At 43.5% G+C, this 72089-nt stretch overlaps 2 protein-coding genes and 1 pseudogene across 3 annotated transcripts in view; 1 reads left to right on the top strand and 2 right to left on the bottom strand.

Moving 5' to 3' along the window:
* LOC139551950 (proliferating cell nuclear antigen-like) overlaps window positions 1-1422 on the bottom strand; it is a 5295-nt gene extending 3873 nt beyond the window's left edge. Inside the window, exon 1 of the mRNA XM_071363272.1 lies at window positions 1054-1422. Coding sequence (XP_071219373.1) covers window positions 1054-1233 — 180 coding nt within the window. The 5' untranslated portion in view covers window positions 1234-1422. The remainder of the gene's footprint in view (window positions 1-1053) is intronic.
* Window positions 1423-14297: 12875 nt separating this feature from the next.
* LOC139551862 (histamine H2 receptor-like) lies at window positions 14298-16431 on the top strand (annotated as a pseudogene).
* Window positions 16432-19179: 2748 nt separating this feature from the next.
* On the bottom strand, window positions 19180-48370 carry LOC139552442 (protein mono-ADP-ribosyltransferase PARP14-like). Of its 2 annotated transcripts, XM_071364193.1 has the most exons (17): window positions 48081-48367; window positions 47809-47924; window positions 43254-43281; window positions 42740-42976; window positions 42350-42577; window positions 39541-42146; window positions 39060-39296; window positions 31871-32092; window positions 31572-31716; window positions 31293-31448; window positions 30952-31014; window positions 30531-30716; window positions 25652-25855; window positions 24901-25521; window positions 24050-24201; window positions 23546-23720; window positions 19180-23372 (listed from the first exon to the last, which is right to left on the bottom strand). In XM_071364193.1, the coding sequence occupies exons 1-17, from the start codon at window positions 48277-48279 to the stop codon at window positions 23089-23091; spliced, it is 5859 nt and encodes a 1952-aa protein (XP_071220294.1). In that variant the 5' UTR covers window positions 48280-48367; the 3' UTR covers window positions 19180-23088. The 2 variants fall into 2 exon arrangements, 1 of the variants encoding a protein (XP_071220294.1); XR_011670432.1 differs by lacking the exons at window positions 19180-23372; window positions 23546-23720 and adding an exon at window positions 24431-24524 and having other exon boundaries at window positions 24069-24201; window positions 48081-48370.
* Window positions 48371-72089: the final 23719 nt, after the last annotated feature.

Here is a 72089-nt window from a genome sequence, read left to right on the forward strand (position 1 = left end):
TGGACATTGTATCATATAATAACACTCCCAGCTTGCCAAAAAAACAATATTTTTTTACATTTATGGTCTGTTTACATATATTGTAGAGGATAGAATTGGTATAAAACCTGTAAACTGTATTTATTTTTATAAACTGGGTGGTTTGAGTTCTGAATGCTGATTGGCTGAAAGCCGTGGAATATACCACGGGTTTGACAAAATATTTTTTTACTGTTCTAATTACGTTGGTTACCAGTTTATAAAAGCAATAAGGCACCTCTGGGATTTGTGGTATCTGGCCAATATACCATGACGTGTTGCGTCGTGCCTAAAAACAGCCCTTAGCCGTGGTATATTGGCTATATACCACACCTCCTCATGCCTTATTGCTAACTATATGGTACTATTTCAGGTTGACAAATTCTATTACACAATTTCTGATATATCATGTCTTACTTTTATTTTCCTGCATAAGTAAAATCAGGAAATGCATCACCTTGACCTATGACTCTTCTGCCATTCATTCCAATTAGACTGGTTAGGATTTCTCCCTGACCACAATGGCTGTCCTTTTCTGGGCATTCTGGAGCTTTGAGGGTTTATGACATTGCACCTCTAGTCATTTAATAAAATCTCTATTACTAGATGTTTCTTTTCTGCTTCTTATTCAGTGGTAGGCTACTGTATGTGTAACAAAGGAGATAGACCCATTACGTATTAGATAGAATGTTGCAGCTCCGCCCACCTGTGAGGAAAACAACCTGTGCTTACCTAGGTTACCCCTTGGCTCACAGCAAAAACGTAACCTTTTTCAAGCACAATGTGTATGCTGTCTTTTTGTTTTAATCAATTACCAAATCACATTTAAGAAAAGTATATTTCAACATTGCCTGCTCCCTAGTGTTCTCAATACTTACAAAGTGCTTCCCTCATGCCCCTTTTCATGATGATGCTACAGTAGCAGACACTTGAGTGAGTGAGTGCTAGCTACCGACTGGAACGTTAACCAAACCAAGACCATCAACACAAATAAGAGTTACAAACGGACTGTACTAAACAAGTTAAATGTTTTACCTGTGATAAGATATTTTCCACACACATAGTTACGTGCAGCCTACTTGGACACCGCATCTCCACATTTTCCACATCGAATAGCCTGAAGCCACAGGTGTAACGATAGTCGTCATATTCCTCCTCCGACGAGGAGAGGCGAGAAGGATCGGAGGACCAATTTGCAGCGTAGTAATTTGACATACTATTTATTAGACAAGACAAAAACGAACTACACTTGATAATTAACAAAACAAATAAACGATGTAGACTGACCTAAAACATACAAACTTACATACAACGAAGAACGCACGAACAGGAACAGACTACATATAAGAACGACAAAACGAAACGAACGATACAGTCCCGTATGGTGCAACAAACACAGACACAGGAAACAACCACCCACAACAATCAATGTGAAAACACCTACCTTAATATGGCTCTCAATCAGAGGAAATGAAAACCACCTGCCTCTAATTGAGAACCATATCAGGTCACCCTTTACCAACATAGAAACACATAACATAGACTGCCCACCCAAACTCACGCCCTGACCGACTAACACATACAAAATAACAGAAAACCGGTCAGGAACGTGACAACAGGGCTCTTCTTGCAGGCTCTATTTCCTTACCTGGTAGCATTGCGAACCTTAGGTCGGAATTTTTGTCCTGGCTACATGTACATTGAACAACACAGCAGCTTTTTGGGATGTTTTGTTATTTCCGTATAACAAAAAAATCGATGACAAAGTTGTCTCTTTTACAATGGGGGTCAATTAAGAATGCTGATTTTCCCCAATTTGTGGGCGTGGTTGAGGGAAATTCCTTATTATTACATGAAAATCAACTGGGATTATGACATTATGACATTAGTTATCCTTTGTGACATCACAGAAGGCTGAGACACTTCAGTTAACACAGTGGCACCATTTCACTGATGCATTCACCCTCCACCAAGAAGGTACATTTTAGGGAATTCGCAATATGGACCCATATTTGGTAGATAATCAATTCTCTCCATGCTTGATCACCATTCTACACTGTGCCTACTTTCATTATCTCAGGCCAAAATAAAAACATATTTGCAGGGACACATCCCACCACCACCCCCCCAGGAATGGTGTTGCCCAGCTTGCAGCACTATGTGGAAAGGGTGATGTTTGAGGGCCTGTGTGCAGACTGTGCATTGGTGAATATTCTTACTCACAGTGTGATGGCAGCCACCTTAGGGGGGATCACTGTACCATCTGACCCGGCATGAGATTAGGAGGCTGCTTACCAGGGAGCGAGAGGCCATCCAGACACCAGGGTGAGCCTGGGTGGTCTCCTCTGGTGAGAGACAACTTGGTCACCCCAGGGCAGAGGTCCATGGACCTGCGTACCAAGCAAACGGGGTGTAGCCGTGCACCAGACACTACATGTCCTCCTGGTTCTCCTCGGCAACAGAGGGATCAGGAGCAGAGTCCTCAACCACAAGGCCTTTCAGATGGCTGCATGCCTTCGCAATACAGGACAATGACTTGGCTGGATTACTGTTTACCTGAACTCTTGCTTTTCTCCTGGGATTACATTCCTGTTTGGGATCTATGACAGAGAAAACTGAGTTGAAACTCTGAAACTGGCTACACTGTCTCCCGGGGTTACTGAAATATTTGTGGTTCCATAACTGCAGTGACCTAGAATGCAGGACAAGTACACACTAGTTTGTATAGTCCTGTCCCACATTCTCATCACATGCCAGCCACAGAGAGACCAGGATAAAAAGGCAATTTAACAATAACTGACAAAAAGACAGTTTCAGGGTTAACAAGTAAATCGAATGTTATTGGTCACATACACGTGTTTAGCAGATTCTATTTCAGGTGTAGCAAAATGCTTGTGTTTCTAGCTCCAACAGTGCAGTAATATCTAACAATTTCACAACAATACACACAAATCTAAGTAAAGGAATGGAATTAAGAATATATAAATATTTGGATGAGCAATGTCAGAGCGGCAAAGACTAAGATACAGTAGAATAGAATACAGTATATACTGTATATGTATATGAGATGAGTAATGCAAAATATGTAAACTTTATTGAAGTGACTAGTATTCCATTATTACAGTGGCCAGTAATTTCAAGTCTAAGTCTATGTATACAGCCTCTAATGTGCTAGTGATGGCTATTTAACAGTCTGATGGCCTTGAGATAGAAGCTGTTTTTCAGTCTTTCGGTCCCAGCTTTGATGCACCTGTACTGACCTCGCCTTCTGGATGATAGCGGGGTGAACAGGCAGTGGCTCGGGTGGTTTCTGTAAAAGTTTGTGAGGGTTTTAGAGGCCAAGCAACATTTCTTCAGCCTCCTGAGTTTGAAGAGGCGCTGTTGCGCCTTCATCACCATACTGTCTGTGTGGGTAAACCATTTCAGTTTGTCAGTGATGTGTACGCCAAGGAACATGAAGCTTTCCACCTTCTCCACTGCGGTCCCATCGATGTGGATAGGGGAGTGCTCCCTCTGCTGTTTTCTGAAGTCCACAATCAGCTCCTTTGTTTTGTTGATGTTGAGTGAGAGGTTATTTACCTTGCACCACACTCCCAGGGCCCTCACCTCCTCCCTGTAGGCTGTCTGATTCTTGTTGGTAATCAGGCCTACTACTGTGTTGTCTCCAAACTTGATGGTTGAGTTGGAGGTGTGCGTGGCCACGCAGTCATGGGTGAACAGGGAGTACAGGAGGGGTTGATGGGATAGGGCAGTGTGCAGTGCGATGGCGATTGCATCGTCTGTGGATCTATTGGGGCAGTAAGCAAATTGAAGTGGGTGTAGGGTGGCAGGTAAGGTGGAGGTGATATGATCCTTGATTAGTCTCTCAAAGCACTTCATGATGACAGAAGTCAGTGCTACAGGCGATAGTCATTTAGTTCAGTTACCTTTTCTTTCATGGGTACAGGAACAATGGTGGACATATTGAAGCATGTGGGGACAGCAGACTGCGATAGGGAGAGATTGAATATGTCCGTAAACACTCCAGCCAACTGGTCTGCGCATGCTCTGAGGATGCGGCTGGGGATTTTGTCTGGGCCGGCAGCCTTACGAGAGTTAACACGCTTATATGTCTTACTCACGTTTGGTCAGACCAGCATTGAATAGTCCTTAGCACGGGTACTTCCTGTTTGAGTTTCTGCCTATAGGAAGGCAGGAGCAAAATGGAGTTGTGATCACATTTGCCGAAGGGAGGGCAGGGGAGGGCCTTGTAGTCATCTCGGAACGTGGAGTGGCAGTGGTCTAGTGTTTTAGCAGCGCGAGTACTACAGTTAATGTGTTGATAGAACTTCGGTAGTGTTTTCCTCACATTTGCTTTGTTAAAATTGCTCAGCTAAAATGAATGCGGCCTCAGGATATGTGGTTTCCAGGTTGCATAAAGTCCAGTGAAGTTCTTTTCACGGCCGTGACTATAACCGAAAATAATTCTCTTGGGAGGTTATATGGTCCGCGTTTGATTGTGAGGTATTCTAGGTCGGGTGAACGAAAGGACTTGAGTTCCTGTATGTTATCACAATCACACCACGAGTAGTTAATCATGAAACATACAACCCCACCCTTCTTCTTCCCGGAGAGATATTTATTCCTGTCTGCACGATGAACTGAGAACCCAACTGGCTGTACAGACTCAGACAGTATATCCCGAGAGAGCCATGTTCCCGTGAAACAGAGTACGTTACAATCCCTGATGTCTTTCTGGAAGGAAATACTCACCCTGAGCTCGTCAAATTTATTATCCAGAGACTGAACATTAGCGAGTAATATACTCGGAAGTGGTGGGACGTGTCCACTCCGAATACCTCTTCTCCGCCGGCGGTGTTTTGGATCAGCCTCTGGAATCAGTTCAATTGCCCTGGGGGGTACGAACAAAGGATCCATTTCGGGAAAGTCGTATTCCTGGTCATAATGCTGGTAATGCTGGTGAGTTACCTGCGCTACGATATCCAAAGTTCTTCCCGGCTGAATGTAATAACGCAAAAAGAATTCTGGGCTAATAAAACACAAAATACTGCAAAGTTGCATAGTGGCTGGAAGCACGGCTGCCCTATCTATAGGTGCCATTTTCATCAATGTAGTAGGTTAATTATGCTTCTTCCTTGGAATACTAAACACCAATAGCAGAGTAAATGCATAACCTGTCAAGCATCTTGGAGAAATGTTTGCATTACGTGTTGAAAATAGCATAAGGTCAATATACTGTATCTTCAGAACAGAATATATTAGAGAAATAACCAATTTAAGAAGATATATGACTTGTGCATACTGTGCCTGAAATTAACATCAGGTAGTAGAAATAAAAAAGACCATAATGCTCAAAGTTGATAATGGCAGACCCTGGCCAGGACTCTCAGAGAGTTGGGATATGCAGTAAACACTTTTCCAATTCACACATGAGTATTAATACACACTTGTACATGTGTGAAATAGGACAAATATAAGCACCCACCAAATTATTATGATGATGATGATGATGATTATTATTATTTGTATTATTATCTGACATCAACCCATAGTGTTTAAGAAGGTGTTTGTCTACAGTGAAGAGCACTAAATAAAAAGTAACTAGCAGAGTCTGCCACTGTACTGGTCATTTAACATAATTGCTTTGATTTACACTAATAACTTCACACAGTTCTATTGGAAACTTTAGTTATGGAAAACCTGTTTGCTACAGGGCACTCACATGACCATGGGTGTAGGTGGCTGTAGCTGACTGTAGCTACAGATGTTAGAGTATACACTTCAAAATACTCTTTAAAACACAGTTGGCTCCCGCATTTAGGAGATTGTAGAGAACAACAGCCATCAACGTTTACTTCTACATGTTTTATACAATTTCTGCCAGTTGATTATATCTTTCATCAGTTTTGTTATGCTTCTTTGACTATAATCATTTAATACCATTGTTTACTGTTATGTAAAACTCTTACAAAAATGTTGGTATTTTTCCAGACAGCTAAAGAGAAAACAGAGATTAGATTAGAGAGTTCAGTAGTCACATGTACAGGGTTGCAGATGTAATTACAGGGTACAGTGAAATTCTTCAGCTCCAAGCTTCAACAATGCAGAACAGAGTGAAATAAAGCAATACAAATATAATATAATATAATATATAATACAATTAAATAATATTAAAAATATAAATAATAATATATACATATTAACAACTGTGCAATGATAAATGTAGGGCTCTTCTGTTCTGACTCACAGTATGGTCACAGTTGCGGACATGAAAAAACATTGATGGACTATGGACTGAGCAGTAAATTATGCGTGAGAGGAATTTAAGCAAAAAAGTTTATTTGATCAAATGCAGCACAAAAATACTTGAAGTGACTTGGCATCAACAACTAAAATGTCTATGATTTGTCACACCACTTTACGTGTCACTTAATTTATGTCCGACAAACTGCTCATTATCCTCCCTGAATTGTCTGCTTTGGAGTTGCATCTGGCTTGTTTCCCATAACACCAAGAGCAGGTTGCTGTATTTAATGTAAACCCTGGTGTCAAGAACAGAAGGCTGATGCCGACTTACAATAATGCTGCTGCTTTGTTCTAGCCATGCAGGAGTCTCTCAACAGTTCCATAGACTCTGAGATGGGAGTTGAACACGGCCCTGCAGTGTGAGAGAGAGACTGAGGAAGAGGTGAGAATCTCCTGTATCTACTGGACACCTGGTAACATGTCAATCTAATTAACCAGTGGCGTGCCGTGGGCCTGGGGCCTGGGCCTTCAGTGAGGTACTACACAGTCCCACCCGAACTAATCCACCTCTTATTACCATCATTATGATGCCATGGCTCTAGACACTATACATTTAGACAGAAACGCAGTATAACCAGGCGTTGCGTCACCTTGAAATTGACAAATTGACATTTTTGGGTAAACAGTGTTTACCCAAAAACATGACACAATCAATGAGTCTTTTCAATATTTCCCTTCACCTTTTCATTGTGCAGCTCCGTTGCCCTGCGCGCTTGTTCGTTGAGCTGTAGATCCACTCCGGTGTCCCCAAAAGTTTTCAAAAGCACCATTGCTTGTAAGTGCCCAGCCGTACTTTGGTGTCTCGTTGCTGCCTTGGTTAGACAACTCAAGTTTGCAAAGCCAGTGTGGCTCCAAACACCAAATCGATCACTTGCAAATAATAGGCATTCCCAGCAGTACAGTTTGCAGTGCTTCTCGGAGCCTGTGAGCCATTGATAGCGCTCGTAGTTGGAACCCCTTTCCCGCCTGTGACAGGCTTTGTAGCGTCGGCGTCGGGCGACCTCTCCTTACAATGTCTAACTTTTCTTGAAAAGTTCGTCTTGAGAATGGCGTTATAATTATATCCTCGACCAAATCGATATCTTCTCCTCCTTCCGCCATTGTGGGTTGAAAAAACAGCTTAGTAGTACGCGAATTAATTTGTTTATCAAATTCAGTTTCCTAGATCTGCATAGACCTGCCCATAGGACCTGCCTCTCAATATTGGTAATCCAATCAAAAGACGTGCACGCACTACGCCTGCTAGCTGGCTCCTGTGTAACACTGGAGCCAGCCAGCAGGCGTACAATAGCCAACTCTAAAGCTGATTGGTTGACACTAAATTTTCATTTCCATTCACTATAAACTATAAGCGCCCGCACTGTTGATTCTGAAGGCCTGAGGGCAGATTTTAGACCCCTGGCAACACATGATGGCTGAATATGATTGGATAAAAGATCTAACATAAAGACCAGCCCTCCAAATCTCAACCTGGGGCTGGAAGCAGTGCAACCAAGAGGAAAGCTATGAAATGAAGAGTATAACTCTTACTCTGGGGAATAATTTAATACATATTTGTGGGAAAATATATAACATTTTTTTATTTATTCTGATGATGTTTAGGCCAGCAGAGAAGGCCTTGCTGGCCCTGACGGCCCACCACTGTAATTAACATACACTACCGTTCGAAAGTTCGGGGTCACTTAGAAATGTCCTTGTTTTTGAAAGAAAAGCACATTAAAATAACATCAAATTGATCAGAAATACAGTGTAGACATTGTTAATGTTGTAAATGACTATTGTAGCTGGAAACAGCTGCTTTTTAATGGAATATCTACATAGGCGTACAGAGGCCCATTATCAGCAACCATCACTCCTGTGTTCCAATGGCACGTTGTGTTAGCTAATCCAAGTTTATAATTTAAAAAGGCTAAGTGATCATTAGAAAACCCTTTTGCAACAAAGACCTTTCTTCTGAAACTCGTCAGTCTATTCTTGTTCTGAGAAATTAAGGCTATTCCATGCGAGAAATTGCCAAGAAACTGAAGATCACGTACACCACTGTGTACTACTCCCTTCACAGAACAGCGCAAACTGTCTCTAGCCAGAATAGAAAGAGGAGTGGGAGAGTAGCTGAAACTTGACAGCAGCTAATGGGGATCTGTAATAAAATACAACCACAAATCATTAATGCAGGAACAATAGGTAGTGGAGAGCCTCGTTCTGGTCCAAATAGTATAAATAGGCCCCTCACCGAATCCAGGCATTAAAATGGAATAAAAAATATATTCAAAAATGTATTGACCTTAGTAGGGAATCAGCTAAATGTATTGAAAATGTATTATTAAGTTTATCAAGACATGAACAAAATGCATCAGTGATTCGTATTTCCTGCAACTTTCTGAAGAGGCAACGACAATGCCAATGTGTGTGTGCAGTGCACGTCTACCACTTTGTGTAGCTGTTAGCTATGATGATAATGAAAACAGTCAGACTCTGAACATAATTTTTCTGTTTTAATAAAATATATCATTTGAAGAACAAACATTGTTGTGGCAATTCATATCTTGCAGTAGAACTGTAAATAAGACTTCAATATGTATTTTAACTTAAATAAGACTTAAAAGAGAAGAAAGGTTAAATGTTAAAAAGGTTTTGTCACGGATGACTAGGAGTGGAAGGTAGGAGTCAGGTGCAGAGAGCAGAGGGTTCAAGAAAAATAGATACTTTTATTCCGGCACAAACGGTCATGCCCAAACACAGGGCGGAAAACGGTTCGGAGCACAAAACCACAGCCAACACTAAACGTGAACACAAAATAATCCCGCACAAACTAGAGCGGGCCTAACAAGCTTAAATAGGCTAGAAAATCAAGAAAACACAAATAGGAACAGGTGCAACTAATAAGACAAAACTAACAGAAAAGGAAAAAGGGATCGGTGGCGGCTAGTAGGCCGGTGACGCCGCCCGCAGAGCACCGCCCGAACAGGCAGGGGAGCCAACTTCGGCGGGAGTCGTGACAGGTTTAATGTTCTTTTACTTAGGAAATAGTCCTGATCATATAGGCCTAGACCTAAACAATATCCAAATCAACTAACAATACACTGAATTCATACATTTTCAGTCATTTAAATTGTAAAGTCATGTCTTTTTACACAATACCATAACAAATGTGTCCAATCTGGGAAGTAAACTCGATAAAGTATTTAATAATTGCGCTGTTTATTTCAGATGTAATCAAGGCATTAGAATGTACCAGAGGCCACCAAAATATGATTTTTAATGGGAATCAATTATTTGGACCCCACAAGGATAGTTAAACAATCCTTTTGCCCAGGCCCGCTTCACCAACACTATGCATGATATGACTAGAGTGTGATCGACTGCAGACATTCTGTTCCAGTTTCCCTAAAATACAGTCAGCCCTTATCTTCAGACTATTGTAAATTCCTGATCTTGTGAGCACAGTAAATAATGTTTGCCCTGTACTGGGCTGGCTGGCTGGCTTCCTGCTGTGGACTTTGTCTGTTCCTGCCTCGTGCCTCTCTGTTATCTGATTGGAGCTCTGATAGCACAGTGTTATCACATCAACTTTCAGCTCACAGTCAGTCAACCCTATGCCATTGTCATCCATCCTTAATGAGTGTATTGGATCAACCAGCACTGTGCATGCAATGTTTCATCTGTCTGTAATGGGAACACTAGCTACATTACCTGGGTTAGGGAGGTGGAGAGGGAGGTCAGATAGTGGGAACAACAGAACTCACTGTCACTGGTTGTGAAAAAAAGAGACTGTATCCATTTAGCCAATTAGATCATAATCCCACAAGAACATGAACATTTTCAGCAGTCTGGACATTTTCAATACCTTCAAGTCAAGTCTAAGCTAATGTTAGAGCCCTCAATCTCACAGAAATTATCAAGGAACCTACCAGGTACAACCCCAAATCCGTAAACACGGGCACACTCATAGATATCATCCTGACCAACCTGCCCTCTAAATACACCTCTGCTGTTTTCAATCAGGATCTCAGTGATCACTGCCTCATTGCCTGCATCCGTTATGGGTCCGCGGCCAAACGACCACCCCTCATCACTGTCAAATGCTCCCACGAACAGGCCTTTCTAATCGACCTGGCCTGGGTATCCTGGAAGGATATTGACCTCATCCCGTTAGTAGAGGATGCCTGGTTGTTCTTTAAAAGTAATTTCCTCACCATCTTAAATAAGCATGCCCCTTTCAAAAAATGTTGAACTAAGAACAGATATAGCCCTTGGTTCACTCCAGACTTGACTGCCCTCGACCAGCACAAAAACATCCTGTGGCGTACTGCACTAGCATCGATTAGTCCCCGCGATATGCAACTTTTCAGGGAAGTCAGGAACCAATACACACAGTCAGTTAGGAAAGCAAAGGCTAGCTTTTTCAAACAGAAATGTTCATCCTGCAGCTCTAACTCCAAAAGGTTCTGGGGCACTGTAAAGTCCATGGAGAATAAGAGCACCTCATCCCAGCTGCCCACTGCACTGAGGCTAGGAAACACTATCACCACTGATAAATCCATGATAATCGAGAATTTCAATAAGCATTTCTCTACGGCTGGCCATGCTTTCCTCCTGGCTACCCCAACCCTGGCCAACAGCTCCGCACCCCCCACAGCTGCTTGCCGAAGCCTCCTCAGCTTCTCCTCCACCCAAATCCAGATAGCAGATGTTCTGAAAGAGCTGCAAAACCTGGAACCGAACAAATCAGCTGGACTAGACAACCTGGACCCTCTCTTTCTAAAATTGTCCGCCACCATTTTTGCAACCCCTATTACTAGTCTGTTCAACCTCTCCTTCGTAACATCCGAGATTCCTAAAGATTGGAAAGCTGCCACGGTCGTTCCCCTCTTCAAAGGGGGTGACACCTATATCCATCCTGCCCTGCCTTTCCAAAGTCTTCGAAAGCCAAGTTAACAAACAGATCACTGACCATTTCGAATCCCACCGCACCTTCTCCCCGCTGTGCAATCCTGTTTTCCGAGCTGGTCACGAGTGCACCTCAGCCATGCTCTAGGTACTAAACGATATCATAACCGCCATCTATAAAAGACAGTACTGTGCGGCCGTCTTCATCGACCTGGCTTAGGCTTTCGACTCTGTCAATCACCGCATTCTTATTGGCAGACTCGACAGCCTTGGTTTCTCAAATGACTGCCTCGCCTGGTTCACCAACTACTTCTCAGATATAGTTCAGTGTGTCAAATCGGAGGGCCTGTTGTCCGGACCTCTGGCAGTCTCTATGGGGGTGCCACAGGGTTCAATTCTCGGGCCGACTCTCTTCTCTGTATACATCAATGATGTCGCTCTTGCTGCGGGTGATTCCTTGATCAACCTCTACGCAGACGACACCATTCTGTATACATCTGGCCCTTCTTTGGACACTGTGTTAACAAACCTCCAAAACGAGCTTCAATGCCATACAACACTCCTTCCGTGGACTCCAACTGCTCTTAAACGCTAGTACAACTAAATGCATGCTCTTCAACTGATCGCTGCCCGCATCTGCACGCCCGACTAGCATCACTACTCTGGACGGTTCTGACTTAGAATATGTGGACAACTACAAATACCTAGGTGTCTGGCTAGACAGTAAACTCTCTTTCCAGACTCACATTAAGCATCTCCAATCCAAAATTAAATCTAGAATTGGCTTCCTATTTCGCAACAAAGCCTCCTTCACTCACGCTGCCAAACATATCCTAGTAAAACTGACTATCCTACCAATCCTACCGATCCTCGATATCATTTACAAAATAACCTCCAACACTCTACTCAGCAAATCGGATGTAGTCTATCACAGTGCCATCCATTTTGTCACCAAAGCCCCATATACCACCCACGACTGCAACCTGTATACTCTCGTTGGCTGGACCTTGCTACATATTCGTCGCCAGACCCACTGGCTCCAGGTCATCTATAAGTCTTTGCTAGGTAAAGCTCTGCCTTATCTCAGCTCACTGGTCACCATAACAACACCCACCCATAACACTCACTCCAGCAGGTATATCTTACTGGTTATCCCCAAAGCCAACACCTACTTGGCTGCCTTTCCTTCCAGTTCTCTGCTGCCAAAGACTGGAACGAATTGCAAACATCGCTGAAGTTGGAGACTTATATCTCCCTCACTAACTTTAAGCATCAGCTATCTGAGCAGCTCACTGATCGCTGCAGCTGTACACAGCCCATCTGTAAATTGTGCATCCACTACCTCATCCCCATATTGATATTTATTTCTGCTCTTTTGCACCCCAGTATCTGTACTTGGTCTCTATGATATTATTGCGTAATGAGATCATTCTCTTACGGGTCAATGCAATGGCTGCTATGTCATCCAACACAGCCTCTACCTCGTACTACTTAACATCAGCCTACTAAAGCACTGTAGAAAAGGCCCATGGAGTTGGTGGAATAATCCTTTAATTCATGGCCACTTACTCAGCTGGGCCAGGGGCGCTTTAATTAGGTCAGGTGGCAATGACCGACAGATCTCATCCACATAAAAGGAGGAAAACGCCATCGCCTGATCTCGCTGCTTTCTCTTCCTTAACTCCGTCTGCTCCAGAAGTTCTGTGCGTCCATGAATCCACGTCAGTCCACCGACTCTGTTACCTTTCATCTGAACTAACTGTTTTGATCGGGAGAGTGGGCCATCAGTTATTGTTTATAGTTATTATCGCGGAGCGCGGCTTGGAGCGCACGCTTCAAACATATTGTGTAATGTGAATTGTAAATGATCGCGGCCATACGGATCCTCATAGGCCAATTATGCAATCGATATGGTTAATATGTAATTAAATTAATTACATGTACACATGAAGACAATTGAAAGGGTGAAATGAGAAACGTCATTGTTTGCTAACTGATCGACTTTGATATCAAACTAAAGGAGATTATAGATTGAATGACCATTCACTGTTTGTATTTATTTCATGATTTATGATAAATAGTTAAGAGCCTAAATGACTCACGGGTGATTACTATTGACTTCTTAATGAACTGGATTGTTGAATTCCCTAATTATGTTAATAATGAATGATTGTTATGATTTGATCTTTGTGATTATGAATTTGATTGGATACATGTTATTTTGTTTCCTTTGTTATGCAGCACAGACTACTCAGTAAATATACCACTTTATGGTTAAAGGAATTCCTGCCTCAGTCTCATCCATTCTTCTGTCACCTGACACGTGACCACCTGTTCACCTTCACTGTCAGTCATCCTACCTGTCCAGCTACCCACACAGATTCCACTAATCTTTCAAGCACAATTTATTTGTGTTAAAATATAATCTCCACAGAGCCCGATTATAGCATAGCCTAATGACCATTGTTTCATTTTTTGTTCATCAGGGCTGCTTCAGAGGTCATCTGCTGCGGAACGGTGAAAACAGAGATGGCTAAAAAACATCCTCCACTGCATCGGCAATACAGCATCCCCCCGCAGTGCAACACCATCAGAAGCACTCATTAATCTGATAGATACTGACAGCTGAATTGACAGGACCCTGTCATTATACCAAGTCCTCAACAAGCTTGTGTTGTGTCTTTGGCATCATTAAAGTGAAGACTGTTATTTTATCAAATCAATTCTCTGTAATTATTATTACATGATTAAACTAATCATGTAAATGTAATTAACTAGGAAGTTGGGGCACCAAGGACAATCTTCAGATTACAAAGTTATAATTTTCCTAATATTTTAATATCTGATCAATTAGTCTTCTAATTAATAAATTATTCTTTACCTCACGTTAGTCTCATTCCAAACGTCGTAACATCGTGAATTGTTGGTTATCTGCACGAACCCAGCCTTTACTATGAACCATCCATACATCAATTGTCTTAATCATTTATTTACTAACTAAATAATCACATAAATGCATAAATAAACAGTAGATATGGTTACAAGGAAATGATAGGGGAGGTTCCCTAGTGGGCTAAGCCGATATGACGGCAATCAATATATATTAACGCCCAGTGTGTCGTCGTGATCTCTGTTGGAATCGTCAGTCCTTCTGTTGGAAAGTTAAACCGAGCGTCTCTCTGCTTCCCTGAAGTCTTTCGTGGTTAGAATGGATAATTCAAAGCTTTGCTTAAACTGAGGTTTTTGGGGTCTCTACTCAAACCTCTGCCCACTCAGCTGACCGAGGTATGCATGGTCTGAAGAGGATTTCTTCAGGTGGAGGTTTTATTCATAACAGTAGAAAAGGGCTGTCCCATGAGCCAGATAATGTCTGTGCTCATGGGGGTGGGCCAATGACTTAGTTAATCTTTAAAGGGAATACATTTCTCACACATTAACGGTTTAACATAGCATTACATCATTTCACAAATAGTTTCATCTTTACTCATTCATTTTATACAATAATTAGACGCACTCAAGAGGCACCTGTATAAACAGAGTTATGGTAATGTGGCTGTATTGTCTTTCATGAGGTCACAAACATGAAACAAAACGGACCGGGTCGTAGCTGGCTTCTCCACCGACCGTTTACACATTCTCCAAAACATGGATATTGTTCTATTCTCAAGTTCTGTGATGTAGTAGAAGTTAATTTGTTCTACTGTGAAACTCTCTCTCTCTATACTGCATGACCAGGAGGAGAGAGTCTCCTCCAGGAATTTACGACCTGAGATAACAGAACCTGGGTGTAGGAGAGAGAGAGAGGGGGGGATGCCACGATCTATACCCAGAAAGGGCCATGTCATGACACTTGATAAGAAGAGCGTTGAGGCTTGGATTCTATCAGTAGCCCTGTCCGTAGTCCTGCCTCCAGGAACAGAGAAGCTGCCAGTAGCAGTGGACTGATGTGGAGGCAGGCTGGTCCTTGTGACCTAGCGGAGGGGGTGGGACTCCATATTCTACACGGCTCTCCGTTGGCTGTTTCTAGTGTCCTTCATCGTGCATACCATCAACGGGAACATGCTGATGTGTTTGGCCGTGGGGCTCAGCCGCCGCCTGTGCCGCATTTCTAACGGCTTTTTTCTGCTAGCCGTGATGGATCTGTTACTGGGTCTGCTGGTGCTGATCCTCTCTGCCACCCGGGAGCTGCTGAGTGGACACTGGCCCCTGGGGGGCATCCTTTGTAACATCTACATCTCTCTGGATGTGATGCTCTGTACAGCCTCCATCCTGACCCTGCTGGCGATCAGTGTGGACCGTTACCAGGCCATCTCACCTCCGCTATGCGGCCTCCGCAGAGTCACCCCTCCCCGGGTAGCTCAGGCCATCACTGTCATCTGGGTCTCTTCCCCACTTCCTTCCTCCCCATCCACCTGGGCTGGAACACGGGTGACTTCAGGGTGCAGAACCTGGACTGGGTCGAGGTGGAGGGACGCACCTGCCGCTTTGAATGGCACAACAACTACGTGCTTCTGGATGCCTTTGGTAACTTCTACCTCCCACTACTGGTCATGTACGATATGTACCACTGAATCTTTTGGATAGCACGTGAACAGGTTAGTGTTTTATTTCTTATCCATATTTGTTGTGCAGTAGTACCATTACCAGTGGTAGAAGTGATACTAGTAATTATGTCTGGAGCATCAATAGTAGTACTGGAAGAATTAGTAGTAGCTCTTAGAGTTACATCCATTTATTAATGTAATCTGCTCAGTCGTCCATCTGCTGACCTGTTTCTCTAACCTGTCTTCATCCATCCATTCGGGTACTGCGTATCCGAGCTGCCACTGCTTCAATCGCACGCAGAGCATCAGCGGCGGCCACAGCGCGGGAGCACAAGGCCACAGTGACACTAGCAGCAGTTCCGGGGCCCTTAGTTATCTGTTGGTTATACCTCACTATTGTACCTTTACCTGCATGGGCATCAGGGCAGAGACTAATCCCCCTACTACTGCCCTCTCTGTGGTGCTGTGGCTGGGCTACTTTAACTCCGCTGTCAACCCCATCCTGTACCCGGCCCTGAACTTGGACTTCCGCAGGGCCTATGAGGAGCTGCTGTGCTGCATGGGGGCTAGCGTGGAGACGCACGTCCACAACTATCTTTGTGTCCCTGCAGAAACGAGTGCCACACCCACTGGTGGTGAATCAGTGACTACCCTGGCTGGATTTACTTGGTGAATCAGTGACTGCCCTGGCTGGATTTACTTGGTGAATCAGTGACTACCCTGGCTGGATTTACTTGGTGAATCAGTGACTGCCCTGGCTGGATTTACTTGGTGAATCAGTGACTGCCCTGGCTGGATTTACTTGGTGAATCAGTGACTACCCTGGCTGGATTTACTTGGTGAATCAGTGACTGCCCTAGCTGGATTTACTTGGTGAATCAGTGACTACCCTGGCTGGATTAACTTGGTGAATCAGTGACTACCCTGGCTGGATTTACTTGGTGAATCAGTGACTACCCTGGCTGGATTAATTTGGTGAGTCAGTGACTACCCTGGCTGGATTTACTTGGTGAATCAGTGACTACCCTGGCTGGATTTACTTGGTGAATCAGTGACTACCCTGGCTGGATTAACTTGGTGAATCAGTGACTACCCTGGCTGGATTTACTTGGTGAATCAGTGACTATCCTGGCTGGATTAACTTGGTGAATCAGTGACTGCCCTGGCTGGATTTACTTGGTGAATCAGTGACTACCCTGACTGGATTTACTTGGTGAATCAGTGACTACCCTGGCTGGACTTACTTGGTGAATCAGTGACTACCCTGGCTGGATTTACTTGGTGAATCAGTGACTACCCTGGCTGGATTTACTTGGTGAATCAGTGACTATCCTGGCTGGATTAACTTGGTGAATCAGTGACTGCCCTGGCTGGATTAACTTGGTGAATCAGTGACTACCCTGGCTGGATTTACTTGGTGAATCAGTGACTACCCTGGCTGGACTTACTTGGTGAATCAGTGACTACCCTGGCTGGATTTACTTGGTGAATCAGTGACTACCCTGGCTGGATTTACTTGGTGAATCAGTGACTACCCTGGCTGGATTTACTTGGTGAATCAGTGACTACCCTGGCTGGATTAACTTGGTGAATCAGTGACTACCCTGGCTGGATTTACTTGGTGAATCAGTGACTACCCTGGCTGGATTAACTTGGTGAATCAGTGACTACCCTGGCTGGATTAACTTGGTGAATCAGTGACTACCCTGGCTGGATTTACTTGGTGAATCAGTGACTACCCTGGCTGGATTAACTTGGTGAATCAGTGACTGCCCTGGCTGGATTTACTTTGTGAATCAGTGACTACCCTGGCTGGATTTACTTGGTGAATCAGTGACTGCCCTGGCTGGATTTACTTGGTGAATCAGTGACTACCCTGGCTGGATTTACTTGGTGAATCAGTGACTACCCTGGCTGGATTTACTTGGTGAATCAGTGACTACCCTGGCTGGATTTCTATGAGGAATCAGTGACTACCCTGGCTGGATTTACTTGGTGAATCAGTGACTACCCTGGCTGGATTAACTTGGTGAATCAGTGACTACTCTGGCTGGATTTACTTGGTGAATCAGTGACTATCCTGGCTGGATTTACTTGGTGAATCAGTGACTATCCTGGCTGGATTTACTTGGTGAATCAGTGACTATCCTGGCTGGATTTACTTGGTGAATCAGTGACTACCCTGGCTGGATTTACTTGGTGAATCTGTGACTACCCCAGCTGGATTTACTTGAATGTGTGTGTGTGTTCATCCCTAATAGGTGCAGCATGTCCACTCAGAGCTATGTTGGATGGATTCTAGGAGGTCGGCGGAGGGGAAAGAAGGACATCTGGAAGTGTCATCCAGGGATCCTGTAAATAATGTACCCCTGCGTCAACAGCCAGGCTGGAGAGTTCCACTGGGAATAGGTTCCCTCACATCAGTGGTTCCCAAACCCTTTTGTGTCGGGACATCTTCCTGTCACAGCCGACAGCTCTATCTGAGACCCGGCAGAAATAACTGACCCACTATTTGGAAAGTACTGGCTCACATCAACCCAACCACCCCCACATTCACGTGTTGCCGAGATACCTTCACCCGTGGGTCAGCATGTGACATTCGCACTATGACACTTTATGTTTGTCTGTTTATCAGAATGTGGAGTCATTTCCTGATGGCTTTTGTCCACTGGATTTGTAGACTGCTTTGTTTCTGTCATGTGACCTCATTGTAGATCAAATAGTGAATAATATAAATGAAATTGTTAAAGAAGTCCCCACACAAACTCTCTTTTACACAGATACTTGCACTCCGTATGTTGCAAGCAGTGGTGTAAAGTACTACTTAAGTCGTTTTTTGGGGTATCTGTACTTTACTTCACTATTTATATTTTTGACAACTTTTACTTCACTACATTCCTGAAGAAAACTATTGTACTTTACTCCATACATTTGCCTTGACAACCAAAAGTACTAGTTACATTTTGAATACTTAGCAGGACAGGAAAATAGTCAAATTCACGAACATCCCTGGTCATCCCTACTGCCTCTAAATAATGTCTGAGTGTGCCCCTGGCTTTTACGTAAATTTAAAAAACAATAAAATGGTGCCATCTGGTTTGCTTATATAAGGAATTTGAAATTATTTATACTTTTACTTTTGATACTTAAGTATATTTTAAAACAAATACTTTTAGACTTTTACTCAAGTAGAATTTTACTGGGTTGCTTTTACTTGTGTCATTTTCTATTATGGTATCTTTACTTTTACTCAAGTATGACACATTTTCCACCACTGTAGGCAAGGACTTATGTAAAGTCATCCACACAAGAACAGAGGTGACACAAAACAAATGGAAAGAATTTGTATCTGTTTGTGCATATCAATGTTAATGACATATGTTTCTACTATACAATTCAATCTAAATTTTTTATTTAAAAGTCACTTGCCAATGTATTTTTATTTAAGGTGTAGGCACTGTCAGGCATGACACAGTACAGTATATTAACACAGACAACTACCAGATAACATTATTTAAAATGTGGAGAAACAACCAAATCAAAAGGAACATGGACACAGAAAATAGTCGGAGAAGACAGTCAGAATGATTGGTAAATTTATTTAAGAGTGATATGATCGCCTGGATTCCAGACAGTATATTTTTGCTATAGCTAGCCAATTCCATGTTAGTTGTCATGCCTTATCTTGAAACAGAAAATGTCTGTCACCCAGGCCAGAAAGAAAGAAATAAGCCCATACAAACACATTGAATAACAGATTCACTACATGGAACAACAGAGTCCCCCAAAAATCTAAAGGAAGTTTGTTCTGAAGTGTCTATCCTATATCTGAGATATAAGGTCAGTAAACATTTTTTTAAATGTATTTAAACACGTATTGTTGGAACTTAACAGTCTCCATATATACTTCCATTAATTCTTTCAAATGGGGGAACCTTCAGATGAGTCTTGTGAGGCCACTGGGTGTCCTAGAGCAGACAACTGACATGTTCATGAGAGTCTCGTTCCACAGAGGGGTCATATTAGTGTGTGGGTCGTAGAGCAAAATGGAGAACACCATCGTGTTCATGAGTCTCATCAACATGTACGTGTTTGCGAGAATCTCACCTTTCCATAGAGGCGTCATAATAGTTTGTAGGCCAAACTGTTCGGAAGCTACAGACGATTGTTAGAAGACCGATGATTTTCGGGATGTCTCATGGTCTGACAAACACGACTCTAGCTCGTCACCTTTCACTGCAGATGCGGAAGTGCGACATCGGCATATGCAGTGAAAAAAACAGATACTGTATCTCTTGTTTAAACCGACGGATTTTTAATGGAGATTTTTTTATTATGCTAATTAGACACACCACAGGGGCACGGACATCGACTCGAGGCGTTAAGGGTTTACCTTAAGGAATAACTTTCCCTTACCGAAGGGAATTAACTGGATCGATTTGACAACAGCCAGTGAAAGTGCAGGGCGCCAAATTCAAACGACAGAAATCTCATAATTAAAACTCCTCAAACATACAAGTATTATACACCATTTTAAAGATACGTTTATTGTTAATCCCACCACAGTGTCCGATTTCAAAAAGGCTTTACGACGAAAGCATACCATGCGATTATGTTAGGTCAGTGCCTAGTCACATAAAAACACAGCCATTTTTCCAGCCAGGACGAGGAGTCACAAAAAGCAGAAATAGAGATCAAATGAATCACTAACCTTTGTTGCACAGAGCCCCTCAAACATTTCCTTAGGTAAGGGCAAAATTTAAGGGTTTTATGGTAGTTTGAAGGCATGCATGCGGAAAGAGTCTCTGGTATCCATGGAAACACCCTGACAGAATACCTTGTCAAAGAGATTGCATTTATTTTGGGAGATCACAAAATTTAACTTCTACATTCAAGACCGGAGAAACAAATTGATTCAGAAGATAACAAAACATGTTTCTTTTAGTATCTTTTTTCTCAACTTGTTTCTATTATGTCAAGCTAACTTACAGAGTTGGTAGCTAGCTATCCAGCTAGCGGTGTCGCCATGGAATGTGCAGCTTCTATTGTTAGCTGGTGGTGGAGGTTTTCTTTTGAAACCAGGGCAGAGGAAAGCAACATCCACCTCCACAAATGCTGTTTACATTGATATCCATACTGAATTAAGCACTTATTAAGGGACCTCATGGGCACCCTTAACTTTTCTACTTAATTTAAGGGAGAAATTCACCTTTGTCACGTTCCTGACCTTATTTCCTTTGTTTTGTCTTTGTTTAGTTGGTCAGGACGTGAGCTGGGTGGGCATTCTATGTTATGTGTTTCTATGTTGGGTTCATTGTTAGTAGCCTGATATGGTTCTCAATCAGGGGCAGGTGTTTTACGTTTCCTCTGATTGAGAACCATATTAAGGTAGACTGTTTCTCACTGTTTGTTTGTGGGTGATTGTTCCTGTGTCAGTGTTTGTGCCACATGGGACTGTTTTCGTTCGTTTCGTTCATTTTATTCGTGTGTTCCTTCCTGTTCGTGCTTTCATGTTATATGTTCACAAGTACAGGTCTGTTAACATCGTTTATTGTTTTGTAGTTTATCAAGTGTTTTTTCGTGTCCGTCTTCGTTTAATAAAACAAGTATGTATTCAAACCACGCTGCGTTTTGGTCCGATCCATGCTCCTCTTCAGACGAGGAGGAGGACGAGCGTTACAACCTTAAAATGTTTGTGCAACTGACTTAACTTCACCAGGGTAGGGGGCAGCATTGGGAATTTTGGATGAAAAGCATGCCCAAATTAAACTGCCTGCTACTCAGCCATAAAAGCTAGAATATGCATATAATTAGTAGATTTGGATAGAAAACACTCTTAAGTTTCTAAAACTGTTTGAATTATGTCTGTGAGTATAACAGAACTCATATGGCAGGCAAAAACCTGAGAAAAATCCAACCAGGAAGTGGGAAATAGTTTTTCAACTCTTTGCCTATTGAATACACAGTGTCTATGGAGTCATATTGCACTTCCCAAGGCTTCCACTAGATGTCAACCGTCTTTAGAACCTTGTTTGATGCTTCTACTGTGAAGTGGGGGCGAATGAGAGGGGAATGAGTCAGAGGTCTGCCAGAGAGCCACGAGCTGACCATGCGCGTTCACGTGAGTTAGCTTGCGTTCCATTGCATTTCTGAAGACAAAGGAATTCTCCGGTTGGAACATTATTGAAGATTTATGTTAAAAACATCCTAAAGATTGATTCTATACATCGTTTGACATGTTTCTACGGACTGTAACGGAACATTTTGACTTTGTCTGACCTAGTGATCGCGCGTCATGAATTTTGATTACTGGGCAAAACGCGCAAACAAAAAGGAGGTATTTGGACATAAATGATGGACATTATCGTACAGAAAAAAACATTTATTGTGGAACTGGGACTCCTGGGAGTGCATTCTGATGAAGATCATCAAAGGTAAGTGAATATTTATAATGCTATTTCTGACTTCTGTTGACTACACAACATGGCGGATATCTGTTTGGGTTGTGTTGGTCTCTGAGTGCTGTACTCAGATTATTGCATGGTGTGCTTTTTCCGTAAAGTTTTTTTGAAATCTGACACAGCGGTTGCATTAAGGAGAAGTGGATCTAAAATTCCATGCATTACAGTTGTATCTTTTAGCAATGTTTATTATGATAATTTCTGTAAATTGATGTGGCTCTCTGCAAAATCACCAGATGTTTTGGAACTACTGAACATAACGCGCCAATGTAAACTCAGATTTTTGGATATAAATATGAACTTTACCGAACAAAACATACATGTATTGTGTAACATGAAGTCCTATGAGTGTCATCTGATGAAGATCATCAAAGGTTAGTGATTTATTTTCTCTATTTCTGTGTTTTTCTGTGACTTGGCTCTGACCTAACATAATTGTTTGGTGTGCTTTCGTCGTAAAGCCTTTTTGAAATCGGACACTGTGGCTGGATTTACAACAAGTGTATCTTTAAAAGGGTGTAAAATACTTGTATGTTTGAGGAATTTTAATTATGGGATTTCTGTTGTTTTGAATTTGGCGCCCTGCAGTTTCACTGGCTGTTGAGCGGTGGGAAGCTACCGTCCCACATACCCTAGTGAGGTTAAACTTAAGGAAAATGTAAGGGAAAATATAAGGACAAAATTAATTTAAGATCTTTTATGCAACTGGGCCCAGGGCCTAAGCAATATAATTTATGTCTATAAAGAGTAGTTTTCTAAGGATGTCTAACCTCAGACATGGCTATAACAACTAACCCACATACCATTAACACCATTTACACAGACAGTTGTGAAGTAATGATATACTAATGAAGGTAGTTAAATATGATTTACTGGAATGTGATGAGGAACTCTGGATAAGCCTGCACATCATTGAAGATCACAAACATGGTTGGATTGGAGGTGTTGTCTGTGACGCTGTCGTACAAATCGGCATCCTTCCCTGAAGGTTTGGCAGGAGGAACAATCAAGCCTGCTTGTCCCCGAGTGTAGTCTCCAACAAGAACCCTGGCCAGGTACATGCGCTTGTTCCCTTGTGCATCAGCTTTAGAATATCTTCCTGCTGAATAACTGGAGTCCACAGCAAAGTATGACCCATTGCCAATAGCAGCACCTGGACGAAAAACATATTGTTCTTAAAGAGTTGTAAAAAATGAACAATGATACCGAATTGATCAGATTGATTTACGTCTCAACATCAAGCTCCTCCTCCCTTAGGAAAAGGTCTCAACATAACAGTAAAGAATATTGGTCATCAGACATGTTTCCATGAGACCATTCTCATACCATGTGTTCCAGCGTAGCTGCGATTGAAGCCATGGCTGTTGATCTGGGTGATGGAGTTGGAACTGGTGCCATGGAAGAGCAGTTTCTCGTTGTTCGTGTGCTTGTTCTTCTCCTCCAGGAGGTTCTTTTTTATCTGGTAGCTCTTCCACAGTGAATGGTTCTGGACTCGTTCAATCTTCGAATAGCAAACAAAACACATGTAGAAATCGACAGTGATTTATTTATTACTGAAGTGCAATCCCACCTAGCTAAATATGTATCGAACAGCAAAGGAATAGGAATTACACATTTCAACTGGTTCCAGGAATTACAGTTCCATTCTTTAAAAAAAAATCCCAAACGCTTTGCTGTCTTTAATGTAGCAGCAAACACAATTAAAATTATTGTCTTAAAAAAGATAGTTGAGGGATTCCTAACATCAAATTCGTCAAATGTAAGGCTTTTCATATAACGTCACCATAGAAAATCAGTCTATTGTGGAATGCAAATGAAATTCTGGTATACATTTTTACAAACGATGTTGTTGTTGAGCAAAGTTTTCTGAAATTTCTTCTCCACGTCTTTGTATTCCTTGGATCCTGGAGTTAGTGGGACCAGCATTAAGAGGGAGCCCTTCATGTCATCCCAGTGTGCAGGTAGAGACACTGATGTATCGTCTGGACAAAAGAGTTTGGCATTTAGTGATCAAATTATTACACAATAAGTATTGTCATTAAAAAGACTCAATCATTCACAACTTTAAATGCATATTGATGATATACTCAGTTCCATGACATGTGCTGCAGCAGTAGGCCTAACCGCAGAAAAACATCGCTAGAATGACACATTCCTCTCTTGCTAGATGCTCAATAAAGGTGAATTACACTCAAATCAATTTTTTTTTACCCAAAAAAGTGTCTTCTGATGTGAGGTAAGCATTGACCTGCACTCAGAACATCACTTTGTTGTTTCTCTATGAATCATTGAGAAAAATCCCAAACTAGTTAAAATAAAACAGAGAAAACAGAATTATGGAAAATACAAGAGAATTTAAATGGAGAATTTTATGGGTCCTGTCATTCCAAATACTGCTTATTGACCATTATTTTACAAGGCATATTGACAGAAAACATCTCTTGTACACCAAGAACCCGGGGACGAGTTGTAGGGTAGAGGATACGAGAAGAATGTGCCTATATTAAAGCTATATTTAAATTAGCTCTTGTTCTAGAAAAGGTTGGAGACCCCTGATACACTGTATGCATCCACAAAAGGACACAAAAATAACACATTCTTTTATATTTAATATCACCGTTCTCCATAATTTCATTTTAATGCAGTCTAGACAGATGAGTATTTATTATGGATGGACCCACCTTTCAGGTCTTTTCTCAGTAACTCAATTTCTCTACTGCCCTCAATCTTGACAGCTCTCTTGTGGGCTACATTTGCCTTATAATCCTCATTGTTGATCTTGATTGTCACTTTGCTGTTGTCTCTCACAGCCTCCTCCAGGATGTAGTTGGTGAACATGTCAAAAGACACCATTGTCCCACTATGGTCTTTGTACTGCCACTCCACCAGGCTGCTCACCAGGAAAGCTGCCTGTCTGCGGTTCTCTGCCCTCTCCTGGTCCAGGACCATGTTGCTGATGAGGCCGTCTGCTGTAAGCACATCGCGGCTCAGGCCCTCCAGGCGGATCAGGGAATCAGGGCCCTTCTTCTCCAGGCGTATCCTGACCATCAGCTCCCTCTGCATGGCCTGCAACTTCTCTACATCCCCCTGGCTCAGCTGGCTGATGTACGGGTTCTTGATGGTTTTCTCAGTTTGCTCCTTCACTATGAGGTTTTTAACCCAGTCCCGGGCACGGCTCACAGCCTGGGGGCTCTCTGCACACAGCTGGAACACGGTTGGGGCAAACTCCTCTCCCTCCATGACAAAGTTCTCACGGGCAGAGCGCTCATCACTGGGTCCCATAAAGTAGGTTGTCACTGTATCTATGAAGAAAGAGCACACACAATATAAACTCCTTGACAAAATGTCACTTATGATTATAACAACTATATTGTATTAGTACACATTGAGCTCATATTGTCTTCTACCTCGCACACTTCCATTCTCACTGACCTTTTAGCCTGGTAAAAATGCCCTTTTCCTCCACTCCTTCTCCCACTCTCCTCTTCATGCTCTTGTGGAACTCAGTCACCATGGCAGTCTGGAATATCAGGATCTTCACACTTCTCACAAACTGTCCCTTTTTCCTCTTCACAAAGTCCACCACTGCGTCAATCATGGCGTCCGCAACAGCAGAGGGACTCGCCCCACCCTGGCCTGACAGACAGACAGATGGAGGCAGACAGACAATGACATGGCTATGGAGGCAAACAGAAAGACATAGATGGAGACAGAAGTACAGATAGACAATGACATGATGGAAGCAAATCTGTCCCTGAGAGTGACTAATCACAAGACAAATATGGAAGAAAGGGAAGGAGACAAGGAAAATATGAAAGGGAAGGAGACCAGGAAAATATGAAAGGAACAAGTAAAAGTAAAAGAGGCATAGTATATTTGGGGAAAAAGACGTAGAAAGAACAAGAGTATTTGAAAATTAGGCTAAGAAAAGTAGCAGGTCGTCATTATGAGTAGCAGGTCGTCATTATGAGTAGCAGGTCGTCATTATGAGGAGCAGGTCGTCATTATGAGTAGCAGGTCGTCATTATGAGGAGCAGGTCGTCATTATGAGTAGCAGGTCGTCATTATGAGGAGCAGGTCGTCATTATGAGGAGCAGGTCGTCATTATGAGTAGCAGGTCGTCATTATGAGGAGCAGGTCGTCATTATGAGGAGCAGGTCGTCATTATGAGTAGCAGGTCGTCATTATGAGTAGCAGGTCGTCATTATGAGGAGCAGGTCGTCATTATGAGTAGCAGGTCGTCATTATGAGTAGCAGGTCGTCATTATGAGTAGCAGGTAGTCATTATGAGTAGCAGGTCGTCATTATGAGTAGCAGGTCGTCATTATGAGGAGCAGGTCGTCATTATGAGTAGCAGGTCGTCATTATGAGGAGCAGGTCGTCATTATGAGTAGCAGGTCGTCATTATGAGGAGCAGGTCGTCATTATGAGTAGGAGGTCGTCATTATGAGTAGCAGGTCGTCATTATGAGTAGCAGGTAGTCATTATGAGTAGCAGGTCGTCATTATGAGTAGCAGGTCGTCATTATGAGGAGCAGGTCGTCATTATGAGGAGCAGGTCGTCATTATGAGTAGCAGGTCGTCATTATGAGGAGCAGGTCGTCATTATGAGTAGCAGGTCGTCATTATGAGGAGCAGGTCGTCATTATGAGGAGCAGGTCGTCATTATGAGGAGCAGGTCGTCATTATGAGGAACAGGTCGTCATTATGAGTAGCAGGTCGTCATTATGAGTAGCAGGTCGTCATTATGAGGAGCAGGTCGTCATTATGAGGAGCAGGTCGTCATTATGAGGAGCAGGTCGTCATTATGAGTAGCAGGTCGTCATTATGAGTAGCAGGTCGTCATTATGAGGAGCAGGTCGTCATTATGAGTAGCAGGTCGTCATTATGAGGAGCAGGTCGTCCTTATGAGGAGCAGGTCGTCATTATGAGGAGCAGGTCGTCATTATGAGTAGCAGGTCGTCATTATGAGGAGCAGGTCGTCATTATGAGGAGCAGGTCGTCATTATGAGTAGCAGGTCGTCATTATGAGGAGCAGGTCGTCATTATGAGGAGCAGGTCGTCATTATGAGTAGCAGGTCGTCATTATGAGGAGCAGGTCGTCATTATGAGGAGCAGGTCGTCATTATGAGTAGCAGGTCGTCATTATGAGTAGCAGGTCGTCATTATGAGGAGCAGGTCGTCATTATGAGTAGCAGGTCGTCATTATGAGGAGCAGGTCGTCATTATGAGGAGCAGGTCGTCATTATGAGTAGCAGGTCGTCATTATGAGGAGCAGGTCGTCATTATGAGTAGCAGGTCGTCATTATGAGTAGCAGGTCGTCATTATGAGGAGCAGGTCGTCATTATGAGTAGCAGGTCGTCATTATGAGTAGCAGGTAGTCATTATGAGTAGCAGGTCGTCATTATGAGTAGCAGGTCGTCATTATGAGGAGCAGGTCGTCATTATGAGTAGCAGGTCGTCATTATGAGGAGCAGGTCATCATTATGAGTAGCAGGTCGTCATTATGAGGAGCAGGTCGTCATTATGAGTAGGAGGTCGTCATTATGAGTAGCAGGTCGTCATTATGAGTAGCAGGTAGTCATTATGAGTAGCAGGTCGTCATTATGAGTAGCAGGTCGTCATTATGAGGAGCAGGTCGTCATTATGAGGAGCAGGTCGTCATTATGAGTAGCAGGTCGTCATTATGAGGAGCAGGTCGTCATTATGAGTAGCAGGTCGTCATTATGAGGAGCAGGTCGTCATTATGAGGAGCAGGTCGTCATTATGAGGAGCAGGTCGTCATTATGAGGAACAGGTCGTCATTATGAGTAGCAGGTCGTCATTATGAGTAGCAGGTCGTCATTATGAGGAGCAGGTCGTCATTATGAGGAGCAGGTCGTCATTATGAGTAGCAGGTCGTCATTATGAGTAGCAGGTCGTCATTATGAGGAGCAGGTCGTCATTATGAGGAGCAGGTCGTCATTATGAGTAGCAGGTCGTCATTATGAGGAGCAGGTCGTCATTATGAGGAGCAGGTCGTCATTATGAGTAGCAGGTCGTCATTATGAGGAGCAGGTCGTCATTATGAGTAGGAGGTCGTCATTATGAGTAGCAGGTCGTCATTATGAGTAGCAGGTAGTCATTATGAGTAGCAGGTCGTCATTATGAGTAGCAGGTCGTCATTATGAGGAGCAGGTCGTCATTATGAGGAGCAGGTCGTCATTATGAGTAGCAGGTCGTCATTATGAGGAGCAGGTCGTCATTATGAGTAGCAGGTCGTCATTATGAGGAGCAGGTCGTCATTATGAGGAGCAGGTCGTCATTATGAGGAGCAGGTCGTCATTATGAGGAACAGGTCGTCATTATGAGTAGCAGGTCGTCATTATGAGTAGCAGGTCGTCATTATGAGGAGCAGGTCGTCATTATGAGGAGCAGGTCATCATTATGAGGAGCAGGTCGTCATTATGAGTAGCAGGTCGTCATTATGAGTAGCAGGTCGTCATTATGAGGAGCAGGTCGTCATTATGAGTAGCAGGTCGTCATTATGAGGAGCAGGTCGTCATTATGAGGAGCAGGTCGTCATTATGAGGAGCAGGTCGTCATTATGAGTAGCAGGTCGTCATTATGAGGAGCAGGTCGTCATTATGAGGAGCAGGTCGTCATTATGAGGAGCAGGTCGTCATTATGAGGAGCAGGTCGTCATTATGAGGAGCAGGTCGTCATTATGAGTAGCAGGTCGTCATTATGAGGAGCAGGTCGTCATTATGAGTAGCAGGTCGTCATTATGAGGAGCAGGTCGTCATTATGAGGAGCAGGTCGTCATTATGAGTAGCAGGTCGTCATTATGAGGAGCAGGTCGTCATTATGAGTAGCAGGTCGTCATTATGAGTAGCAGGTCGTCATTATGAGGAGCAGGTCGTCATTATGAGTAGCAGGTCGTCATTATGAGTAGCAGGTCGTCATTATGAGTAGCAGGTCGTCATTATGAGTAGCAGGTCGTCATTATGAGTAGCAGGTCGTCATTATGAGGAGCAGGTCGTCATTATGAGTAGCAGGTCGTCATTATGAGGAGCAGGTCGTCATTATGAGTAGCAGGTCGTCATTATGAGGAGCAGGTCGTCATTATGAGTAGGAGGTCGTCATTATGAGTAGCAGGTCGTCATTATGAGTAGCAGGTAGTCATTATGAGTAGCAGGTCGTCATTATGAGTAGCAGGTCGTCATTATGAGGAGCAGGTCGTCATTATGAGGAGCAGGTCGTCATTATGAGTAGCAGGTCGTCATTATGAGGAGCAGGTCGTCATTATGAGTAGCAGGTCGTCATTATGAGGAGCAGGTCGTCATTATGAGGAGCAGGTCGTCATTATGAGGAGCAGGTCGTCATTATGAGGAACAGGTCGTCATTATGAGTAGCAGGTCGTCATTATGAGTAGCAGGTCGTCATTATGAGGAGCAGGTCGTCATTATGAGGAGCAGGTCGTCATTATGAGGAGCAGGTCGTCATTATGAGTAGCAGGTCGTCATTATGAGTAGCAGGTCGTCATTATGAGGAGCAGGTCGTCATTATGAGTAGCAGGTCGTCATTATGAGGAGCAGGTCGTCATTATGAGGAGCAGGTCGTCATTATGAGTAGCAGGTCGTCATTATGAGGAGCAGGTCGTCATTATGAGGAGCAGGTCGTCATTATGAGTAGCAGGTCGTCATTATGAGGAGCAGGTCGTCATTATGAGGAGCAGGTCGTCATTATGAGTAGCAGGTCGTCATTATGAGGAGCAGGTCGTCATTATGAGGAGCAGGTCGTCATTATGAGGAGCAGGCCGTGCTTCTACACCTGCATTACTAGCTGTTTGGGGTTTTAGGCTGGGTATCTGTACAGCACTTCGAGATATTAGCTGATGTACGAAGGGCTATATAAAATAAAATTGATTGATTGAAAAATTGATTATGAGGAGCAGGTCGTCATTATGAGTAGCAGGTCGTCATTATGAGGAGCAGGTCGTCATTATGAGGAGCAGGTCGTCATTATGAGGAGCAGGTCGTCATTATGAGTAGCAGGTCGTCATTATGAGTAGCAGGTCGTCATTATGAGTAGCAGGTCGTCATTATGAGGAGCAGGTCGTCATTATGAGGAGCAGATCGTCATTATGAGGAGCAGGTCGTCATTATGAGTAGCAGGTAGTCCCTTTCAGAGCACATGGAAGCAAAGCATATGGCCACTTTACAACCTCACGGTAGAAACAAAGAACACAACAGAACAGGCAACAAGTACAATAAAGACATGCAACTACACAAGACAGTGTATTCCAATAAAGACCATTAAAGCAGAGTACCTGTTCCAAGCGCTGGGAAGGACACTGAGGTGAACTTTCGCTCCTCACACTTCTTGAGAACATTGTACACAGTCTCTTTAATGATCTCAGGGTCATTCTGTCCCACAATGTGCATGATGTGTTTGCATGGGAGAGATCCTGCTGATGTCACGATCATCCTGCATGGTTGGAAGCTTGGGGATTTGACTGTAGAAAAGCATAAAAGGAAAGGTTTAGATGTCAAGAATCTAAGTTACTAAATTGTACAATCAATGCACACCAGTGTTGTAGAACTCATGGTATAGAAACTGACTTTAGACTTTTACCAGACAGTATCAAACAGTACTGACATGTCATCTCATTCATATCCAACATGACAACCAGTCTCCTTGACCAGTAACATGACTACAGTATATGTTGACTCAAGGACATGGATACACACCAATCTCTGAGCACTCCAACTCCACCTTCAATCCAGCTCCTTCTAAAATGGATTTGGATACACCTGAAGAAAAAAAGACATTAGTACAATATGGCTCTTTATTTTAAGTCAACAATTTAACCATTAAATAAGTTGTGTGTCTGTGGGGGTGTATGGGTGTATGGGATTTAGCTTGCTTCCTGATTGTGTAGCTGTAAACACTGTTCATTTGGATTTCTAACATTTCAGATGTGTACATGTTAAACATCCTTATAAGGTGTTCCTTAGTATTTGTTTTAGTAGCCTCATAAACATGAAACATTAGTTACTACACCTATGCTATTGTCAGAGGTACAAGTCACCTGATTTGAGGTTAAAGTCCTTATTGGAGGAGTTGACAATGACGTCACTGGTCTCTTTGGTGATGTCTCCTGATGACACTTCAAAAGTAATGTGACCCATCTGCATGCTGTACACACCCAGAGAAGGGGATGACACCTGTCCAAAGAAGCCTGCGCCTAATGAAAATAACATGTTTAGACAAGGGGGTTCTGTGGAAACAGACACGCTCTAAAGAGGCAGCAGGGTCTCAATGGCTGAACATTTTTGGGGAGACTTTGAAGGCTGTGAATTAAGCTTACCAGAGGGCTGCTGTGATTGGCCAACATAGGATTTGGGATGTTGTGATTGGTCAACATAGGATTTGGGATGTTGTGATTGGCCGGCACCTTGTGAACTCTGCCAAGTATACCCGTGTGTCTGACCTTTGAATTCCCTGATAAAGCACTGTAAACAGGAGATATAAAAGTGTGGAGCATTTATCAAACATATCTAAGAGCACAACACACACTGACAAATGTGAGGTTATGCAACAATACTACCTCTGTGTGATGATAAACACTGAATCCCCCTTTAAACCATTTTCCATCTTCAAACTTACATCCACAGTTTGGGTGTCGCTGGGGTGGACCACGATGGCCACCTCTTTAAGGTGTGTGGAGTTTCTTCTCTGGCTGAAGTCTTTGACCTCCTGCAGAAGAAGCTTGGACACCAGGCCCTTAGGGAATCCCATGTTCCCAGTTCCAATGGCAGGGAAAGACAGGGATGCCAGCCTATGCTTCTCTGCCTCACTCAGGCAATCTCTGATCATCGTTATCAATATCTTAAATCACAAACACATGGACAATTTTAGAAACATTTTACTAAAACCTTTCGATGCACTCCCACTCTCAATAACCAGTGCTTAATTTGAGCTGGATCCTGCCGGAATCTCTCAGATTTGACCTGGTTTGTTCCGGCACCTATTTGCCCGGATCCAGTACGTCTCACTGCATAGTTTATTAATTGTTTCACTGTTCGCATTGTATACATTCTAATAAAAGCGATCAGCGTTAAATCAAGTTGCCTCCTCGTTATTTCTCCTGCCCAACAGAAAGACCATCATGTAAAAGCGTGGGGATCCTTCATCCTTTCCTGCCACACTGATTCCAGACCTGCTCTCTTATTTGTACATAAAGGTTATGGGGAGGGAGGGTGGGGTAAGTAACTGATCTCGACACAGGTCTTGGTAGTGGTGGTCAGCTAGTGAAGAGGTCCTTGCGTAATCACATTAATCACATTAGTCGTCTCACTACTGAATTTGAATTGTGGGAGAAAAGGCAATCGAGTTTGATGAAATTTTTCAAGTCCAAAAATCTAGAGAAAGATGGTGAATTGAACCCAGAACGAGCCAAAGAACTGTCAGTGCAATAGGAGTGAGTTGCAAACTGTTCCTGATGGCAATGCCTAAGCTAGCAACGCTGCTAATCCCAACAGTTAAACATCACCACCGGCACCTCCACTAGCTAGTAGTTCTACTAGAGACTCAGACTCAGAGGGAGAGGAAGACTGAGAGCTGGGGGAGGGGGGCAGTGCATTCACATACTAAGTGCTAGGATCAGGTGCAATTTGCAGTTCAAGAACAAGCAAACACATGGGGCAGCAGGTAGCCTAGTCGTGAGAGCCCAGGGCCAGTAATCGAAAGGTTGCTGGATTGATTCCCCAAGCTGACAAGGTAAAAATATGTCGTTCTGCCCTGAACAAGTTAACCCACAACCCACTCTTCCTCGGTAGGCAGTCATTGTAAATAAGAATGTGTTCTTAACTGACTTGCCTAGTTAAATAAAGGTTACATAACCCCTGGTTTGTCATCCAGAATTCAAAGTTGGGCTGTACAACATGAAAAAAGGTAGGGAGCTTGGATCTAGAAACGACTGGAGGGATTAAACTAGTCAGAGAGGGTGGAATGTACAGTAAGTTAACATCCTAATCCTCAGATGTAAAAAACAACATAGAGCCCTCAGAAACAAGGCTTTTGAACATGTCCGAACCAAGGTGTATTTGGTGGCAGCATGCCTTGTAGACGAGGCTAAAGGTTATAGTTAACACTCAAAATGAAAAAATAGACACGACAGCCAGTCTTCAGAACAGCGTTAGAAGGAGGCTAAACGTCACAGCCACAGGCCCGCTCATGGCTTTGAGCAAGAAATGGACTCTCAGGAGTTAAATGGACTTGACATGGGGAGAGTCATTGCTGGAGGTTTGGAAAACTAAGGTAGGACATTTTTTTCCTTTACAAACTTGTTCTGTACTGTGAAGGTTATCTGAATATGTGCTTCATATTATCACATAGGCAGGAGGCATATATATTCTCATATGTGTGTTCTGCTGTAGCCTACAGAGATTTATTTTACTCGAAGTTATTTTCTGATATTGTGATATTTGTTCTACTGCTACATTGATGTCTTGAAAATGATATTAAATTGGGTTCTTGTGAACCCCACAGATGAGTTTGTGTGCATATGACGGGTGTTCTGCAGTGTTGTCTAAAAATGTTGCTGTACATCAGGGGTGTCAAAGTCAAATGGACGGAGGGCCAAATAAAAAATTTAGCTACAAGCCGAGGGCCGGACTGTTCGAATGTTCATTGAAAAATTTTTAAATGACGCATATAGTCTAGTGAACCTAATTGAACCTACTGAAAACCTAACAAATATATTCCAATATGATCAGATAAATAAAGCAATATTTTCTTATGGCTCTGTCAGTAATCTTTAATTTTCAACAGACACAAAAGACAAATTTCCTTTATATAAAAATCCCCATAACATGAACATTAAATGAAAGAAACCGGTATTCAAGGCACCATCAGTAGCCTATATTTTCTATTTTAGCAAAAGTGGGCTAAATTTACTTCAAAGAAAAAAACAATAATAGCAATTTTCTATCATCCACTCAACTGAAATATTTTTAAAATATAATTGGATTGAAATACAATAAAATAAAGTGCAAAAATCTATTAATCAAAAACAACACTTTGTTTAAGGAGAAGTAACATGCAGTGAAAACAAATATTAAACTTTAACTTTTAAACTTGAACTGAGTAAAAACTCTAAATATGTGATTGCACAGTAATGTTCACTTGTTTGAGGTTGAGGGTGATACTTGGTGGTGTCCCATCTTTTCCACAAGTTCATCAATGTTCGGGGTAAGGCTCTGAGCTGAGGAAATCCTCAGAATTGAGTGGAGGTGTTCAGCAGTAAGTCGACTTCTGTGTGATGTTTTGTTCAGGTTCATCAAAGAAAACAGTTGTTCACACAGGTATGTGCTGCCAAACATAGACAACGTTTGAGCAGCCTGGATGCGCAGCTGGGGCATTGTGTCGGGGAGGAAACGGGCGAACTCCGCAGCACCCACTGCCGCATATTTTGCCCTCAGTGCATCATTGCATTGGAGGTCAATCAACTCCATTTGGAGGTTTGGTGGTGAGCTTTCCACGTCAACAGCAAATGGGTTACCGAGCAGTTCCAACCTGCTTTTTTGTGCTTCAAAGTCAGCAAATCGGCGTCGAAAGTCAGCGGCAAGCATACCTATTTTATCAGCCAACTGTGCGCTCGGGAACGCACTGGTAGAGAGCTTCTCTTTCATGGTCTGGCAGCTGGGAAAGTGGCTCAAATTTTCTTTCCGCATCTGCGTCTCCCACAGAGTCAGTTTGGTTTTAAATGCCTTCACTGTACTGTACATATCAGAGATGACATGATCCCGACCCTGCAGCTGCAAGTTCATTGCATTCAGATGACTCGTAATGTCACACAGAAAAGCCATTTCACACAGAAACATTTCGTCTCGGAGTTGTGTTGTGTCTTTCCCTTTGCTGTCCAAGAACAGACAAATCTCCTCACGAAGCTCGAAACATCTTTGAAGCACCTTTCCCTGGCTTAGCCATCGCACCTCTGTGTGATAAGGCAAATCACCATGCTCCGTTTCTAACTCCGTCAGAAATGCCTTGAACTGGCGGTGATTCAAACCTTTGGCTCTGATAAAGTTAACTGTGCGCGTGATGATGCTCATTACATGCTCCATTTTCAAGGCTTTACCGCACAACGCTTCCTGGTGTATGATACAATGATAAGCTGTCAGCTCACCTGTCGCGTTTTCCTCTTGCATCTTTTCCCGTATCTTCGCCACCAGTCCGCTCCTGTGTCCACACATCGCAGGTGCTCCGTCGGTTGTCAAACCCACGAGTTTTTCCCAAGGCAGCTCCATCTCATTTACACATCTTGACACCTCTTCATACAAATCATGCCCCGTAGTTGTGCCATGCATAGGACGTAAAGCCAAAAACTCCTCTGTCACGCTTAGGCTGGAGTCCACTCCGCGGATGAAAATTGACAACTGGGCAATGTCAGAAATGTCGGTGCTCTCATCCACAGCCAAGGAATATGCAATGAAATCTTTTCCCTTTTTCACAAGCTGCTCTTTTAGATTGATGGACAACTGGTCTACTCTCTCGGCAATGGTGTTTCTGCTCAGACTCACATTTAAAAAGAGTTGCCTTTTTTCTGGGCAAACTTCGTCACAAACTTTAATCATGCAGTTTTTGATGAAATCCCCCTCCGTAAATGGCCGGGCTGATTTAGCGATCTCTTCTGCCAAAATAAAACTGGCCTTGACAGCAGCCTGGCCTTGTGATTTGGCTTTTTTGAACAGAGCCTGTCGAGATTTGAGGCCTCGTTTTAATTCCTCTGCCTTTTGTAGCCTTTGTTCCATGTCCATATTCTTGTTTTTGTCCGCGTGTTTCGTTTCATAATGTCGTCTCAGATTATACTCTTTCAGTACCGCCACACTTTCTCCACACAGAAGACACACAGGTTTTCCAGCTACCTCCGTGAACATATACTCCGACTCCCACCTTGTTTGAAACCCCCGGTTCTCAGTGTCCACCTTCCGTTTTGCCATTTTTGATGGGTATCTGAAAGTTAATTTTACTGTGATGCTGACGACTGCTGTGCCAATAAATATTGAAATGAAGCAGCCTACTGCTCGGTGCGTCACCGTTGCATTGTGGGAAATGTAGTATTGGTGCGTGTAAAAGATCTGCGGGCTGCCGGCTTGCTGCGGTCTGCGGGCCGGTTCTAATAATAAATCAAGATCATCCCAGGGGCCGTAAAAAACCTTCTCGCGGGCCGGATGTGGCCCGCGGGCCTTGACTCTGACATATGTGCTGTACATCAATGTCTAGAAGATTAGGCTATAAGAAATCCGGACTTGCGTAAGCCCCGCAGCTATATTCGAGTATGTGGGCATACTGTAGTGATGTCTAAAATGATTTGAATTAATCAGCACCTTGGAGAGTGCTGTCCGTTTCACCAACATAGACAGTAGGCTACTGTACTTGGCTGTTTACTCTGTCTGCTGCGCTGCTACGTTGTGTTTGACACGTTTTTTCTCAATGTGCTCCGGCACCTCAGTGCCCCCCCCCCCCCAAATCAAATTGTATTTGTCACATGCTTACTTATAAGACCTTAGCCAACAATGCAGTTTAACTTCTTGACGCTAGGGGTCAGATTTATTTATTATGATTCTTTTTTAAATAACGTTCCCAAGGTAAACGGACTATTTCTCAGGTCCAGATCGTAGAATATGCATATAATTTACAGATTAGGATAGAAAACACTCGAAAGTTTCCAAAACTGTCAAAATATTGTCTGTGAGTATAACAAAACGTATTTTGCAGGCGAAAACCTGAGGAAATCTAACCCGGAAGGGATATTATTATTATTATTATTATTTAATTTTTTTAAATCTGTGTTTCATTTCCCGTCTTTCTTCCATTTAAAGGGGTATCAACCAGATTCCTTTCCCAATGGCTTCCTCAGGCTGTGACCAGGATTTATACATAGTTTCAGGCTTTTATTTAGAAAAATGAGCGAGATTTTTCAAAACTAGTCAAGTGTCCTTTGATTAGTTCTTGCGCGCGAGAGGGGTAGCTCTCCATTTTCTTTCTCTCTTTTATTGAATAGGTTACGGTCCGGTAGAAATATTATTGATTATGTATGTTACAAACAACCTGAGGATTGATTATAAAAAACATTTGACATGTTTCTACGAACATTACGGATACTTTTTGGAATTTACGTCGAACGGAACGAGGCTGTAGTTTTCTGAACATAACGCGCAACCCAAATGGCGTTTTTGTGTTATAAAAGTAATATTTATCGAACAAAAATAAAATGTATTGTGTAACTGGGAGTCTCGTGAGTGCAAACATCCGAAGATTATCAAAGGTAAGCGATTCATTTTATTGCTTTTCTGACTTTCGTGACCATGCTAATTTGGGGCTAGCTGTTCTAGCATTGATTGATACACTCACAAAAGCTTGGATTGCTTTCGCTGTAAAGCATATTTTCAAAATCTGACACGATAGGTGGATTAACAACAAGCTACGCTGTGTTTTGGTATATTTCACTTGTGATTGCATGATTATAAATATTTTTAGTAATATTTTGCGCCCTGCAATTCAGCGGTTGTTTAGGAAAATGATCCCGCTAAAGGGATCCGTACCGCAGAGAGGTTAAGAAATAGAGTTAAGAAAGTATCTACTAAATAAAAGGTAAAAAATATTAATAATCTAAAAGTAACACAAGTAAATTACATAGCAATAACGAGGCTATATACAGGGGGTACCGGTACTGAGTCAATGTGCAGGGAAACAGGTTAGTCGAGGTAATTTGTAAAGTGACTATGAGTCGATAATAAACAGCGCGAGTAGCAGCAGTGTGAAAACATTAATTGTTCAGCAGTCTTAGGGCTTGGGGGTAGAAGCTGTTAAGGAGCCTTCTGGTCCTAGACTTGGCACTCCGAAACCGCTTGCCGTGTGGTAGCAGAGAGAACAGTCTATGACTTGTAGTGACTGTAGTCTTTGACACTTTTTTGGGCCTTCCTCTGACACCGCCTAGTCTATAGGTCCTGGATGGCAGGAAGCTTGGCCCCAGTGATTTACTGGGCCCTATGCACTACCCTCTGTAGTGCCTTGCGGTCAGAGGCCGAGCAGTTGCCATACCAGGCGTTGATGCAACCGGTCAGGATGCTCTCGATGGTGCAGCTGTATAACTTTTTGGAATCTGACAAATCTTTTCAGTCTCCTGAGGGGAAAAATGTGTTGTCGTGCCCTCTTCACAACTGCCTTGGTGTGTTTGGACCATAATAGTTCGTTGGTGATGTGGACAACAAGGAACTTGAAATTCTCGACCCACTCCACTTTCAGCCCCGTCAATGTTAATGGGGGCCTGTTCGGCCCTCCTTTTCCTATAATCCATGATCAGCTCCTTTGTCTTGCTCACATTGAGGGAGAGGTTGTGTCCTGGCACCACACTGCCAGGTCTCCTGCCTCCTCCCAATAGGCTGCCTCATTGTTGTCAGGGACTAGGCCTACCACTGTTGTGTCGTCAGCAAACTTAATGATGGTGTTGGAGTCGGTCTTGGCCACCCAGTGGGTGAACATGGAGTACAGGAGGGGACTAAGCACACAACACTAAGGGGTCAGAGTATTGAGGATCAGCGTAATAGATGTGTTGTTGCCTACCCTTACCACCTGGGGGCGGCCCGTCAGGAAGTCCAGGATCCAGTTGCAGAGGGAGGTATTTAGTCCCAGGGTCCTTATCTTAATGATGAGCTTTGTGGGCACTATGGTGTTGAACGCTGAGCTGTAGTCAATGAACAGCATTCTCACTCACTATGTGTACTCACTCACTCGTGTTACGGGACCTCCCGATTTACAAATTAAACACTGTCAATAACTCATAGCTTACCTTCTCTGCTGAACCAGCTCCCTGGTCCCAATGGGGGCAGACAGTATGGATCACCCTCTGACATCGCAGGTTGTAACCGTCGGTGACCACAACGTCACCATAGGCCAATCTGATGGCGCGAGCCTCATCTGTGGCTGCTGATTGGAGCCCAGGACCGGCTGCCTTTAGGATAGCATTGGACACAGCACCTTTACTCAGGTCCAAATCCTCAGAGATGGTGTTGACGATGCCCTCAGACTAGAGGTGTCAAAACAAATGACCAATCATTCATGAAGCGAGAAGGGAACAGCTGCGTATTTCTTTTCAAACATAAATTATGACTTCTACAAGACAGCTGTCATTCCAGATAAAGAAGAGTAGAATGAAAGGTAAACAAATTATACATCTTATACTCTGGGTTATCTGATGTACTACTTATAATACATGTATTATACAACAATCGTTTACTTGGTGCTCTGATAACTACGGTATGTGTACTCACATATTCCTCCTGGATATTTCCCTTCCTCAGAATGATCTTCAGACCCTCTTGTGTGCGATTGGTCTGTAGGATTTCCCCACTTCCTGCCCCCTCAAACTTCCTCTCTTGGCCATACTCTCTCCTCTGCTCCTCTTGGTTTTCATGATAATTTCTTTGAGTTCCGCTTTCGCTAACTCCTCCTCCCCTATCTCCATGTCCTCCTCTACCTCTACCTCCTCCTCTACCTCCACATCCTCCTCTACCTTCTCCTCCCCCTCTACCTCTACCTTCTGCTCCCCCTCTACCTCTACCTTCTGCTCCCCCTCTACCTCTACCTTCTCCTCTACCTCTTCTGCCATGTTCCCACTGCCCATGTCCCCATGGTGGCTGTCTCTGATATCCAGTTCCTTGATGTCCGTAACTATGTTGTCCTCTTCCCCGTTGTCCACTTCCCCTATGTGCACCCTGCGGAGGCATGGTCATTTTTGGGTGCAGGTCATTGAATGTTTTCTGGACAGCGCTGGCCAGGGCTCTCACAGTGTTGTCACTGTTGTCCACCAGGTGAATCTCAGTCAGGGAGGTCTGACCCCTCAGGTTCTCACAGTAGTCACGCACTGCCACAGCAATGGTCTCAGTGCACAGGTTCAGAGGAAAGCCAAATATCCCAGAGCTGACGGCCGGGACGGCAACAGTTGAGCAGTTAACCTTCGCAGCCTCCCTCAGGCTCTCATTCACAGCTTGTTTCAGACGCTGTATGGCTGTTCGCTGGTCAAAGTCTGTGAACCGTGGACCAACCGCATGGACCACATACTTACAGGGCAGATTGCCTGCATCTGTCACAATGGCGTCTCCTGGTTGCAGTCGGCGGTTATTACGGACATGTTGATCACTGAGCTCCTGCAGCCGTGGACCAGCAGCCTTGAGTAGTGCTAAAGCCAGGCCTCCAATATGCTGCAGGTCTTCATTGGCTGCGTTGACTACTGCGTCCACTTTGAACTTGCAGATGTCAGCCTTACTGACGGAGACCAGGATTCCATTGGGTGTCCTCACCTCACAGCAGGATGACGGGCCAAACCCTTCCTCCTCATCTTCATCATCGCCCTCTTCTTCCTCCAGCATGTAGTCTTCCTGCAGCAGCACCACACAGCCGTACTCCTTCATCGCCATGGAAACAAACATTCTTCCCTTCTCTTGGAAGTACTTCCTTGCTCCAGGCTTCATGATGGTGAGCTCATCAGTGCAGATAGGTGCTACCATCTTCTGAAAGTTCTCTTTGACCTTCTTGACGTAGAGACGGGCTCCAGAAAGGACAATTTTGGGCCTTCTGGGGTCAAAGTGGACATTCACCTCATCACGCTTGGCAAAATGTTCCCAGTCCTGGGATTTGTTCTCCTGGATGAATTTAACCACGGCACAGGACTTGACACGGACAGCCTCTTCGACTCGTGAGTAGTTTTCAACAAAGTCCCGTAGACTGTTGCTGACCTCTCTGACCGGGTCCAGGAAGCCAGACACAATGATTCTGTCTCTGTTCTCTGGGTGAAGCTTTATCACCACCGTTCTTTTCTTTAGGGAGTTGTAGGCATCCACCAGCTGGTGGTTAAGATCCTTCCACTCAGGCTTTCTCAGCACCTCCTGATCCTCCACCATAAGGCTCTGCAGGGACAGGGCAGTCTTCAACCTCTGCTCTGCATCAGCCAAGGCTCTGTCTGAGCTGCCAGTCAGAAGTACCTCTCCACCCTCCACTCTGTACACAGCGTTGATGCCCCGGGACGTGAACAGGTCCTGTGACATCTCCATACTGTCCACTGACAGCAGGAAGTCCAGGAGGTAAGGGTCCAGCTTCAGCTGCTTCTTATTCATCTTGAGCTCCCTCTCCAGGATCCAGTTCTTCACCTTGTACACCTCTGCAACAAGACCTGAGAGAACCAACTTCTTGGTGTCGTCTCTGTAAGAAAAACCCATCTCTGGGGCTTCGTCTGCTGCGCGCTTCCGAAGTCCTTCCTGCTGCAGGATATAGAACATGGCAGGGGACACGTCCATCTCCTCCGAGACGCCGTCCCTCTGCCTCTCTATCCGACTCATGGCCCTCTGCATGAGGTCTTCCACCAGCCCCCTGAGTCGCTTCGTGTCTTCGGCCCGACCTGCAACTGTCAGAGACCCTTTGGAGGCATCCATAGCTAGGACAGCATCCTCTTTCACCACCGAGCGGACTTCTTTCTCCACTGCCTTCCATGCTGGGGCACTTGCAAAACACTCAAACACAGCATATTGGGCCATGATGTCACGGAAGACAATCGAGGCATTCTGTTTCCATTCGTCTACATATTCGCTTGTTAGTCCTTTCTGCCTTAGCAGGGTTGGCAAAGGACTGAGTTTAACCTCAGGAGTATCCATGTTTACTTGACAGAAGTGAGCCTTCATCTGGTCAGTGATGCGGGAAAACTGTCTCTTCATGGAGAGGAATTTCCATACAGCAGAATGCACACACTCTATGAAAGGGTCAGGCATCTTCCACATTGGCCTCTCCTTTCCATACAAGGCAGTGCCCAAGGACTCGTAGTATGGATACACGTTGACTGGGACTTTGCCAATTACATGATGTTTATTTAGAGTGGTTTCCACAACTGAAACGACATAGATAACGGACTGTCTTTCATAGCATGAAATGAGGGCCAAACAGAATATTTCTGTTTGAGGCCAAGAGACTGCTGCAGCAACAGAATAGCAAGGCTACATTCTTCTTATAATAGAGAGTAATAGATGACCAAATAAACAAATTGATTAACATTTATTTAATTAAACAGCTAATTCAAACAGCAGGTATTACCTTCTGGTGCATGGAAGGTGACAATGGCTGCCTGTTCCTCACGAAACACAGTGATGTTCTTTGCTGGGCCAGCCCACTTCTCAAAGTAGAGCTCCAGCATATCTTCAGGTATGTTGGAGGTCAGGTTCTCCACTCTCACACTCTGGCACCTCTCTAGCAACCGGCCAATCATACCCTGCTTCTGGAAACTCTTGTTGCTCTTGCTCTCAGTGAGGAAACGCTCCACATCTGAAGACAGACAGCAATCATATCATTAATATCATGCACAACAGTTCTTGAAATTATGATCCCTTCGTGTGAGGGAGAGATCTGTTTTATAATACTTCAAAAGTAAAATTCATTGTTTGTTTTTTTGTTGAAAAAAATCGATAATTTGAAATAGTGACCAACCATTGGGATTATTGAAGGTCACAACAGCTCTGTTTGTCTCAATGATGACCTCCAGTGAGAAGTTGTCTTCCTCCAGGCCAGAGAGGGTCTCCACCAGCAACAACAGCAAGTCTCTCGACATGCTCTCAGGAACTCTCTCCAGCACCACAGCAGAGCTCTGAGGAGACACCTCAGCTCCACCTCCCTCTCCAGGCAAACTCTCAGAGTTGGGATCTTCCTGTGCTTCACTTGACACATCTGGGATTAAACACACTAGATATTCATATCCAATAACCTCATTCATAATTTCACCTTTCTCTGACTTCATTGGCACATTTCTGCCTACGACAAATTTACAAGGAGATATGACCTGATAAGGCTGCATTTTGAAACACTGTCTAATGATACGCCAATAAGGATTATTATGGAATGTATTAGGCAAAACATTCAATATAATAATATTAGGTCAAGGGAATGCATCAACAAGTCTGATCTGTTCTGTCTAGTCACCACAGAAGCAAGGAAAAGATGTTACCTGACAATTCATTGCTTGTAGCACCAAGCTGGAAAACAAGCAAAACAAACCAAATGTATATGTCAAATAGTTAACCAATGGGCAACTTTACAAGTATGCTCTTTAATAGTAGCCATAAAAATTATGTATTATCCATCATAATGTATTATCCTGTCGGGCCAAGACAGCACAAATTTAGCCTACAGTTAATCTCTGTTAAACCAGAAGTAAAATCTTGCATACAGAGCATTCGTAAAGTATTCAGACCTCTTGACTTTTTCCACATTTTGTTACGTTACAGCCTTATTCTAAAATGGATTAAGTATTTTGACCCTCATCAATCTACACACAATACCCCATAATGACAAAGCAAAAACATATTTTTAGAAATTTTTGCAAATGTATTAAAATATAAAAAACTTAAATATCACATTTACATAAGTATTCAGACCCTTTACTCAGTACTTTGTCGAAGCACCTTTGGCAGCGATTACAGCCTTGAGTCTTCTTGGGTAAGACGCTACAAGCTTGGCACACCTACACCTTCTCTGCAGATCCTCTCAAACTCTGTCAGGTTAGATTGGGACTGTTGCTGCACAGCTATTTTCAGGTCTTTCGAGAGATGTTGGATCGAGTTCAAGTCTGGGCTCTGGCTGGGCCACTCAAGGACATTCAGAGACTTGTCCCGAAGCCATTCCTGCGTTGTCTTGGCTGTGTGCTTAGGGTTGTTGTCCTGTTGGAAGGTGAACCTTCGCCCCAGTCCGAGGTCCTGAGCGCTCTGGAGCAGGTTTTCATCAAGGATCTCTCTGTACTTTGCTCCATTCATCTTTCCCTCGATCCTGACTAGTCTCCCAGTCCCTGCCGCTGAAAAACATCCTCACAGCATGATGCTGCCACCACCGTGCTTCACCGTAGGGATGGTGCCAGGTTTCCTCCAGATGTGACATTTGGCAGTCAGGCCAAAAAGTTCAATTTTGGTTTCATCAGACCAGATAATATCATGGTCTGAGAGTCCTTTAGGTGCCTTTTGGCAAACTCCAAGCAGGCTGTCATGTGCCTTTTACTGAGGAGTGGCTTCCGTCTGGCCACTCTACCATAAAGGCTTGGTTGGTGGAGTGTTGCAGATAAGGTTGCCCTACTCCCCCGATTGCTGTTTGGCAGGCGACCAGCTCTAGGAAGAATCTTGGTGGTTCCAAATTTATTTCATTTAAGAATGATGGAGGCCACTGTGTTCTTGGGGACCTTCAATGCTGCAGAAATGTTTTGGTATCATTCCCGAGATCTGTGCCTCGACACAATCCTGTCTCGGAGCTCTACGGACAATTCCTTCAACCTCATGGCTTTGTTTTTGCTCTGCACTGTAAACTGTGGGACCTTATATAGACAGGTGTGTGCCTTTCCAAATCATGTCAAATCAATTGAATTTACCACAGGTGGACTCCAATCAAGGTATAGAAAACATCTCAAGGATGATCAATGGAAGCAGGATGCACCTTCGAGTCTCGTAGCAAAGGGTCTGAATATTTTTTATACATTTGCAAACATTTCTAAAAACCTTTTTTCGCTTTGTCATTATGAGGTAATGTGTGTAGATTGATGAGGGGAAAAATAAATTAATACATTTTAGAATAAGGCTGTAACGTAACAAAATGTGGAAAAAGGGAAGGGGTCTGAATACTTTCCGAATGCACTGGCCAGCTGCTTGCTTGGATTTTGGTTTTGGTCAAAAAAGACCATAATCACATTAAGCTGGTAAAAGAAAAATCTGGAAAATTAATTTGGATAAATTCTAAATAAATTATATTTAATTACCACAAAAATTCAATGGAAAACGATAGAATGACAAACCAAATAAATATGTATAGCAGCCTAGAGGTAACCAACTTGCTGAGTGCGCTGCCAAACTGCAGCAACAAGTGGCAAAAGTAGGGCGAGTATTGGGATTGTGCTGGGTGCCGAGCTCTTTCCTTTTCTAACACGCTCTGCGCTCACTCTGAGTGGGCCAAATCTGACTTAACAAGAACAGACACATACAGAAAACTCTATGAGGGGTTGCTAAAACAGCTGTCCTCAAAACATTTGTTTTTGACTTGAGACTCATGTACAACGCACTATGAACATCACACTATGAACTTGCCCCGTCCTAGTGTAGCCTGCAGTGCTAAATTTGTAAATCAGGAGGTGCCGGAACAATTGAGCAAGAGAGGGTGGTGACCTGGGGAGCTTTGAGGTACCGGAACGCATGAGAAAAAAACAATCCCCTTTATAATAAAGCATTACATTCATATCATCACATTTGGATAGTGGCATAGCACAGTAGAGTAGAGGTACTTACAGAAGTGGCACACATGGGGAACATTTTTAGTAGCCTAGGTTCTAGGAAAAAATTTGCATTTTCTAAATGCATTTCATGCAATTCTATGTCATTTTACACGACTGGAGACTGGCAGAATATTTTTTCATACCTAATACCGCACGAATGATCTAACGGCTACTTTGACACCAACACACTGAGAATCTTAGATAAATAAAAACGACCTTGTCTTGAATCCAGCAATAGCCTATTTTTTATTTAATTTAACCTTATTTAGCTAGGCAAGTCAGTTAAGAACAAATTCTTATTGACAATGACGGCCTTTAATTTAACCTTATTTAGCTAGGCAAGTCAGTTAAGAACAAATTCTAATTTAAAATGACGGCCTACACCGGCCAAACCAGGATGACGCTGTGCCAATTGTGCACCACCCTATGGGACTCCCAATCACGGCTGGTTGTGATACGCAGGTAGCCTAGTGGTTAGAGAGTTGCACTAGTAACTGAAAGGTTGCACGATCGAATCCCCGAGCTGACAAGGTAAAAATCTGTTGTTCTGCCCCTGAACAAGGCAGTTAACCCACTGTTCCTAGGCTGTCATTGAAAATAAGAATTTGTTCTTAACTGACTTGCCTAGTTAAATAAAGGGTCAATTAAAATACAGCCTGGATACAGCCTAGGATAGGTGTGTGGGGACCCATATTGTAGGCCACAATATGAGGAAGAAATGAGTCCTAAGAATGCTTTCCAGTTTCACTGACTCACCCAATGATATGAATTCTGTAAAGTGAGTGTGGAAAAGGTGAACAGACTGTTGTTTATCAACAAAGACAAGCCACCTGGGTCTGACGACTTGGATGATAGTCATTCCGCTACCCAAGAATAGCAAAGGACCCTTTACTGGCTCAAACAGCCGACCAAATCAGCCTGTTACCAACCCTTAGTAAACTTTTGGAAAGTTCAATTAACGAAGAGGCAACTCAAATAAACTTTAAAATCGCTTTTATTCACATTTTTACATTGCTAAAAGTGAAAAACTATTCTCATGCCACCAAAGGTACCGGATTCAGCCAAATAGGTTCCGGAATGGAAGGATCTGACTCAAATTAAGAACTGCAGTGGCAACCTGTCTTGAAAGATCACACAGGCCTAATGAATAATTTGTATTTTACATAACAGAATCAAATATAATAGCATATAGCACAGTAATAGGCCTAAATTACTGTTACACAAAAAACACCTCGGTCATATCTTATGAGGTTATAGGATGCTCGCTGAAGCTTCACATTTTTTTGTTCTAAAGCGGTCAAAACTCAACAGCTCGTGCCACTAAGTAGGATAGCCTATGCTTCGATTGAAACAAAATACAAGAAAGGTTAATAGTTTGTAACACCATCGGCAGATAGCCTAGCGGTTAAGATCGTTGGACCAGTAACTGAAAGGTTGCTGGTTCAAATCACAGAACCGACTAGGTGAAAATATCTGCCGATGTGCCCTGAGCAAGGCACTTAACCCAGAATGCTCCTTTAAGTCGCTGGACTACAATGTAAATGTTCTAATTCACTCACAAAACAGTAATTCATGAAAATCTAAGTGCATATTCCAATTAAACTGATTGAGATCAAATGGTTGAAATGCAGATGGAGTTTGGACATTTCACCAATAGATCATGAAGAATTAGACTTCACTATTGACAGTGATATTTTTACTGTCACATACAACAGATAGGTGCAGTGAAATGTATTATATTTTATTTCTTCTTTTAGGTATTATTTTAGAGGAGGATGCATTTTATCCAAATTCTATAATGATATTCAATGGGCTACATCTGTTGGTAGAAACGTTGATTGAGAAATGATGATATCATTTAAAAATATTTGGCTCCCGCACCTAAAAGAATAGCACTACAACACCACTGAGTACATGTAGGCCTAATTATGATGTTAGTTGACATTCATGTGGAAACTTTACTTTAACACTGCTTACAACTAAAGATAGCAGTCTGTTACAACAATCCTTATTTATCTTTAGACAAACTGTATGAGACAAATACATGACAAATCTGGGCACGGCAACGAATACGCGCATTTATCTCTGATTGGCTGCAGTAAAAGTGGCGCATGACAGAACAAGCTAGGTCGAATCCGGACAACTGTAGCTGGAATGGGAAGGCCTCAACACCGTTGATAGCAGACGTTCGTACATTTGATTTCACAGAAAGTCAACAATCCAACAGTTGCAGCTATTCATATAGACTACTCACCGACGGAGAGCAAGCCTCTTTCAGATTTTCCCCCGATGATGATGACAATCGCAACTTCACAGTTTCATTGTCTACAGTCATTTCATGGTTATCTCTCGATAGAACCCTTTCCCTGACTGTGGAGGCAAATGCGACATCATGCACACGTCACTTTACTGGAAGTCACTTGTACATATTTACGGTTAACATTATTTCACTATTATGATATCCTACAGTAGGCTAGAAAATGACAACTATACGATACAAATCTTAATTCGTGGTGATCTGCTTACCATCCTCAGATTTGAAATAAACAGTTGCTCTAGTGGAGCGTTGATCCTCGTAGTGCACCAAGCAGTCCCCTCCACTCGACTTCTTTTTACTTTGAAAATAAATCTGAAGCTTGTTCTGTATCCCTTTAGAGACCGAGTTTGTCCAACTGACGTCTACAGTGATGGGATAAGGATATTCATCCATCGTTTCTCCCCTCATGCGAAGACTGTTTGGGTATGAAACGCGTCGTCCTATTCTTTCACTGCATCCACTGTTTCACTTTCGTTTCAGGCTCGGTTGAGGAGGAAATCATGTGTACAGTGGACCTACTGATCATATAACAACGCCTTATATGAGTAGGCGGTAAGGTTATAAAACATTATTGGGGCATATAAACCTATTGGCCTATACTTTTCAAGTAGAGTGTTTAACTTTCGAACGTTTTGCTTAAAAAAAATGGCGAATGGAAACGATGTTGCATTATATTTTCAACTGCTTCACAATGTCATAATTAACAAAAATAACGAATGTTAGGTAATGCTCTCTGAGAGAGTGAACTTGATCATAGACAGAAATTAAGGTCCTAGATGTCCCAATGTACATGGCCATTGGGACATGTGTTTCAAAAATGGTGCTATAACTTTTGCACCTGTCTACAGAGCCTTTGGGGTACTGGATAGCTCAACGGGGAAAGATCTATCAACCTCTTAGTAATTAGGAAAGAACTAAAAGTGTTACTTTCGTCCCGGGGTTGTGCCGAAAAGCTCCTCCCTGAATTCTCCCCCCCATTCGCGTGAACGCGCACGCACTCAATTCTTCATTGCTGCGACTTGCTTGCTATTTGAGATTTCTGATCACGTTAGGCTGCGTTTCATTTTATATTTTATGACGGTTTGATCGCGGGGAGGCACTCGTAATGTATGCAGTTTTCGTTTTGGCTATTTGTTTCAAGTGTATTAGTCTATAAATAAATCTCTTTGTCAAAATTCCTCATCTCTCCCATGTCTTATTCGACTAGTAGCTGTTCTGAAATGTTTATTTTTTGCCTACATTTTACTCCCTCCTCTATGTTTAATATAACACACATACATTAATTATTCATTTCGGTTGCCTATCCTGATGTGAAGTTTGTTCTATAGAAAGGATTTGAGTCTGATGTGTGCCACAGAAAGTATTTGACTCTAGCCTCAAAATTAAGGAAATTAGAAGGGGGGAGGATTTCGGCAAGGCTATTTTCTTGCCTGCTGAAATTCTCTCCCCCCCCTTCTATTTTTGGACTGCAAGGCCTGGCACAATTCTGAATCATTTTGCTAGCTCATGTTGACCAGTAGTGTGTGCCACAGAAAGTATTTGACTCTAGCCACAAGATTAAGGACATTAGAAGGGGGGAGGATTTCGGCAAGGCTATTTTCTAGAGTCAAATACTTTCTATAGAACAAACTTCACATCAGGATTGGCAACTGAAATGAATGATTTATGTATGTGTTTTATATGAAACATAGAGGAGGGAGTAAAATGTAGGCAAGCAATAAACATTTCAGAACAACTACTAGCTGAATAAGACATGGGAGAGATGACGAATTTTGGCAAAAATATTTAATTATAGACTAATACACTTGAAACAAATAGCCAAACTGAAAACTGCAGACATTACTAGTGCCTCCCCACGATCAAACCGACATAAAAAATAAAACGCAGCCTAACATGATCAGAAATCTCAACTAACAAGCAAGTCGTAGCAATGAAGAATTGAGTGTGTGCGCGTTCAAGCATGTCTCAGCAATGAAGAATTGAGTGCGTGTGCGTTCAAGCATGTCTCAGCAATGAAGAATTGAGTGCGTGCGCCTTCACGCGAAGGGGGGATTCTGGCAGGGGGGAGCTTTTCGGCACAACACCGGTTCACTACACTAAAGATATGGCCGACATGTGCAAACTATAAATTCCATGCCTCAAACGCGATTTCGTGTACTTTCGTGTACTTTTTTTGTACACAAAATACATTTTTATTTATTTTATTTCACCTTTATTTAACCAGGTAGGCTACTTGAGAGCAAGTTCTCAATTACAACTGCGACCTGGCCAAGATAAAGCAAAGCAGTTCGACACATACAACAACACAGTCACACATGGAATAAACAAACATACAGTCAATAATACAGTAGAAAAAGTCTATATACAGTGTGTGTAACTGTGGTAAGATAAGGGAGGTAAGGCAATAAATACGCCATGGTGGCGAAATAATTACAATATACCAATTAAACACTGGAGTGATAGATGTGCAGAAGATGAATGTGCAAGTAGAGATACTGGGGTGCAAAGGAGCAAGATAAATAAATACAGTATTGGGATGAGGTAGTTGGATGAACTATTTACAGATGGGCTATGTACAGGTGCAGTGATCTGTGAGCTGCTCTGACAGCTGGTGCTTAAAGCTAGTGAGGGCAATATGAGTCTCCAGCTTCAGTGATTTTTGCAGTTTGTTCCAGTCATTGGCAGCAGAGAACTGTAAGGAAAGGCGGCCAAAGGAGGAATTGGCTTTGGGGGTGACCAGTGAGATATACCTGCTGGAACGCGTGCTACGGGTGGGTGCTGCTATGGTGACCAGTGAGCTGAGATAAGGCGGGGCTTTACCTAGAAAATACTTGTAGATGACCTGGAGCCAGTGGGTTTGGCGACGAGTATGAAGCGAGGGCCAGCCAACGAGAGTGTACAGGTTGCAGTGGTGGGTAGTATATGGGGCTTTGGTGACAAAACGGATGGCACTGTGATAGACTGCATCCAATTTGTTGAGTAGAGTGTTGGAGGCTATTTTGTATATGACATCGCCAAAGTCGAGGATCGGTAGGATGGTCAGTTTTACGAGGGTATGTTTGGCTCATGAGTGAAGGATGATTTGTTGCGAAATAGGAAGCCGATTCTAGTTTTAATTTTGGGTTGGAGATGTTCAATGTGAGTCTGGAAGGAGAGTTTACAGTGTAGCTGTCACGTTCCTGACCTGTTTTCTGTTGTTTTGTATGTGTTTAGTTGGTCAGGGCGTGAGTTGGGGTGGGCATTCTATGTGTTGTGTTTCTATGTTGGGTTTAATGTGTTGCCTGATATGGTTCTCAATTAGAGGCAGGTGTTTGACGTTTCCTCTGATTGAGAACCATATTTAAGGTAGGCTGTTCTCACTGTTTGTTTGTGGGTGGTTGTCTTCCGTGTCCGTATATGTTACCACACGGGACTGTTTCGTTTTGTCTAAGTCTGTTCCTGTTCGTGCGTTCTTCGTTTCATGTAAGTTCTCAAGTTCAGGTCTGTTTAGTTTGTTTTTGTTATTTTGTAATTATTCAAGTGTTATTTCGTGTTTCGTCGTTTTCATTTAATAAATCATTATGTCTAATTACCACGCTGCACATTGGTCCTCTGATCCTTCTCGCCTCTCCTCGTCTGAGGAGGAGGACGACGTAGACTGCCGTTACAGAACCACCCACCAAATAAGGATCAAGCAGCGTGAGAGGAACCAGCAGCAGCGGCCAAAAAAACAGGACGCGTGGACATGGGAGCAAATATTGAACGGAGAAGGACCCTGGGCTAAGGTTGGAGAGAATCGTCGCTCTCGGGAGGAGATGGAGGCAGCGAAAGCCCAGGATCGGTGGTATGAGGAGGCAGCACGGAAGCATGGCTGGAAGCCCGTGAAGAAACCCCAAAAATGTCTTGGGGGGGGGGGGCTAAAGGGTAGTGTGGCGAAGGCAGGTAGGAAACCTGCGCCCACTTCCCATGCTTACCGTGGAGAGCGGGAGTACGGGCAGACACCGTGTTATGCGGAAGAGCGCACGGTGTCTCCTGTACGTGTGCATAGCCCGGTGCGGGTTATTCCACCTCCCCGCACTGGGCGGGCTAGATTGAGCATTGAGCCAAGTGCCATGAAGCCGGCTCTACATATCTGGCCTCCAGTACGTCTCCTCGGGCCGGTGTACATGGCACCAGCCTTACGCATGGTGTCCCCGGTTCGCCAACACAGCCCAGTGCGGGTTATTCCACCTCCCCGCACTGGACGGGCTACGGGGAGCATTCAACCAGGTAAGGTTGGGCAGGCTCGGTGCTCAAGGAAGCCAGTACTCCTGCACGGTCCGGTATATCCGGCGCCACCTTCCCGCCCCAGCCCAGTACCATCAGTGCCGACACCACGCACCAGGCTTCCAGTGCGTCTCCAGAGCCCTGTTCCTCCTCCACGCACTCTCCCTGTAGTGCGTGTCTCCAGCCCAGTGCCTCCAGTTCCGGCACCACGCACCAAGCCTCCTGTGTGTCTCCAGAGCCCTGTACGCACTGTTCCTTCTCCCCGCACTCGCCCTGAGGTGCGTGCCCTCAGCCTGGTACCACCAGTGCCGGTATCACGCACCAGGCCTATAGTGCGCCTCGAGAGTCCAGTGTGCTCTGTTCCTGTTCCACGCACTAGCCCTGTGGTGCGTGTCTCCAGCTCAGTACCTCCAGTTCCGGTACCACGCACCAAGCCTCCTGTGCGTCTCCAGAGCCCTGTACGCACTGATTCTTCTCCCCGCACTCGCCCTGAGGTGCGTGCCCTCAGCCCGGTACCACCAGTTCCGGTACCACGCACCAGGCCTATAGTGCGCATCGAGAATTCAGTGTGCCCTGTTCCTGCTCCCCGCACTAGCCTTGAGGTGCGTGTCTCTAGTCCGGTACCACCAGTTCCGGCACCACGCACCAAGCCTACTGTGCGCCTCAGCAGGTCAGAGTCGGCCGTCTGCCCAACGCCGCCTGCACTGCTCGTCTGCCCAGCGCCGTCTGAGCTGCCTGCCTGCCCAGCGCCGTCTAAGCCATCCGTCTGCCCAGCGCCATCTGAGCCTTCCGTCTGCCCAGCGCCATCTGAGCCATCCGTCTGCCCAGCACCATCTGAGCCATCCGTCTGCCCAGCGCCATCTGAGCCATCCGTCTGCCCAGCGCCATCTGAGCCATCCGTCTGCCCAGCGCCGTCAGAGCCGTCCGTCAGTCAGGAGCCGCTAGAGCCGTCCGTCAGTCAGGAGCCGCCAGAGCCGCCAGCCAGTCAGGAGCCGCCAGAGCCGCCAGCCAGTCAGGAGCCGCCAGAGCCGCCAGCCAGTCAGGAGCCACCAGAGCCGCCAGTCAGGAGCCGCCAGAGCCGCCAGCCAGTCAGGAGCCGCCAGAGCCGCCAGCCAGTCAGGAGCCGCCAGAGCCGCCAGCCAGTCAGGAGCCGCCAGAGCCGCCAGCCAGTCAGGAGCTGCCAGAGCCGCCAGCCAGTCAGGAGCTGCCAGAGCCGCCAGCCAGTCAGGAGCCGCCTTCCAGTCATGAGCCGCCCTCCAGTCATGAGCCGCCTTCCAGTCATGAGCTGCCCTCCAGTCATGAGCTGCCCTTCAGTCATGAGCTGCCCTCCAGTCATGAGCTGCCCTCCAGTCATGAGCTGCCCTCCAGTCATGAGTTGCCCTCCAGTCATGAGCTGCCCTCCAGTCATGAGTTGCCCTCCAGTCATGAGCTGCCCTCCAGTCATGAGCTGCCATATAGTCCGGAGCTGCCATATAGTCCGGAGCTGCATCTAGTCCGAAGCAACCATTCAGTCCAGAGCTGCCTCTCTGTCCGGAGCTGTCCTTCAGTCCGGAGTTGCCTCTGTCCTAAGCTACCCCTCTGTCCTGAGCTACCTCTGTCCTGAGCTACCTCTCTGTCCTGAGTTGTCTATATTTAGGAGGGGCCTTGGTGAAGGTTCCTGGACCATGGTCGGGGGCGAGGGTCACCACTCAAGGGACGCTAAGGAGGGGGACAAAGACAATGGTGGAGTGGTGTCCTCGTCCTGCGCCGGAGCCGCCACCGCGGACAGATGCCCACCCAGACCCTCCCCTTGAGTTTTAGGGGTGCGCCCGGAGTTCGCACCTTGAGGGGGGGGGTTCTGTCACGTTCCTGACCTGTTTTCTGTTGTTTTGTATGTGTTTAGTTGGTCAGGGCGTGAGTTGGGGTGGGCATTCTATGTGTTGTGTTTCTATGTTGGGTTTAATGTGTTGCCTGATATGGTTCTCAATTAGAGGCAGGTGTTTGACGTTTCCTCTGATTGAGAACCATATTTAAGGTAGGCTGTTCTCACTGTTTGTTTGTGGGTGGTTGTCTTCCGTGTCCGTATATGTTACCACACGGGACTGTTTCGTTTTGTCTAAGTCTGTTCCTGTTCGTGCGTTCTTCGTTTCATGTAAGTTCTCAAGTTCAGGTCTGTTTAGTTTGTTTTTGTTATTTTGTAATTATTCAAGTGTTATTTCGTGTTTCGTCGTTTTCATTTAATAAATCATTATGTCTAATTACCACGCTGCACATTGGTCCTCTGATCCTTCTCGCCTCTCCTCGTTGGAGGAGGACGACGTAGACTGCCGTTACAGTAGCCAGACATGATCAACCAGTGGCGAAAAAAATATTTTAGAAGCATGCCAGCAAAGCCACAACACTAAACAATACATTATTACACTATAACTTTGACAAACGGTTCCCACAAACTGTTAGGACCTACATAAAGCTGTCCCAACAGCAGAGCTTTCTTTTCAGCACCATGAAATGGATCCTTACCACTGCTACACCTGGTTATCAGCGGAGCCTTGTCTGGCAGCGAAACAGTTCATTCAGCCTCATTTACTGCCTTTAAGAAAAACATAACTGTGTCATGACGTTGCCTGCTTGGGTATAGCAAACCCCATCCCCCTCTCCCTGCCTCTCCCTTTCCTCCTTCAACCCATGCTGTGATCACAGAGAGATGTCGTAAATTCCTGAGAATCTCCTCATGGCTAAACAGTATTAGAGATAGGGTAAACTTTCAGGACAAAGAGGTTTCTTCCACCTCACAGAACTTGAGGTACGAACAGATTTCATGTTCCGGAAAAAGTATTAAAGATCGGTGAAGATCCCAGCTATTAACATGCCCGTTTGTCACCACGTGGGAAACTCATGTGAGACTGTGGGGCTACATTACCATACCGCTGTTTATATAATAACCTCAGCTATGAGGTTTACATCTGTTTGTTGTATAAAATGAATGAGTGAGTATGATACTGTTTGTATAATTGTGTAATATGATTTTGGACTGTTTAACCTGTTATGGCTGCAGCCCGTCGCCGGTACACCTATGACAACATCCAGCTCAAGTGCAGGGCGCGAAATTCAAAATCTATTTTTTTTAAGATTTAACTTTCACACATTAACAAGTCAAAGAAAGATAAACATCTTGTCAATCCAGTCAACATGTCCGATTTTTTTAATGTTTTACAGAGAAAACACCACATATATTTATGTTAGCTCACCACCAAATAAAAAAGGAGGACAGACATTTTTCACAGCACAAGTAGGATGCAAGTAGCATGCACAAGCCAACCTAACTAACCTAGAACCAACCTAAATAACCTAGAAAAAACTACCTCAGATGACAGTCCTATAACATGTTACACAATAAATCTATGTTTTGTTCAAAAAATGTGCATATTTTAGCTATAAATCAGTTTTACATTACTGCTACCATCATAGCTACAGTCAGAAATCGCACGGGAGTAGCCAGAGAAAATACAGACACCAACGTCAACTACTAATTACACATCATAAAACATTTCAGAACAATATATGGTGGATAGCTAAAGAAAGACAAAGATCTTGTGAATAGAGCCAATATTTCCGATTTTTGAAGTGTTTTACAGCGAAAACACAATATATCGTTATATTAGCTTACTACAATAGCACACAGCAGCATTGATTCTAGTCAAACGGTAGCATAGCACAGTTCGACAGATATATGAAAAAGCATCCCAAATTGGGTCCTTATCTTTGTTGATCTTCCATCAGAATGTTCTCCAAGGGGTCCTTTGTTCAGAAACGTCTTTATTTCGATCCAGAACGAACGATTTCCCTCTTGAATTAGCAAGCACACTGGCCGTGCGTTGCTAACCTCTCGTTCTTGAACCAATTCTTGCGTCGCATCACGTCTAAAGTCCAGAATAAATGTCAATAATATAATGAAACTATATTGAAAAAACATACTTTAGGATGATATTGTGACATGTATCAAATAAAATCGAAGCCAGATATCATATTCACCTTTACGAGTGTTTTCCAGGAGCCGAGTCCAGGTCCTACTTCGCGCCCAGAAAAAAAAATTAAGTGCGCAAGTCTCACTCCAAGAGGTTGTGTTCAATCCCAGGACGAGATAATCAAGTCATTTCTGCTCTCACTTCCGCATGACACCCAGAGGAAGGCGTATGACGTGTTTCTACAGTCCTAAGTGACATGCCCTTTTATAGACAAGGTCTTGAAGAGCGACATCGATTTTGGAAATCTCACTTCCGGATAGGAAATGGGCTGTAAAAATAGTTCTGTTCCACTTAGAGAAATCATTAAAACGGTTTTAGAAACTAGAGACTGTTTTCTATCCAATAGTAATAATAATATGCATATTGTAAGAGCAAAAATTGATTAAGAGGCCGTTTGAAAATTGGCACATATTTTCCAGTTTTTCAATACGGGGCTGCAGCCATAACAAGTTAATGAAGAAAAATACAAATCCCTTTTGTATTTGAACTAAATCCAAGGACCGCCCCTGAGCCCAGTTAGGGTCAGACATCCAAGGACAGCCCCTTCCTGCTATCCGAACAAAAGCCAACTCTGAGAAATTATCATTAGACCATGTTTTTCTCCATGGGAGGAGAACGAAGGTTAAGTACCATTGCTGAATCTTTAACCATACCACGTGGTTAAACTCTTAGACGAATAAGAACAAGTCTTTGATATTGACTACTAGTCTGCAGCTAGGAATTCGGTATCATTGAACGCGAAGAAAGACAACCGCCGAAACATCCATTCTATAACGAATGTCACTCTGAACTATCCACAATAACCGAGACAGAAAGAACTCCAACCAAAACTAACTTCTCTCCAACGATCAAGACGACACACCGAGCGTAAATATATATATATTGATTGCAATTGTTCCCGAATGAGTGAGCGTTCATGTGTAAAGGATTAGCATGTCAATTGTTATAATTATGGACTCTGTAGTGACTTCTTAGTCTAACCACAATTTTCCCTTTGTCTAACAAGCCGCCATGCCGGTTCAGCCCACTAGGGCATATTTCTCCCATCATTTCATGTAACCATTTTTAAGTTTGTTTGTTTGTTTATGCATTTCTGTGAATTAATTAGTTAGTAATAAATAAATGATTTAAGACAATTGATGTATGGATGACTCATAGTGAAGACTGGGTTCGTGCAGATAACCAACAATTTACGACGTTTGGAATGAGACTAACGTGAGGTAAAAATAAATAAATCATTAATCAGAAGACTATTGATCAGATATGAAAATATCTGAAAGGTTATATTGGGAAATTAAAACTTTGTAATCTGACTACTTTCCCTGGTGCTCCCAAATTCATAGTTAATTAGTTACGTTACAACTCAGTTGATCGCGTAATCCCTAATTACAGGAATCTTTGATAAAAACTATAAGTCTTCAATTTAATGATAGCAAAGACACGACAACTGATATGACTGACTTGCTTAAACAAATGTGGTTTCTACTGACAATTGAGCTGTACAAACTATACCAAGGTAAAGACAGATTCATAGTTGGATATTCAACGGATATTCACCTGTAGTTTTCCTTACGTCCACCAACAGCAGTTAGGAACCGTCACCATAGTGATAAATGTTTCAAATTTCAATTGCTCTTTAACCATTACTCCTAAAACTTTCAAAACTGGTTCTAGCCAACTGTTGGCATAGACACACATTGCACACACTTGCACTATTTTAAATTATTTATTTACATTTTTGAATTGTTTTGTCAAACGTTCAAATTTCAATAGCTCCTTGGTCATGTGACCTACTGACCTCAAACAAGGTTCAGAATGTCCACTGACTACCCTTCTATATTGCACACCCTTTAGTTTGTCCATTTTCATCTCACACGTTTTTACATGAATTGTTTCAACTTTCTAATTTCAATAGCTCCTTGGTCATGTGACCTACTGGACTCAAACAAGGTTCAGAATCTACAATCAGTGGGCCTACACGTTGCACACACTTTCGCTTGTCCATTTATATCACATGATTTTACATACATTTTTCAAACTTTCAAATTTCAATAGCTCTTTGGTCATTTGACCTACTGACCTTAAACAAGATTCAGAATGTAAAATAATGTGAAATGAAAATGGACAAACTAAAGCGTGTGCAATGTGTAGACCCACTGAGTGTACATTCTGAACCTCGTTTGAAGTCAGTAGGTCACATGACCAAGGAGCTACTGAAATTAGAAAGTTGAAACAATTAATGTAAAAACGTGTGAGATGAAAAATAAATGGCCAAACTAAAGGGTGTGCAATATAGAAGGGTTGTCAGGGGACATTCTGAACCTTGTTTGAGGTCAGTACGTCACATGACCAAGGAGCTATTGAAATTTGAACGTTTGACAAATTCATGTAAAAATGTGTGAGATGAAAATGGACAAAATAAAGGGTGTGCAATATAGAAGGGTAGTCAGTGGACATTCTGAACCTTGTTTGAGGTCAGTAGGTCACATGACCAAAGAGCTATTGAAATTAGAACCATTGAAAAACATTGAAAATTAATGTAAAATTGCGTGAGATGAAAATTGACAAACTAAAGGGTGTGCAATGTGTAGGCCCACTGAGTGTGCATTCTGAACCTTGTTTGAAGTCAGTTCACATGACCAAAGAGCTATTGAAATTTAAAAGTTTGTCAAATTAATTTGAAAACGTGTGAGATGAAAATGGACAAACTAAAGGGTGTGCAATGTGTAGGCCCACTGAGACTACATTCTGAACCTTGTTTGAAGTCAGTAGGTCACATGACCAAGGAGCTATTGAAATTCTAATGTAAAAAAATGTTGTACTTTGTTTACACTCCCTAACTAATTAAACTAGGAATACAAAATGATGCTCACATTTCCACGTTTATTAGCTTTGCAAAGCAGATTAATGTCCAGATCATGAATAAGACCTGTGCGGTGTTGTGCTCAATTTTTACAACATCATGACACTCATTTAGAGTCTGTGGCTCAAATGGTTTGAAAGCTTTTGAGGTTTGAAATGCGCGAATATCCGTCGAATATCCAACCTGAAACTCTCTTTACCTCGGTACAAACTATGGCATAAGGGGACGACGAGCGGATAAGAGGCAATCGGTAATTTCACATGGGCTACTAACAATTTACTACACAACATACACTTGGTATTACTTTCTTAGCTACAGTATACATTTCTCCCTGGCATTTTACATTATTTATACAGTAGCATGCAATACATTTTTAGACTCACCTTGTTGTGCTGTACTCACTTGAACAGGAAGGTGGCGCGGCGGTCCTTCTTGTGGGGGAAAAAACAAAAGGTTGAATCATAATGTCAGTGATCTTCAGGTCGAAGCTATAAAAAAAGGATTGAGTTATGGGAGAATGTGCTGCTCGGTTTCCTTAACTATGTAAGGTATAAAGAAAAACAATTTGAATTAATCTAATAATTTTTTTATTGTATTTTTTTCTTACCTTTATTTAACTAGGCAAGTCAGTTAAGAACAAATTCTTATTTACAATGATGGCCTACCAAAAGACAAAAAGCCTCTTGGGGGCTGGGATTAAAAATAAAAATAAATTAAATAAAAATATAGGACAAAACACACATCACGACAAGAGAGACAACACAACACTACATAAAGAGAGACCTCGTTCCAGTCACTAGCTGCAGGGAACTGAAAAGACGAGCGACCCAGGGATGTGTGCGCTTTGGGGACCTTTAACAGAATGTGACCGACAGAATGGGTGTTGTATGTTGAGGATGAGGGCTGCAGTAGATATCTCAGATGGGGGGAGTGAGGCCTAAGAGGGTTTTATAAATAAGCAACAACCAGTGGGTTTTGCGACGGGTGTACAGAGATGACCAGTTTACAGAAGAGTATAGAGTGCAGTGATTTGTCCTATAAGGAGCATTGGTGGCAAATCTGATGGCCAAATGGTAAAGAAAATCTAGCCACTCGAGAGCACCCTTACCTGCCGATCTATAAATTACATCTCCGTAATCTAGCATAGGTAGGACGGTCATCTGAATCAGGGTTAGTTTGGCAGCTGGGGTGAAAGAGGAGCGATTACGATAGAGGAAACCAAGTCTAGATTTAACTTTAGCCTGCAGCTTTGATATGTGCTGAGAGAAGGACAGTGTACTGTCTAGCCATACTCCCAAGTACTTGTATGAGGTGACTACCTCAAGCTCTAAACCCTCAGAGGTAGTAATCACACCTGTTGGGAGAGAGGAATTCTTCTTACCAAACCACATGACCTTTGTTTTGGAGGTGTTCAGAACAAGGTTAAGGGCAGAGAAAGTTTGTTGGACACTAAGAAAGCTTTGTTGTAGAGTGTTTAACACGAAATCCGGGGAGGGGCCAGTTGATTATAAAACTGTATCATCTGCATATAGAATCATTGCATAGAATCGAGGGCAATGGGGACATCATTGAGGACCTTTAAGGTTGCAGTGACACATCCATAACCTGAGCGTAAAACAGATTGCATACCAGAGAGAATACTTTAGACATCAAGAAAGCCAGTCAATTCATTATTGACAAGTTTTTCCAACACTTTTGATAAACAGGGCAAAATAGAAATAGGCATATAACAGTTAGGTTCAGCTTGATCTCCCCTTTAAGTGCCTTTAAATAAAGAACTAACCGTGGCTGCCTTCCAAGCAATGGGAACCTCCCCAGAGAAGAGAGACGGGTTAAAAAGGTTAGAGATAGGCTTGGCGATTATAGGGGCAGCAACCTTAAAGAAGGAAGGGTCTAAACCAGTCCTTCTCAAATAGTGGGGCGCGCCCCCCTGGGGGGGCTCGGAGCGATGCCAGGGGGGGCGCGTGTGACCCCGGGAACATGCTTTTTTTTGCTGCAGGGAGTAGTTTTTTTTTGCACCGAACAAGAGCACACAGCACAGAGCAGGAGATATGAAGTGCAGATAACAAACCCTTAAGAGACACCATGGAAAAATATTTAACAGGGATGAAAAGAAAGGCGGAGAGAGACGGAGATAATGAGACAAACGTAAGTCTCCCGAAAGCTAAGACGAGGAAATATGACGACGCGTATGTAGCGCTTGGCTTCACTGTGACTACCGTGGGAGACGAGGAAAGACCGGTATGTTTACTGTGTCTAAAAATGTTGGCAGCGGACAGCATGAAGCCAAATAAATTAAGGCGTCACTTAAAGACATTACACCCCAATCACGCTGATAAGCCGCTTGAGTGTTTTCAGCGAAAACGTGCCGAATATTGCCAACAATCGTCCCACTTTGTGAATGCTACTTCAGTAAACCAGCGAGCACTGTTAGCATCATATAAGGTGGCGTACCAAATTGCTCAGTGCAAAAAAAAACACTCCATAGCAGAGGAGCTGATACTGCCTGCAGCATTAGACATGGTCTCTGTCATGCTGGATGACGCAAGTGCTGCAAAAATAAAAACTATCCCTCTGTCCAATGACACTGTCGCCAGACGTATAAATGACATTGTTAACGATCTTAAAGAACAGCTGGTAGATAAACTCAAAGACAAACGTTTTGCCTTACAGTTCGATGAAGCAACTGACATCAACAAACTGTTTGTTTATCGCTTATGTACGTTTTGACATGACAAACTCCCTGTGTGAGGATCTACTTTTTTGTAAATATGTCAGAGACAGAGCCACAGCTGAAGAGCTATTCAAAATGCTGGACTGCTTCCTGACTGAGAATGGGCTAAAGTGGGAGAACTGCATTGGTGTTTGCAGTGATGGTGCACAGACCATGGCAGGGATGAGAAAAGGACTTTGGGCACTCATCAAGAAGGCCTCACCTAATGCTGAGTGGACACACTGTGTTATACACAGAGAAGCACTGGCATCAAGGCACCGTTCCTCTGAATTAAGGGAGGTTATGACTGATATTGTAGGTGTAGTCAATTTTATAAAGACCAGACCACTAAAAACAGAAGTCTTCTCTGCTATCTGTGAGGAGATGGGAGCTGAACATCAAGATGTGCTGTTTCACAGTGAAGCAAGGTGGCTGTCACGAGGAAAAGTCTTGTCCCGAGTTTTTGAGCTCAGAGAGCAGATAAGAATGTTTTCGGAGCAGGAGCACAAGTATGACCTCGCAGAAAATTTTTGTGATGAGAACTTCCTGGCAAAACTGGCCTACCTGAGTGACATATTTGGAAAGCTAAATGAACTAAATCTACAGCTTCAAGGGAAAGATAAACACCTCCCTCAGGTCACAGACAAGATCAGCTCTTTCACTCGAAAGCTTGCAATGTGGGGCAGGCGACATGATTAAGGAAATACTGATTCATTCGAGAACCTGCATGAATTTGTTTACACTTCTGACTATGATGCCACCTCAGTGATTCCATATATTAAGGAGCATATTTCATCATTGATGGGATTCTTTAAAAAGTACTTCCCTGAAAACAGTTCCCAATATGACTGGGTGAGAGATCCTTTCAATGCACCAGCTCCAACTGGTTTCAGCTCTGCAGAGGAGGACCAGTTCATTGATATGACGTCTGACTCCACATTGAGACTGAGGTTCACATCACAGACACGGAGTGAATTCTGGCTGAGTGTAGAGAGGCAGTATCCACTCTTAGGGCAGAGGGCCATGGGCATTCTTCTTTCTTTTGCAACATCTTATCTTTGTGAGACTGGCTTCTCTGCTGTTGCTGCACTGAAGACCAAGTACAGGTCCCAGCTAAACATTGAGCAGGAGCTGAGAGTTGCAGTATCATGCTTCAAACCCCGCTTTGAAAAGCTGTGCTCTGCAAAACGTGCTCATTGTAGCCATTAATCCTGACTTCCTCATTTTGATTTTTTTTAAATCAGCACAAATTGTTTTATTTATTTTTGTTTTATAGGTCAAAGTGTTTAATATATTGTGCTCCTGAGTTAATGTTGCTGATCAATTTGAATTTATTATTATTTATTGATTATATTTTATTTTATTTTTCAGTATCAAATGGTCAAAAAATGTTTACAGTTTAAATAAGGCTAGAATTTTTTTTAACATTTCAGGCAAATTGATGCACTTTAAGTCTTTTCTGTTACAGACTAAAAAACAATGTTAATAAAGTTATTCTTTGTAAGTTGATCTATATTTCTTTCTTTTTTTGTTTTCTTTAATGTTAATAAGGATACAATGTTATGCAGAGGTGTACTTATAACAATTTTATAGACAAATTATACTATTTACAGTCGCGGCGGAGAGTTGGGGGGCGCAAAATGTTTACTTCTTCCTAGGGGGGGCGTAACAGAAAATAATTGAGAAGCACTGGTCTAAACCATCTGACCCAGATGTTTTTTGGGAGAAACTTTGTAGCGGGGCAGGGGAAAAAGAGAGAGGAGCATTGGAAGGGATGGGAGATGAGGAAATGTTGGACGGCAAGGAGGCATGGCTGAGTCAAATAGGAATCCTGACTTAATGAAGTGGTGATTTAAAAAGCTCAGTCATGTACTTCTTGTCAGTAACAACCACATCATCAACTTTAAGGGACATGGGCAGCTGTGAGGAGGAGGGTCTTGTTTTAATTTTTATATATTTTATTTTTGCATTTTCCAATTAACAACATTCAAGACAAAAGTGAAAAGATATTAGACAACAATAGGACAAAGTGACAGTAACAGATGAGCGTAACAAAGAAAGAAAAAATTAAACAAATTATAATTATATATACAAACATACAATAAAAAAATAAATAATGAGACATTGGATCATATTATCACCTGCCGTAGGCTACATATTATACATTACGTGTGAAACATTATATAAGGATAATATAGAGATTCATTCAATGTGATGTGGGGGGAGATTCTCCATATAGTCAATAAAAGGTTGCCAAATTCTGTAAAATGTCTTTAACTTATTCCTCAAGCAGTAAGTAATTTTCTCCAGTGGGATACAACTATTAACTTCTGATAGCCACATTGCAACTGGCAGGGAGGAATCCAATTTCCATTTCTTGGCAATCGCTAGCAATATTTCTGTTAGCTTTATAGTATGGCTTTGCCTAAGATTGGTGTTAGTAAAGTTGCCCAGTAGACAGACCTCCGGGTCTAAAGGGAATGCAACCCCGTGAATTGAGGATATGGTATCGCATACCCCCTGCCAGAAACCGTGTAGTTTTGAACACTGCCAAGTGGAATGGAGGAATGTTCCTTCATCTGAGCCACATCTAAAACATAGGGAGGAGAGATCAGGGTTGAACTTGTGCAGTCTAGATGGGGTGATATAGAACTGATGGAGGAAATTAAACTGGATCAGCCTGTATCTGGAGTTCAATGTGGATGTAACACCATCCCTGCATAGGTCACTCCATAGACACTCATCAAGATCAATACCCAGATCTTTTTCCCATCTAAGTCGGGGTTTATCTAGCCCAGGCAGTGTTAGTCCTGACATAAGAGCATCGTAAACACGGGAAATGGTCTTGAACAGTGGTTGGTCTGCGTGGCAGAGTTGTTCAATAGGTGACATCTTAGGTAGGTTCCATTGTCCCTTGAGAGACACCCTAATAAAGTTTCGTAGTTGTCGGTAGCTAAAGAAGTCCCTGTTAGGCAAGTGGTATTTCTGTTTCAGCTGATCAAAAGACATAAGAACTCCCTCCTCGTAACAATGTTCCAGAAGAGTGATCCCCTTATCAGACCATGGTCTAAAGTTACTATTCTGGAAAAACATAGGAATCAATCTATTGTTCCATAAAGGGGTTTTAGGGGAAAGGAATCACCCTCATCTGAACAGCTCATGCAGTTTGCACCATGCCAGGACAGAATGTATGATTAAAGGGTTGTCTGTGATAGTTTTTATAGATTTTCTGTCCCATTTGTAAAACAATTCTGCCCCAGTGTCATCATTTACCTCAAGCTTTTCAATGTTCAACCATGAGGGAGAGGGACCCTTGTCAAACCTCTGAGCCAGAAACCTAGACTGTGCTGCCCAGTAGTACATTCTAAAATTGGGGAGGTTTAAGCCCCCTTGACTGTAATCAAGGGTCAGTTTATCCAGGCCAACCCTAGGGGTTTTACCGTGCCAGATAAACCGTCTGGTCAGCTTGTCGAGAGAGGAAAAGAATGCTGCGGGAACAGGGATAGGGAGAGATTGAAACAGATATAGAAATCTGGGCAGGACATTCATTTTAATTACATTGATTCTACCCAGTAGAGTGAGAGGTAAGTCCATCCATTTACAAAGGTCACCCTCCACCTTTTGCAACAAACTGGCCAGATTGAGTTTATAGAGGTTGTTCAGATTACCATCCACCATTATGCCCAAATATGTGAAGCCCATAGGCGACCATCTAAAAGGAAACTTGTGCTTGATGGTATGATGGTCAAAGACAGACAACGGTAAGATTTCGCTTTTATCAAAATTGACCTTATATCCAGAGAAAGAACTATAACACTGTAGTAGGATCTGCAAGTGAGAGAGGGAGTGTTCTGGGTTTGTTAGAAATAAGATAAGGTCGTCTGCAAAGAGTGATAATTTATGGGTATGGGGGCCCACCTCAAAGCCATGTATGTCAGGGCACGTTCTAATAGCCTCAGCCAACGGTTCGATGGCGAGGGCAAAGAGGTGGGGGCTAATTGGGCAACCTTGTCTGTTCCCCCTATAGAGAGGGAAAGAGGAGGAAGTAATCCCATTGGTAGCAATCCTAGCTTTAGGAGATTTGTAGAGTGATTTTATCAAATTTACAAACACGGTACCTAAACCAAACTTTTCCAAGACGTGAAAGAGGTATGGCCATTCAACCCTATCAAAGGCTTTTTCAGCGTCGAGGGAGACTGCGACACTAGGTATTTTGTTTTTGTTAGCAAGGTGAATTATATCAAAGAACTTCTGAGATTATTGGAGGACAATCTATTAATTATGAAGCCAGTCTGATCTGGGTTGACCAACAGGGGAAGACATGACTCCAGTCTCTTAGATAGCATCTTGGTGACCAGTTTACAATCTGTGTTAAGGAGAGAGATTGGTCTATAGGAGGCGCACTTTAGCGGGTTTTTCCCTTTCTTGTGGATTACAGTAATCACTGCTTGAGAGAAAGACTCTGGAAAGGAGTTGTCTTCCCTGGCTTTTTTAAGTACCTCCATAAGGTAGGGGACCAACAGCTCCCTAAATTCTTTATAGAACTCTGGAGGGAAGCCATCCTCCCCAGGAGATTTATTAGAAGGTAAGGACTTAATGGCCTCCAACAATTCAGGAACTGAGAAGTGTTCACTCAGGCGCTCGCTGTCTTCCCCTGACAGGCATGGGAGGTTGAGAGAGGAGAGAAAGGAGTCGATCTCTGATAGATCATTGCTTGATTGGGAAGTGTAGAGGTCTTCATAGTATTTCTTAAAAGTATTATTAATTTCAGTAGGGTCGAAAGATATCTCATTAGTAAGAGTTTCTATAGCATTAATTGTCCTCTTACTTTCCTCTGCTTTCAGTTGCCATGTCAATACTTTGTGGGCTTTCTCTCCAAGCTCGTAATAACGCTGTTTTGATTTAGTGATGGCCCTCTCAGCTTGATATGTGTTCAGAATATTATATTTCAGTTTTTTATTTACCAAAAGCCTGTATAGATCTTTAGTCGGGCCTCTTGGGTAGGTTTTCTCTAGCTCGGAGATTTCAGATTCAAGGGCACTCAGTTCCGCACCGTGTTTTCTCTTCAGCCCTTTAGTATAGGAAATTATCTGTCCCCTCAGATAGGCCTTCAATGTGTCCCAAAGAATGAAACTGTCAGGAGCGGAGGGTTTGTTTGTCAAAGTAAAAATATTGATCTGCTCTTTGATGAATGCACAAAATTCAGGTTGCTTTAGGAGTGTAGAATTTAGTCTCCATCTATATGCTCCATTTACCTTGGAGATTGATAATACCAGAGGAGAATGGTCACTAAGCAATCTGGGGAGATAGTCGACATCTAACACTCTATGAAACAGTTGTGTCGATAGTAAAAAGTTATCTATGCATGTGTGTGTCTTGTGTGGGTGTGAATAAAAAGAGTAGTCCCTATCCTGTGGGTGCAACTGTCTCCAGATGTCGAGTAAATTGAGATCTTTCATGAATGACATGGTGAGCTTGCCGGCTTTGGTAAGAAGTGAGGGTTTATCAGAGGACCTATCAAGAACTGTATCTAAACAAAAATGTAAATCTCCTCCAACCAGTAACCATCCTGGTGGTGCTTGAGCAACCTGAAGGAAGACATTCTGAATAAACATATGGTCATCGAAGTTAGGAGCATAAATATTCAATAGGGTCCAAGACTCTGAAAACATATGCCCCTGCACCAAAACAAACCTGCCAGAGGGATCAGAGATGGTGTTGTTGACGCAGAAGGGGATGTGTCTACTTATCAAAATTGCAGTTCCTCTTGCTTTGGAGTTAAAAAAGGACGCAAAAACTTGTCCTACCCATTCCCTCTTCAATTTCTTGTGTTCACTGGCTGTAAGATGTGTTTCTTGTAAAAACACAATGTCAGCCTTTAATTTCTTAAGGTATGTATAGACTCTTTTCCTTTTAATCAGGCTGTTAAGACCTTTTACGTTGAATGTGACATATTTTAGTGGATTAAGCATAGGTTGGGTTTCAAATATGTAACTGAATGGAAATCTATCATATGTAGATAGTTAGGAAATGTTTCAACTTTGGTTTGAACACAGAAGTGACCTATGTGTCTCTTTAGGAAGGAAACAATAAACATTGAAAAAAGGGGAAAAAATAAAGAATCCCACCCACCCCGATTGTCAGACTAAAACCACAATCCCAACAATCAAACATGAATACACTTGTAGAGATACGTTGCTGCTCGCTTTCCATCTTGCTCTTACTAGCTAAACCTTGGCGTAAACTAAAACCTGCGAGCTCTCTAAATTGAAAACAAACGTTGTGAATAGACATTTATGGCTGAATATTTACTGCCCACGGTAAGGGCTGCTTGAGTCTCTTTTCGAAAGATTAACATAAATGAGGGGGAAAGCAGTGGGCCTAAACCCACTTATTTGCTTCGCCCAGTGGATATGGACTAAACCAAAATATACTCTCCTGTAAATGTAATAGAACTCACCCCGGAAAGATACGGTTAGTTGAAAATGTACAAATCAATTATAGCGACCGGAGGATATCAGCGGTTCGGTCCGGATAAGAGAAAACAAACAAACTGCATCTTATCCCCCAGAGAGACCGTCCTGGCTCAGACGTTGTTCAGTTCTTTGAGAAAAGTGTACACTTCTCCCGGTGTGTTGAAGAGATGGCTTCGGCCTTTGTACTGAACTTTCATCCGCGCAGGGTGGATGAGGTAGCCGGTGATGTTCTTCTCCTTCAGTGCTTTGGCGGCAGGTCTGAACTGCTTGCGACGTCTGGCGAGATCCGCGCTCATATCCGGGAAAAGGCTGACCCTCTTGCCATCGATGGTGATGTCCCCTTTGGCTCTTGCGAGTTGCAGTATCTTCTCTCTGTCTTGGAAACGGAGGAACCTGATCAGGACGGCCCGTGGGGGCTCATCTGGCCGGCGTTTCGGCGCTGATGTTCTGTGGGCGCGTTCGATTTCCAGTGGCTTGGTGAAGTTGATTATGCCTAGGACATCCGGGATCCATTGAGTGAAGAAACGGACCGGGTCACGGCCCTCGCTGTCCTCTTTCAATCCCACCACACGGATATTACTACGTCTGCTCTGGTTCTCCATCTGATCTACCTTGTTTTTGAGGTAGGCATTGTCCTTTTGCAGTTGTATCAAGACCTGGTCATGTCGAGCGATGCTATCTTCAACTGTGCTAATGCGCAGCTCTGCCTCAGTCGTTCTCAAAAAGAGATCATTCATGGAGGATTTCAGGTCGTCAATGGAAGATTGGAGTTCAGCCGTTTTCTTATCAATTTTCATAGAAAGACCTTTGTTACCATCCTGAATTTCCCGGAGGAGAGTAGCCAGCATGTCGGCAGGCTCGCAAGAGGCCGAGAGCAACAGTCTGAAACTGTTGTCTGAGTTATGAGGGCTAATGCTAATCTTGCTAGCTGTAGCGTTATCGTTATCTTGGGAATCAACAACGTTTTGGTCGTCCTTCTTGCCTCTCGGTCGGAGGTCCATGGCTCTTTGGGAAGGTAAGTACTTGACAATTTATCAGCCGATGTTAGAATATTGTTTCAACGTTGTTATTTAGGTAATAATAGAATAACTTTGAAGAGCTCGGTTTGTCAACGTCTGCTCAGCTCCGCGGCATCACGTGCTCCCCGGAGGAGGGTCTTTTTAACCGTTTTCCAGAACTTCTTGGGGTTAAACCCACAGAGAGAGAGAGAGAACTGCTCCTTAAAGTAACTAACTTTGGCCTTCCGGAGAGCCTGAGTGCACTTATTTCTCATTTGCCTGAATGAGAGCCAGTCAGAGTATGCGTGTGCCAAGCCTTTACAAAAATTGAATTATTGAGGTGGAGTAACTTTGCCAGATCACGGTCAAACCAGGGGCTGAACCTGTTTTTAATTCTCATTTTCTTTATGGGGCCGTGTTTGTTAACAATATCACTGAAGATATCAAACAAGAAGGTCCAAGCTTCTTCGACAGAGGGGATCAAGCTGATTCTATACCAATTTACAGAGGCCAGGTCATGAAGGAAGGCTTGCTCATGAAAGTTTTTTAGCAAGCGTCTATGACAAATCAGGACAGGATGTTTCACTGATCAGCCATTACCAACACAGGCTGTAAAATAGTGATCACTAAGGTCATTACAGAAAACACCAGATTGGTACCTAACAGGATTATTTGTGAGGATAACATATAGGAGAGTAGCCTTTTCTGGGTGTTTGGATTCATACCTTGTGGGATTGGTGATAATCTGAGAAATATTTAGGGATTCCCATTCCTTTAGGAATTGTGGTTTAAGCATGTCCCAGTTTAGGTCACCTAGCAGGACAAATTCAGACTCAGTGTAACATGCTGACCAGACCGGACACGTCGTGTGCGCGAGCGTCGCAAAATAAATTTAGAAATCCATGTTATTAAATTATTGCACCCACACTGCTTGCGCACGCCAACGAGCGTCCGCGACACCAAGGGCTAAAATAAATGTTGTTCCTATTTCTGACACAGATCGCGCTGCAAGTCCTGCCTCTCCCATCTCCTCATTGGTTTATAGAAGCAGGTACCCACGTGCCATCTCCTCATTGGTTTATAGAAGCAGGTACCCACGTGCCATCTCCTCATTGGTTATACCCACGTGGGTGATAGAAAGACGAACTGTTTTGCCGGTAGTCGTGGTAATACAATGAAAGTTTAGATGCAATCACCATATAATTTAAACGGTGAAAAAGCCTGGAAAGAGGAGAGATGACTAGAAACGATTCGGCTGGTCGTTTTATATGTGGATTAATTGTCGGAGTAGAGATCCTTGTGCATTTCAGGTAAAATAACAACTCAATGTTTATATCCCAGGACAAATTAGCTAGCAATCTCTCCAGAAATAAGTCTCTCACTGTTGCCGCCTGCTACCGACCCCCCTCAGCTCCCAGCTGTGCCCTGGACACCATCTGTGAATTGATCGCTCCCCATCTAGCTTCAGAGTTTGTTCTGTTAGGTGACCTAAACTGGGATATGCTTAACACCCCGGCAGTCCTACAATCCAAGCTTGATGCCCTCAATCTCACACAAATCATCAAGGAACCCACCAGGTACAACCCTAAATCCGTAAACATGGGCACCCTAATAGACATTATCCTGACCAACCTGCCCTCCAAATACACCTCTGCTGTCTTCAATCAAGATCTCAGCGATCACTGCCTCATTGCCTGTATCCGCCACGGGTCCGCGGTCAAACGACCACCCCTCATCACTGTCAAACGCTCCCTAAAACACTTCTGCGAGCAGGCCTTTCTAATCGACCTGGCCCGGGTACCCTGGAAGGATATTGACCTCATCCCGTCAGTTGAGGATGCCTGGTCATTCTTTAAAAGTTACTTCCTCACCATATTAGACAAGCATGCTCCGTTCAAAAAATGCAGAACCAAGAACAGATATAGCCCTTGGTTCACTCCAGACCTGACTGCCCTCGACCAGCACAAAAACATCCTGTGGCGAACTGCAATAGCATCGAAGAGCCCCCGCGATATGCAACTGTTCAGGGAAGTCAGGAACCAATACACGCAGTCAGTCAGGAAAGCAAAGGCCAGCTTTTTCAAGCAGAAATTTGCATCCTGTAGCTCTAACTCCAAAAAGTTCTGGGATACTGTAAAGTCCATGGAAAACAAGAGCACCTCCTCCCAGCTCCCCACTGCACTGAGGCTAGGTAACACGGTCACCACTGATAAGTCCGTGATAATCGAAAACTTCAACAAACATTTCTCAATGGCTGGCCATGCCTTCCTCCTGGCGACTCCAACCTTGGCCAACAGCCCCCCCCCCCCCCCCCCCCGCTGCTACTCGCCCAAGCCTCCCCAGCTTCTCCTTTACCCATATCCAGATAGCAGATGTTCTGAAAGAGCTGGAAAACCTGGACCCATACAAATCAGCTGGGCTTGACAATCTGGACCCCCTATTTCTGAAACTGTCCGCCGCCATTGTCGCACCCCCTATTACCAGCCTGTTCAACCTCTCCTTCGTATCATCTGAGATCCCCAAGGATTGGAAAGCTGCCGCGGTCATCCCCCTCTTCAAAGGGGGAGACACCCTGGACCCAAACTGTTACAGACCTATATCCATCCTGCCCTGCCTATCTAAGGTCTTCGAAAGCCAAGTCAACAAACAGATCACTGACCATCTCGAATCCCACCGTACCTTCTCCGCTGTGCAATCCGGTTTCCGAGCCGGTCACGGGTGCACCTCAGCCACGCTCAAGGTACTAAACGATATCATAACCGCCATCGATAAAAGACATTACTGTGCAGCCGTCTTCATCGACCTGGCCAAGGCTTTCGACTCTGTCAATCACCATATTCTTATCGGCAGACTCAGTAGCCTCGGTTTTTCTAATGACTGCCTTGCCTGGTTCACCAACTACTTTGCAGACAGAGTTCA

This window comes from Salvelinus alpinus, chromosome 24 (assembly GCF_045679555.1).
Source record: "Salvelinus alpinus chromosome 24, SLU_Salpinus.1, whole genome shotgun sequence".
In the NCBI taxonomy this organism is placed as follows: Eukaryota; Metazoa; Chordata; class Actinopteri; order Salmoniformes; family Salmonidae; genus Salvelinus; species Salvelinus alpinus.

Bases quoted from the DNA above. Each gene is read 5' to 3' on its own strand.
- LOC139552442 (XM_071364193.1), bottom strand. From the start codon at position 48,279: ATGAGGGGAGAAACGATGGATGAATATCCTTATCCCATCACTGTAGAC. The intron at 42,977-43,253 runs GTAACATCTTTT...GTTTAATCCCAG, and splicing joins TACAAGCAATGAATTGTCAG to ATGTGTCAAGTGAAGCACAG. The intron at 24,202-24,900 runs GTGGGTCCATCC...TCTTTTGTCCAG, and splicing joins ACTGAGAAAAGACCTGAAAG to ACGATACATCAGTGTCTCTA.